The following is a 72,089-nucleotide window of genomic DNA, read 5'->3' on the forward strand; positions in this document are numbered from 1 at the left end:
AGGTAAACTTGATCATGTAACCTACATTATTGCAGCTACACATAATTGTTCATACTTTATCTTGATGACTTGCATGGTGTTTTTATGCATAACTGCACTTATGACCATTTCTCAAAGTTTCCTCTTACCTCCTCTCAAGATAGAGGCCAATTAAAACCTTGCTAGACTTCTCTCATATCTTCCATGCCAGTGAATTTTTTCCTGCTCAGCTCAATCAGTGTTCTGGCTTCATTAGTTAAAGGAGATGCAGCCCAACTTAATTTCTGATTTTTATCATCAGCTTTTAAAACAGACTTCTACTGATTTTGAACTTTTTAAAATCACTGCTTAAAATCTGTTGGGAGCAGATATATCTGTACTTCTGAAGTCACAGTATTTAGTGTTTTGTTCCTACCTGGGAACACACCAAACCAGTTAAAATTAAAGAGATAACCACTGGCCAATGGAAGAGCGTTTATGTACAGCTGTACAGCGTATCTGTACAGGAAAGCAAAGACTTGAGCTTCTTCTCCAGAGGATTCTGCTTTGTGCTCACTGGGATGTGAATTTTCTGTGCTTAGGATATAGATGCCTTTGCCAATAAAGACATCAGGTGTCCTTGACCTCCCTGAGTCTTAAGACAGCTCTGTTATTTGAATTTTCAAGGAGATACTGCTGTCAGTTCATGTCTGGTGAAAGCAAGAATTACTTTGTTCTCTTAAGAAATATAATGTAATAATTTTAGGGAGAAGGCTTCAGAAAAACCTTATAGAAGGCTTTCAGTACCTGAAGGTGGCCTACAAGAAGGCTGGAGAGAGATTTTTCACAAGGGCATGCAGTGATAGGACAAGGAGGAAAGGATAGAAACCAAAAGACAGTGGGTTTGGATTGGATATTAGGAAGAAATTATGTGAGGATGGTGAGACACTGGAAGAGGTTTTTCAGAGAAGTTGTGAATGCCCCATCCCTGGAAGAGTTCAAGGTCAGGCTGGAGGATACCTTCCACTAGACCAGCCTGGTCTAGTGGAAGGTATCCATGCCCGTGGCAGAGGATTTGGAACTAGATGATCTTTAAGGTCTTTTTCAATCCTAATCATTCTATGGCTTTATAAAAATCAGGGTATTGTACATACATGCCTTCCTAAGCTGTGAGTTGTTCTAAGAACTTATTTATTTTATTAATAAAATTGAGTTATTTTGGTACTTTAAAGAGCTGATCCAAAATATGGTAGAAACAGAGACTATGCCTTTATGCCTTTCTTATTGCTCTTTGAAGTTTTTGTTCATTTGTCATAGCTTCACTCTAAACTGATAGTCCTTATTATGCTCTGAACTTCTTATTAACTCATTTTTGTAACAATAGCAATTAGAGAACTTGTTAAGCTAAGCATAACCATTCTAGTGTCTAGGAAGAGTTAAACTGAGAGTGTTGACACAACATTCTTTCTGCAGGAATGTGATGAGTCAGCTTAGGCTGTAGTTAAAAATTTTAATTTTAGACAGAGTAACTGAAAATAATGGCACTTGTCTGACTATTCAGTTATTTAATTAGCTTTTTACATAGGACCAAGAGTTATATAGTTACTAGCATGGGCAGAAGTCTACTGAGTTTGTTTTGAAATGTTATGTAGAATACTTAAGTCATTCAGCAGAGGATAGAATATAGAAATTAGAAAACTTGCAATGATTAATTGATCACAAAGAAAAGAAAGATTCCAAGCAAGCTAAAAAAAGAGAATACCAAACAAACCTTGCCTTGATACTGGTTAACCTCTTTTTGAACTCTTTTATTGTGTATGACAAAGGCAAGGGTGTTTATCTGTGGAAAAAAAATCTCATTATATGGTATTTCTAAGATAACTGTGGGTAAATTGTAAGTTAATTTTATCTAACTAGCTATATAAAACATTGTTTATGGGCAAGTTTGCATAAAACCTGCCAAGAAGACTTATTAAGAAATTACTAATTACCTGGGGATGACTTAACAGGAGTGCTTAGCCTTGCTTATCAGTAACATGATGGTTTGTTTTTATCTTATGCCTGAACCCTTTCCTCTTTTCTTCTCATTTCACTCTGCTCTTCAGGACAACTCTCTGATTAATTTTCCTGTGTGTAGCAGAAAATAATAAGTTACCTGATTTAAGCAAATAATTAACAAGCGTATCCAGACATTTAACTATAACTTAGCAAATCTCACCACAAAATTCTATGCTACAAAAATCCTTTAAGCCTTCTAAATGGTCAACACTTCATGGCTATAGAGAGTTTTCAAGATTAAAATGAACTAAAGAATATTAAGTTAAAATAGAAATATTAAGTATTAAAGTCTACCTAGTAGTAATTTACGTACTTAACAGTAAACTTAATCTGTTGCAATGTAAAAAGCAAAAGTATCCTGTTTTTTATCCTTCCTCCCCATAAATATGCACAATTTTCTAATAGTACCTGCTAACCTCAGATAGGGTTAGCAAATCTACTATTAATCTGGACACAAAGCAAGCACAGAAATGGATTGAACTGGCAAAATACAAATTTCCTATTAGTTCATTGAGAGAATCTGGACATGGACAATACACTGTGAAGAATTACTAAGAATATGTATGTAGAAGGGAGCGCTTCCCCCTGTCAGATTAATTTTTGTATACTCAGTGTTAATTCAAGAGGCAAATTCAGATGTCACAAAAACACTGACAATAAATTCCTGTGTGTACGTACTTATATATAAACATATGTGCACATAAAACAAGATTTTAAATCTGCATAACATTTGATATCTACATGGCTTGAAGTCTACAGTGGATGCTCCTGGAATTGCTAGATAAAGGAACATAACTATTCTGTGTCCTCCATCTTTACTGCCTAACCCTTGTATCTGTCATACCATGTTCTGACTGAATAGAAAATATTAGGACTCACTAGACTAGATGAGATTGGGATAGAATAAAATATTTCAGTTGAGAGGGACTTGGAACAGCTATCTAGTCCAACTGCCTGACCAAATCATTGCTGATCAAATTAAATTCTTTATGAGAATTTTCCAAATACCTCTTAGACACTGGTAGGCTTGGGACACTGATCACCTCTCTAGGAAATCTTTCATGTTCGACCACCCTCTGGTAAAAAAATTCTTCCACTCTAAACCTCTCCTGACACAGCTTTGCACATTCCCATTCAGCATATCTCTGGACATAAGGGAAAAGAGATCAACATTTCCATCCCTCTCCCCTTCCTGTCTTCAGAAGGCTGTAGGAGCAATGAGGTCATGCCTCAGCCTCCTTTTTGAATTACTGTCTTCAAGCTTCCACTTCACCATTACTCATCCTTCTAAATCTTTCCATAGAAATGTGCTGCTTCAACTGGCACCATCATGGTCTTCACTCTTCTATCTCCTTGACATAATGCTCTTCCTCAGTGCAGCTGTGCAACTAGCTGGTGATATTTAATGATGGCCCAATGCAGTGGTCCATGTTTGATCTCTTGGCTATGAATATTTACTGCTGGTGATTCTATTTGCTAAAAGGCTGTCACAAATACACTATGTGTTTCACTAAACCATTGACAAACAGTAGCATGGAACATCTGCAAAATGAAGAAGATGCTGTCTTAATAATTTTGCTCTGTGAGGATTGTGAGTGAATGTAATGTGAGAATCATCCACAAAACACCTTTCTGTTAAAGAGAGAGCACAACTAAGGATTTGTAAGCTGCAATGTGTCTCATACTTAGTGAGATGCTACCCAGGTCACTCCTTGATGTATGTGTGCATGTGTAAGTAATAAATAAAATCAGATAAACCAGATAGCTTTGTCTACCTTCACCTTAAGATTGGATGTAACATCTCTTTGCATATGACACCATTATATTGCTGTTGCTATCCTAGCATCATATCCCATCAGTGACACTGTGGTATATAAAGTGAATAAATAAATAATTTATACTTTTAGAATAAGATGGAGCAAATTATATTTGGAATAGAGAGGGAGAATCTGAAAGCAAGCTATGTCCTCAGCAAGCGCAAATTATCCTTAAAATTATCCTGCAGCAACTACTTTTCAGGCTCAAAATATTTTGGAGCTTTTATATTCCTTTGATATTTCCCCTCAGCTACTGACTGGGCAAATACCAAAGTGGATGCAAGATTAAAATTGTAAATTACTCATGAAAGAATTTGGAGTACTATATCTCTTAGTTTTGAAACTCTGATGTAGATTACTCATTGACATCTTAATAACTATTTCTGGATTATTTCAAGCTCCAAAGAGTTCTGTAGAGTGGGTCCATAGTATTTGACAAGTCAGATACCTGGCATGTTCTTTGTTTTTAATATTTATTCACATTCATGTTGTTCAAGTTGAAGATGTAGCTGGTTGTTCTGAAAGACGAATAATGTTATAAGCCAAAAACATAAATATGATGACAATCAGACCTCACAATAATTGTCTGTTCTGTGTTACACCAAAATGGAAAAAAAACCCAAAAAACACAACTCTCAACATAAAAGAAAGCTATATATGCTGTATGTTAGAGTGGAACTCAACATAATGAATGACCAATTTAACTGAAAAAAGAGGCACATTCAATATGTGTAAGAATCTCCTTTCTATAGAATGCCTGGGGTGGTCTAAGTGTCTAAAAATGTGAGTAATGAAAACAGGCTTAGCCTGGAATTCCCACAAAGACCTGTACTTAAGTTTCACCTGGCATGATTTGTTGCAGCTAATCTTACCACCTTGCCTAATAAGTGTGCCATGAAAACCTGTTATTCATTTCTGGTACTGACTATACTTTTCTAGTGTTTTGTTTAACCTTTTTTTTTTAGGACAAAGTGAAAAGTCAAAGTGCCATGAATTTACTTGTTGAAGGTGAGAGTTGGTGCTGGGTTTGAGCAGGGTTTGAGATGATACTTTTGGTCACCTTAGTAGAAGCCTTCGTGCTATATATTTATTCTCATGATTCACAAATTGTTCTGAAAAATCCTTTCACATTAACCAGCTCAAAGGCAACTTTGTCCTTGGTTGGCTCTGAAGTTTTTGGGGGGTGGGCGAGGGAGAGAGGAACATCACAATGTTATAAGCCTTGATGTAATATCTTGGAGTTGTAGAGGACTGTGGCCATATTTCCATCATGTTACCTAGGTGTTAAGCAAAAACACTATTTCTTTTTGAAGAAGCTTGGTAATATACATTTATGCTTTAATATACATTTATATTTTATCACTGATTTTTAGATCTGATCCATTTCTATTTATTTAAAAAATAAAAAGCCAGCATTCTCTATCAAATAAAGTGTTACATGCCACAGTGTTACAAAGCTTTCCATGTCGAACGTGTCATAATTTTATGTTTTAGAACACAAGCAAACATTTCCCAGTCATTACTCTTGAAGCATTTATGAAGCACTTAGGGATGGGTGTCAGCAGTGCTGATGTGGTGGTGACTAGCAGTGTTCTCCCTGGCACTGAGGGTGTGTTCCAGGAGAGGGAAGCTCAGTCTGTGCTATTACATGGGTGTGTACCTTTGTAAGGCAAAGATGAGATTGCCCATGGGTGTGCGGAAAATTTCACACTGCTTCCTGGGTAGCAAGTTTCTGGCAAATAAACCCTCTGGCTTGGAGGCCTTTGGGTTTACTGTAGTAAGGAGGCATTCTGGCTCAGCTCCTATGGTTTCTTTGGGGTTTTTTAGTATGGCCTCCATGCATACCCTGTACTATGTGTGCCAACCATCAAGAGGCAAACAGATCAAAATGTATGCTGCCAGCATTCTGGATAAATATGACAGAATATTGACAAAAACAGGATGCCTTCCAAGTATGTCCACCACAACTTACTGTACTTGCAAAGCAGGAAATAGAGTGGAAGTGTGTTCTTATCCATAATACATGGGAAACAAGAAAAATAAAACCTTTGAATTAACATGTTTTTCTGGCAACCTATATTTCTTACTGAGCTGGAAAGGTAAAAGGACATATAGCTACTTATTAAAAGAGAGAACCAAAACTGTTTCAGTGGTGATAGTAGTTTGAGATTTGTTTTTATTTTCAGGAAGACTTTTATGGAAATAACCTTGATTTTATTAGGTCGTGCTGTATTTTATACCACAGTCAGAAAGAATGATTACATTTAATGTGGAGAGCTGAACAATTAACAGAGTTAATAGTCTTAAAGATAAGATAGGAATGCTTTCTGTATGTGATCCTGAGGTCATCAGATTTAAAGAAAAAAAGTAAGAAAACCACAAGAACAAAACCATTATTGTGTAGCTTTCTCTTCACAATTCCTGCAAAATTTACTTTGAGAAGTTATTTCTTACTCAAATTTACAGTATCACTTACCTCAAATAAGTGCTTAGCAGTTTGGCTAATTACACAGTTTTAAAACTTTTGCTTACTTTAGGCTGATATTTCTTGACTATCAGTAGCTGATGACTTAGACTATTTTATACTACAAGCTGCAGTGTCATTCAGAATTTGAAAAACAGTGCAGGTGTCCAATATGGAAAGAAATCTGCTGTGAGGGAGTCTGAATACTAGTGAGCAGTATAAAGTTTGAACTGACATAAGACCAAAAGCTGTTTATCATCAGTTTCTTTCGTCAACTGCTCTAATTCCAAGACTGCATTCTAATCCACCTAAGGCTGAAAGAAAACATATTAATATTTTACTATAGTGATTTAGTGTACATTAATTGTTCATGATGTACTTTATGATGCCAAAAATCCCCCAGAAAGCACATTTTTATGAGTGCAAGATTTGACTGTAAGAAGTTTCCTTAGCAAAACATGAAAAAATAATATAAAGAATGTCTTTCCTGTAGCATACATTTTTCCATATTAAAAAATCAATTGAAATGAGTTTTTATATGACAGAAGTATGAAGGGTCAATTCATTCCCTCTCTTTAGCAGTCACTAAGGGACCTGTTTTGGCAGCATTGAAGAAGTTCTGCTAATAGCAGTGGGAATAGCAGGATTTGATCATGTCATACATGATATCTTCCATCTTCCATTCATTCCCTTATTTTAAATTTACTTATATGCCAGAATGTTGTCAGGGCTGGCATTTTGAAATAAAAAATATGCAATGAATGTGTTTGTAAGCATACAATTTTGGTATTAAAAAGCCAGATAATATTTATAGAACATATTATCAAAAAGTGTACACTGAAGAACAATAGATAATTCTAGTTAACATGTAAGCCTTTTTATATTACGCTAAGTAGCATATTAAGGCAATGAATCACTTTTTATGTAACTAGTAATTAGTTTTATAGCAAATACTATACAAATACAACAAATGGTTGTAGCAAATACAACAAATTCTGCTACAGAAGAAACTTTCCAAACTGATCCATCAGGTAATATAAAATTATTCCATCTCATGATGCAATTACAGTGATTTCCTAACCAATATTTGCTGTCAACAAATAGCTTTTCAGTAATCTTAATTTAATATACTTATTTAAGTAAAAGAAAGAAATATTAGCTGTGTTTAAACACTGTGAAAACTTGTACACTTCCACTACTGTGAAATGACACTTTCTGAGTAATTTTTTCCATGACTGTAGGCAGTAAATATTCTAAAATTTCAGTCATATTCTTAAATACATTTTAAAGTTGCCATATTTTGTATTATTTGTCTTCTGCCCTGTATAGGAAGTATCTTTAGTCATATCAGCTGCTCTTTTTAAGAAGTAACTTTTACAGTTTTTTTGATATCTCATTAAATATAATAATGAATGAATGGTTTAGAGAAAAATGAATAGCAGTAGGTTGAAAAGGACAGCCCCTGTGAAGACCTTCCAAAATCTCAGGAGAATTTGTGCAAGCAGTAACACAACTGTAAATATGCTTTGGTTTGGGGATAGGTCTGTGAATTATACAAGAATCCTGTTGTCATAATTATGTTACTGGGCTCTGCTGGAATCAGGAGGAGAACTGGCCTGAGACTGCATCTACGTGTCCACAAGGAGACGGGATGATTTGTGACTCTCAGGTAACCCTGGGGACATGGATATTAGGAGGATGAATTTTGAAAGGCTTTTTTTGTAGGTCTTTTAGTGTAAATTTTCCTTCTTCATTGGTAGCTTGTCTGTCATAAATTGCTTTTAAAAATATTTATTTAGTTATTTAATCAAGAAGTTAATTTATGGTGCCCTTTTATAGCTACTTTTACTGAGTAGGAACTGCAGACTTTTTAATTCAAATATACATTTCGATATTGTATACACAGTTACTAGCATTTCTTAATTAGGCATAAACTGGGTAGTTTTCCTATATATGTAATCTTTGTGTAACTATTTTTAGGAGTGCAAAGGGTAGTTTTCTGTAAAGAATGTATTGAGAATAATAACATTTGAAACTCTGCTATCCAACATTTGAAAGCACCAGATTAGCAAGTGTAATTCTGCTGTTCAGCTATATATTTGGCCCAGATTCAAGCAGCTTTACAGGAGGGTTTTTAACTGGGTTTGTACATACCATGTCTACCAACTGATGAGCTGTGGACCCACCCAGAGATTCGTCATTACAGAGAAGGTGGTTAATATTTCTTGGTGCTTGGAAATGCCATGCAGCCATCGCATTTTGTATGAAGAAGGGTTAGACAGGAAGCCACTGTCTGAGAGGCTGCAGGGTACAGTGCCTGGAGCCATTGCAGCAGCACAGTGTGTGATGGAGGGGATTTATGAATGGGCCTTGTGTGACTTGTGTGATTTGAAGCCTTGTTTAAGGATGCCTACAGAGCTAAGTCATTGCCAGTGAGAAAGAACATTACCAGCTGTAAAATGGGAGATTTTACAGCTGTCTTTTAGAATATGTAGGTAGGTGATTTGGGTATAGTTTGAGATAGTCCATAATCATATCACATTTCCTTATTGTTCTAAAGTGAGAGAGCAAAAATGGCATATGAACTTAGTTTCTACATAGAACAACCAGAGTAGTTTGTTTAGAACTGTTCGTACCACACATTGACAGCAAAATGTGCAAGGCATGAGGGATGGGAAGCTTCCTGCATGTCCTTGGGTTCGTGCAAGAACTGGAACCAGTACAACTCCTGATAAGATTATTTCAAAAAGCATTCCAAGATTATCAGAAAGGTTGCACTGTATCATAAAAGAAAAAAATACCCAGGTAAAATACAGCATGCAGAAGCAGTTTTCCAGCTCCTCCCATTGCTGCACTCAAGTGACACAGTTATAGTTAACTTTGGATTATCAATCACTGTGAAACAGAATGGGAAGGTTGTACATTTGAGCAGCTTTTTCACTGCCTTTGCATTCAATGATGCGGCTCTCAGAACCAATACTGGACATGGAAATGGCAAACTACAGTGAAGTTTTAGATCCAACATATACAGCACTGGAGTTCGAAACTATGCAGATTCTGTATAATGGCAATGGTGAGTTCTGCCCTTTGAGGCAAATTCAAGCCAGTTAGCAGAAAAAGTGTAGTAATGCTATAAGGTGTTAGTTAAATGTTTTATTAATGGAGCATTTGGGGGTTGTTTTCAAACTACAAATCTGCTCTCTTACACTTCATCACTAACTCTGAGTTAGTAACATTATAATTCTTTAAGGAAAATAAAAGAGAGGTATATATAATAAAGTAGCTGTACTGTCACCAGTCAGTTAATCAAAGGAAAAAAAAAGTCTATTCAGCTGTTGTTTTATTTACTGTAAGACGAATGAATAACTAGTATTGACAGTTTGGACATGGACATATATTTTGTATATAACTTTCAGAAGGAAAGGACAAAATTATCTAGAGGTTTGTGGAAAAAATTAGCTACTGTTTCTTGATGCCTAGTTTCTAATTGTTATACTAATATTTTTTTAATTTAAGTATTATTAATCTAGCCTTTCTAGTTAAGTGTATATATGCACAAGTGTGATTTAAAAAGAATCACATTGGCTTTTTTAGAGAATAATGTTTAGTTGAGAAAAAGTATTTGCATTTGGCTAATGTAACACTTTAGGTAGATTTTTTAATATGCAATTTTTGAGAATTTTCCTCAATAATTTACGCTTGAAATAGAAAGCATACCATTTCATTCTGCCACCTAGTACTGACAAAAAACCCAAAAGAATTGTGAATAAAAGAATTGTGAATAAAAGTATCAAGCAAGTTAAACTACTCAAAAATGGCCTTTCAAGTCTTTTGATACACTAAAAATGTTGGTTTATTGTGTCTTAAAGTATAATTCCTAGTTCTATAGTAGTATGTATTTTTAAAAGGCAGAACTGATATGTAGTGATTTGCAGGAAAAATATTTAGCACTTGCCATATAAAACCTAATTAACTTTTTATTGTTGGGCTTTAAGTTTTATCTGAATTTCTGATGTCAAATTACAGCAAGCTTAGTAAACAGAAGGTTAGATTTGGTTATTGATTTAGGAAGAAAAACCAGAACTTTATGCACTAACTAAATTTGTGTTGTCAACAATGATTATATAACTTTAGATTATTTCTCTGCTTTTTTGTTCTAATATGGGTATTTCATTGGTCATTTGCTTTTTGCTGAATAGCACACTTTTGGATCTGTTAATTTTAAATAAAATGGGAAGGCAGATTAGGGAGGTTGTGCTTGGTTGCATTATGTGCTGGTGATAGAGCTGGTTAAACTATCACTGTAAGTGATTAGCTTGATAATTGTTAGTTATCAGGTGCAGCCTTTTTACGTTTAGAGTTTGTTTTGAGTTTAGCCTAAGTATTTTCTTATAGCATTTATAAAAAACATTGTGTTGTTACAGTGTTAGTTTGGAACTGAAAGCTGCCCCTTATGAACCTTCCTGTGTATCTTTTCTAGCTGTTTAAATTAATTGGGAACATGTAGAGAAATTTAACAAGTCACATTTAGGCAGATTACACAGTTCTGTTGAAATCAAATAGTTTTTCAACATCATGTCTGTTTTCTAGACATTTTGGTTTAGAATAATGCAAAAGAAAATAAGTATGCCCCTATACACATATATATACACATATATATATGCACACACAACTTATATTGCTGTGAAATATTTCATCATAACATTTAAATATTGTATTTTCAATTATACTGCCATATGATGCAAAGCTACAAAACTCCAAAAGAAAGGTCTTATATTTTTCTAAAATATTTCTGTAACCTAGTTTAAAAATAGTTTAAAATTTTCCAGTCGTGACAATTGCAATTTTAAAATAAATTCTTTACAGAACTGAATTCTTACCTCTAAGATTTCTTTTTGTTTAATATTTTTTAATATAATTCCTATCAATTACAGCTCAGTAAAACAAAACAAAACAAAACAGAAAGGTTGCTTCTCTCTGTATCTGAAGAACTCTAACTTTTAAGCTCTGTGGGACACAATGAAAATTTTATAATGTATTTGTGTTTTACATTTCAGTTGGATCTATACAAGTAATATTATGTATCAATATTAACAGTTTTACTGTTCATCCTCTATGTGGCTCATGAAGTCATGTACTTGACTTTTGAATTAATTTTTGCATATTTGATTAATGTGGCACTCTTTCCGCTCCCGGACAAAACAGCTAGAAATGCTTAGGGTATGTTTTCCTTCCATTTAAACCAGAAGTGAAACAGAAAAAGCTATTGTGCAGTTGTTTCTCTGAACATGTCTGTTAACATTATGACTCAAAGAATAAATATACCTGGTTTGATTTCAGGTGAATTTATTAAGTAGTGTTTATCATATTCAGTGACTAATTGTTAACACATAGCTAGTATTCTGTGCAAGGTAAAACTTCACCAATGATCCTGTCAAAAATATCTTCAAGGAAATAACAGACATGTTAACAGTAGGTTAATACTCTTAGCCTGTATTTTTGTTGTTTTGGTTTTTTTTTAATTAAGTTGTACAAAATCCATCTTTTTTTGTTCTTTTTTTAATGTCATAAATTTTTGTAAGAGTTGCCAGCTATTGCCAGCTTGTATGATACATGAGATCTTTACCAATTAAGACCACTTTGTACCAAAGTTCCTCTTCATGTTAGAAGGAACATATGTGTAATTATAAATGCAGAAGTGCACTTTAAATTTTAACCTTTCAGCTGAAAAGAGTTGAGACCACACTTATTTGTTGTTATGAACTTCATAAATTCTTTTAACAGCTCTATGACTTTGAAAGTGTTCATGTCAGTAAGAACCAGACGTAATCAGATGGGTCATGCTATATGAATCGTAAGTGTCAATTAAAAGAGAAAAGGCCAGAAAAAGCCTCTATTTAGGTACAACCTGCTCATGGGGTGGTTTTTGGAAGCCTTATCCATAACTGTGTGTGTTCTTGTCTCTTGTCAGACAGTTCAGGAGAAGCTGTCAACATGAACGCTGCTGACAACGGGGTCAGTAGTCTCTGTGCAATATGTGGAGACCGAGCGACTGGAAAACATTATGGTGCTTCCAGCTGTGACGGATGCAAGGGATTTTTTAGACGTAGCATAAGGAAAAACCACGTCTATTCATGCAGGTATTTCAAAAGTTCATCTGGAGGCACTAAATTAATGAATTTAAGCAAAAATTATATTTATACTTTATCAGAATTTTTCAATTATGTCAAGGGATTTTCAGCTTTTTTTTAAGGAATGTTACTTGATACTACACATTCCAGAAACTATGTTCCAGGTGCTTGATGATATTGTTGATATCATTACATCACTCAGAAGCTGTGATGTTCACTCTTTTATTTATGATTACAAAAGTCATCTCCTAAAAAAAAAAAAAAAAGGAAAGATTATCATATTTTCACTTTAGTGTGAACTAAACTGTAATGGTTAACTGTTTCTAAAATTCTTTCCTTATGAAGGTAGTTTCTGAATAGAAAGTATAAGATTTATGAGTCTTGTTTTAAGGACTGTACAAACACATCTGCACATACTCCCACCTGGTGTGACACACAGGTCTTTTGAACAGCCATATCCCCCTGTCTGTCTGAATGGCAATTTGTTAATTTCCAAATGGTGCCCAAAACATCACACTGCACCATGTTTGATGAAATTATCTTTGTTGGCTAAGGGCTATAAACTGTCCATTTTGAGTCATGAGCAGAATATATGGAAAACTCAATGCATTTGAACAAATCACTGAAGGGGAATATTGGGTTTTCATGCCAAGATTTTGGTAGCAATGGGGCTACAAGAGTGGATTCTTGTGAGAAGCTGTCAGCAGTGTCCCCTGTGTCTGTTGAAGCCAATGCCAACCAGCTCCTAGATGGCCAAAGCTGGGCTTTGCTATCAGCAATGGTGGTGGTGCCTCTGGGGATAATGTATTCAAGAAGAAAAAATAATTCTTGTGCAGAAAAAAATTGTAGCCAGAGAAGAGAGTAGTGAAAACATGAGAGAGGAGCAGCTCTGCAGATACCAAGGTCAGTGGAGAAGGAGGGGGAGGATGTGCTCTAAATACAGAAGATTCTCCTGCAGCCCATGGTACAGACCATGAAGAGGCAAGCATCCCTGTGAAATCCATGGAAATCCACAGGAGAGCAGATATCCACCTGCAGCCCATGGAGGACCCATTGCTGGAGAAGGTGAATGCCTGAAAGAAGGATGTGACCCCATGGGAAGACTGTGCAGCAGCAGCCTCCTGGCTGGACCTGTGGCCCCATTGAAGGAGGACCCCACACTGGAGAAGGTTTTCTGACAGTTCTGTTGACCCTGCAGGGGACCCATTGCTGGAGCAGCCCAATCTTAAAGGACTGTGTGCTGTGGAAAGCACCCATGCTGGACCGATTCATGAAGAACGCAGCCCATGCAAAGGACTAACATTGGAGAAGTTTGTGGAGAACTGTCTCTGTTGGGAAGGACCTGACAATGGAGCAGGTGAAGACTGACTGAGAGGAGTCCTCCCTTGAGCGGGAAGCAGTAGCAGAGACAACATGTGGTGAACTGACTGTAGCCCCCAATCTCTGTCCCCTTGTGCTATTGCATGGGGTGACGATAAAACTGTTATAAGAATGGCTTGTTACTGGAAATGTTGTTTCCTACACTCTTCTTTGGTTGCGTAATATTCTTAGAAGGAAACCTCTCCCTTATAGACATCATGCAGTGATATAGCATAGACATAACCCTAAAATCATGTGTTAAGAGCTGACATAAATGATTTCAGGAAGAGCTATGCTTTTGCAGTCTGTTTATCTAACAAACACATGCAAAGAAAAAAAGGCAGATGGAGAAAGAGGCAAATGGCTCATACGCATTCCCTTTAGGCATACCTGTAGATGTGCATAATAGCCTGGGTAAGCTGCCTTGCAGTGTTATGTTCCATGTATTTCCTCAAGTCTTTATTTCATTGCATTGGTTCCTCTCATTTCCTGTTTAGGTTGCCACATGTAGTGATAAAATATGCAGCTTGTTCATTGTTACCTCCCAGAAGGAGTAAACATTGCCAGACAAGGGTAATGGTTTTGCAGCTAAGGGGTTCCTCTATGCCAGCAATATTTGTCTTTTTCTTTGATTGTCCTTTGCTTTTTCTATTTGCAGCTTTTCTTAATTTTTTTTCTTCCACTTCCATTTGATGCAGCCAGTTACTGACTTACCTCACAAATCAATTGAGGTATAAATGATGTACATACCTACAAAATTTTCCACACTTGCCTATTCCAATGCATACACGTTTATACACACACATATATTCCTGGAAAATTAGAAGGTATGAAACACCTCTCAAAACTCATTAATAAAGAAAAATAATCAATGCAACTGAAGAAGATATTCTATAAACATTATTCTGACAGGACAGATTAGTTGGTTTTCTTCTTTGTAATCAGGGTGCTACTTTATTAATGCTTTATACATTTACCTTTTCTTGTCTCTGATAGATTCAACCGACAGTGTATTGTTGACAAGGACAAAAGGAATCAATGCAGATATTGTCGTTTAAAAAAGTGTTTTCGAGCAGGAATGAAAAAGGAAGGTAATGGAGTCATTTTTTATTTGGTATACAAAGAGAAAAAATCCAAATTAACTATGAAATATAATGAAAATTCTAAAAAACTCCAGCAGAATAAACCAATGGAAAGTCTGCTAAAATGCCTTCATAATGGGAAAGTGATTTTATATTGAGGTGAAATGTATGTCTTCTAATTTTCAAGTTGGTAAGCAGTTCTAGCACTTGGAACGTTAACAAGTCCATGGATTTAAAGTGAATTTGAAAGTGTTTTATTCATTCATTCTGGCACCAAAATTCATTGATTTCTACATAGAGCCATATGCTGGAATATTTCAAACCATGAGATTTTACTTAAAATGTTTACCAAAACTGAATAATAAAATCTCTATCTGGCTTTTTTTTCCCCTGCCCTAAGTAATGACAGGGCAAATTTACTGGTTCTTCCCTTAAACTTAAATGTATGAAACATTTAAGCCAGACAAAGGACTGTGAAGTTGAGTGAAAAAGTAGTGAGAAGAGTAGTGGTAGCTGTCAGTGGAGTAATTAATTAATTAATTACTTAATTAATTACATTAATTAATAAAAATCTAATTTCCCTAGGGTTTAATATAGGAAAATTGTTACTTAGCATCTCACTGACAGATATGAGAAGCATGTGTCACAGTGATTCTTCAGTCAAAGTCGAAGAACCAGATCACCACAGGAGCAGAGCAACAGGAAAAGAAGAGCAGTGCAAATATTAGAGGGTTTATTTTTTTGTTCCGGCTGTTGTTTCAAAGACAATAATGATGTAGATGCAAAAGATATTCTTATCCATTTCAAATACACACTCAATAGTGGTTTGTCACAAACTTTGCTACCTTTTTTGTTTGGAGTATGGTGCATCTGCTTGGTGAATGCTTAGTTCTCTTGTAATGTGGTTATCATTCTTTTCGTCTGTACAAAGAAAACTTTTTCTTTATGCTCTTAAGTATCTGTCCTGTAGCAGATACTGTTTGCTAGTAATCAAATTATTGGTATGAGGTAAAATGGATTTTTCTGCTTTAAGCTGTATGGGGATATTCTAAACAGCATTGCACAGGGTATGAAATAGGTTTGCCTACTAATGTTGATCTCCTTTAAGACACTTTGACCTTTTGGAATTTGAGCCATTAAGTGAGTAGAAAGAAGTAGAAAGATCTGTGAAAATGCAGCAGCCCTATAAGTTGGTAACATATTGTATATATGCTATGAATCTGATGTGAAGAAGTAGAAAGATCTGTGAAAATGCAGCAGCCCTATAAGTTTTGCAAATAGCAGAATTTTACAGACTCTCAAAACCTGGAATTAAAGAATAGTTTATCTCAGAAGGGACATGTAGAGTTCATCTAGTTCAGGTCCCACTTAAACCAAGGCTTATGTCTATGTTCAGTCAGGTTGCTTGGGACCCTGTCCAGACAGATTTACACAGTCTGTGAAAGGGGAGATTGAGCAACCTCTTGCTCTGCAATCTTTTCCAGTACTTGACCACCCTCTTTGGGAAGGGTTTTTTTTCCTTCTAACCAGTTAGAATATCTCTTACTGCAGTTAGGGTAGTGTCCATTGGGTCTTATCTTTTCATTATGCATCTGAGAAGAATCTGGCTCCATTTTCTGTATGCTACAGAAATGAAGACACTCACATCCATGTTGCTGGATGGACAACACAAGCAAAGATGACTGTCTCTGCTTCACCTTGTGCATCTTGTGGATTACATCTCCATAGCCCTCTGCTGGACACTATCATGTTTTCCAGCACCTTTCATGTGCTGGGGAGCCCAAAACAGAGAAATGCTCATTTCCCTCAAGATGCTAATGCAGCCTAGTGCATGGCACAAAATTTTTAACCCACTTAACAATACTCTGCCCTACTCTGATCCCACTGCATCTAAGACTTTCAACATTGCTTTTGTTTGTTACAACCTCTCTACATGATCAGGGCATGTCTCATAGTATAGCATGGAGTCTATGATAGTTGCTCATGTTTTTAGCAAATCTCTTTCTTTTCTTTGGGACAAAGATAAGAGAGGCTTCAGTTATTACAAGCTTTGCAAGTCCTCTTTGAGCAAATGTACCACCCTTCTCATGGAGTCTCTATTTAAGGCAATTTTAGCCTGAATTGACAATAAAGCTTTAGCCACATAGTCTTGTCCAATAATCCAAAATTACGTGTGTGTAAAAAAAAATTAAAGCATCCACCTATGGTGGTAAGTGTGTTCCACCAGTGATTTTCACTAGTGGTGTATTGTCAGAATACCTTTCTATTTTTGCAAAACTAATCAGTGCTGAATTTATTTAATTGCCTGTGTTTGTTTCAGCATTGGATGTTTGTTTCAGCATTCTTTTACAAAAGGTTATATTTTCTCTTTCCTGCCTACAACATACTGTGTATCACCACACAGGATTTCTTCCTGTGACATAAATAAAAGGCCCATCAGTGAACATCCCTGCAAAAAAGTTAGTACACCTCTGGAATAAACTGTGTGCATTGTTCAGATAAACCCTTAACCTACTCACTGCACAGAGGGGTTTTTTTGTTTCTTTTTCTAATTGAAACCTCTTGTACTACTCCTAAATTCTGTAATGCAGATTGTTTCCCACAATATAGCAAACATATCTTTGACACTAAAGCTGCTGCTCTTAAAAGACAATGAAGTTCCTCATGCAATAGAAAGATTTCCATTGGCACAATTTTTCCCCTCCTTTTTATTTTCCTTGGCCTAATCCTGGACATGATCTAGGTTTTAGAAGGATCTGAGTTTTTTATTTTTTTCCTTCTTTCTTTAGTTTAAAAGTATACTTTCTTGCTTCATAAGCCTTGCATATACTGATTACAGATCCCTCATCCAAAGCTCTTTCAAATGCCTGTTTTTGGACCTCATGAGACAACCTTATTGAAAAGTCCTAAAACTTTTTTGGTGTGCTGGTTTTTGCACTGGTTCCCACCCCGCCCCCCTCCCCCAAACTTGGTAACTTAGTTAATATTCCATAAACTGGCTAGGAATGCAATGTCACTGAGGAGGAACATGAGATTTAAGTTTCAAAATTATCTTACTAGTGGATTAACTTAATGATTCATTTCTGTTTCATTGTTCCCTAGAGCAGAGCATGAGTAGGGCTTTCATACTTCCTCTGAGAGATATTTTTTCAGTGGTGATGCTGTACCACTTGATCTGTTTGGCAGTCTGGAAATGTCCATTTCTGCTGTTATCATAAAGTCTGACTTATTAAATTGGTTGAAATTGTGACCATGTGTTCAAGTTCAAAGGAAGAAAGAGGTTTGACTGTAATCAAGCTAGTGACAGAAGTGCAGATGATTCAGTGTCTATCTGCAATTAGTTATGTATGCTTTTTACAGGCAAGTAATGTTCCAACAGAGACTATAAACATGTATTATCATCCTTCCTCATCACTCAGAGCTAAACGCAGATCATCTTCTTTGATGTCATACCTTTCAGTTCTTATAGTTATCATCTGGAATCTAGTAAAGTTCTGAAATTATTCTTTGTGTCAGTGTTTGCAAGTCAATAAATGAGATGATTATTCTTTTCCAGCTGTACAAAATGAACGGGACAGGATAAGTACAAGAAGAAACACTTTTGATGGCTGCAACAGTCCCTCTATTAGCACATTGTCACAAGCCGAGACACTCTCCCGCCAGGTACTGAGATCTATCACAAAATTATTTAGTGACGTTAAGACCACTTTTACTAAAATTAAATACTTCTCAGTTTCTTATTGTATTGAAAATAATTATTGAGATTACTTTTTTCCTACTTCCAAAATGCACACAGCTTCCTCTTCTCAATGTAAGCTGTAATAGAATACATTCTTGAAGCATAGTCAATAAAAAAATTCTACTTTGTCCAGAACAATATGTCTTAGGCACCTTTCTTAATGAAGGTTTATGGTTCTTACTGCTTATAAATCAGTTGCTGTCTTAGGCAGGTGGTGGCATCTATCTATCCTTGAAGTAGGCTTTCCCATGAAACATAGGGAAAAATTTGTCCAAAGCCATTACATTCAAAGGGGTGTGGACACTCATTTTCTTACATTCTTTTGAAAATCTCATTTTTAATATCCTTAGACATTATAAGTAAGGCAAACAGAAGTGTTCCAACTGCAGAATCTATTCACATCTCGCTTTTAAATTTTCTTTGTCTCATCTGAACTTCATTTTCTCTTTTTCTTTTTTTTTTCCCTATTGAATCAATTGCTGAATGGAACAGTCTCCAGTACTTTTCTGCACCTCAGATAAATCATAGTCATTGATTCTGCATTCTTGCACCTCTTACTAACTTGCTTAGAATTTAACTGCCACCTTTATGATTTCATGCTGACTGATTTATACATCCCCAAATGTTTTGTAATCTCATCCTTTATAAGCATCTCTCTTAGGCTGGAACTGCCTGTAAAGAATTGATGCAGGAATTACTGGGTTATAGTCTTTGGCACATATTGCATGTCTGGGCAGGCTAGATGAACATAATAGACCTTCCTACCTTTCCTACCTATACAGTATGAAAAATATATCTATATTTATCTCCTTTGTAATTTTTTGAACTTGCTTATTTTGCTTTTTTTTATAATATTCCTTAATCATTTCCAACTGGTATATGCAATTCAGGAATAAGAACTGTCTTGAACAGAATCACATCTTCAGCTGTTTACAGCACAAAGTTCTTTTCAAACAGTAGGTTCTTGGTCTAAAAAATCTCCTTGTGTGTACACAAATTTATTGTACTTACTATTTGTTATGTTTTAGTAGAACAGAATTGCTTCCACTACGTCAAACATACATGAAGATACAATGTTGGTCTCAGGGTCCAAGAGACTCCATTAGCATGATGGAAAAGCAAAGAAGTCTTAAAAGTCCTTCTTTTTCCCTCAATTGAATAGGTCTGTAAGATGAGTTTAGTCCTGAGAAGACACTTAGAGGAGGTGGTAGTGTCCCAAATCATTATCCAAGTACTTCAGCTGTGAAGTGAGGAAGAGGGTGGCATTCATCTCTTTTGAAATATTCATATTGAATAAGGAGAAATAGATATTTTCATCCCTTTTGAAGTGCTCATAATAAATAGGGAAAATTAGTAATTCTTTTTCTGAAGATCCCTTACAGGGGGGAATTGTCTAGGTACAATTTTTCTCATACAGACCTGGGAGAGGTTTCCAGGATTATGTAAATATGAAAAGGGCATGCTGGACTCTCATATGAGTAAAGACATCTGTCCCTGAATGTTTTCAGAACAACAGTGTTATATTTTCATGTTCATCAACTCATTAATGGGTACAAGTTACATTGGGAAAGATTTCACCTCAGTATAAGAAAGAAATTTTTTACAGTGAGAAGAAATCACTGGAGCAACCTTTCTAGGGATGTGGTGAAGTCCTCATCACTGAAGATTTTCAAGATGCAATTGGAAAGAGTGTTAGATAATCTCTAGGATTAATTTCCCATAAAAAGTTGAATTAGATGATCTTTGAAGGTCCCTCCTAATGTGTGCTAATCTATGATTCTATCAAGGCAGTGAGTCCTGTGTTGTAACCCATAATGAGAGGCAGGTTAAAGGAATAGAGAAATAGAAATTGAAAAGTTCATAGCTTCATATCCTTGTCAAGACATGAAATCCTAGGTGTTCATAATGAGCTCCATGGGAGTCATCCCACGAATCCCCAGCAGAAGTTCACGAAGTAATTTCAGCATGGAGACTGTAGTTTGTAATGTAAGATGTAAATTATAAAAATGCACAGCTTTGCTAAAATATATTAAGGGAAGGACAATGTGTTTACTTCATGAGTCAGTGTGTCTAACAGTTAAACAATCTACCTCTTCTTTGCCTTCATGTATTATCTTCTAGTTGCTGCATGGTTAGTATCATTTTCAGGTAGATCAGGGTGTGACCTACTATCAGAAATCTCTTCTTTGTTCCTTTGAATGATGATCAAGACCCCTTTTACTCTTCTGGAAAAAAAACCCATGAAATGTATTGAATTTCTTTACTGACTTTCTGTACTGAAGGTTTTTCTAGACTGAATCGTTCTGGTAGCTCTCACCTGAATTAATCTCAGTATTTTCAACCTCCTTTTTGTAGAGGAGATCCAGAAATGGATTCATGATTATAGCATGGATTTCACACATTCTATGTCTACAAAGGGGCAATACCTCTAACCTTTTTCCTACATGATAGACTTTAAATTATGTCTGAGGAATTTTTCACCTGCCTAGCTGCTGTACTTCCCTTAGAGCTAATGTTCAGCTGGTTAACTGACATAAATATCTAAGCTGTTTTCACTGTTTTACCCTACTGAATTATGTAGGAAGCATAGAGCTTTAGTTCAGAAGTACAACTCCTTTGGACTACCCAAGGATAAGGGATTTCACTACAGATCCCACTGTGGGCTTTGACATGGGTATATGGATGAAGGGAACTGGTAGGAGTCAAACTAAATAATTTCCACTGTCCTGAAAAGTGTAGGAGCGTGGTAGTGGAAGACCAAACAATTAATTTCTTTTCCGGAGGAAGATAATCACACTACATAATTTCCCAAATATGCTTTTGGTAATAAAATATAAAGAGAAAATTAGTTTTATAGGCCTTGTACAGTGATCTTTTTATTTTCCTTCTTTTTCTTTTTCTTTTTCTTTTTCTTTTTCTTTTTCTTTTCTTCTTCTTCTTCTTCTTCTTCTTCTTCTTTTTTTCATTTTGTTTCTGTTTTTCCTTTTTTTTTTTTATCCTTTTCTGCTTCCTTTTTCTTTTTGTTCCCCTGGTATGATGGCAACTATAAACTGGCTTTACCTTCTCGGGTTTGCCTTTATCTTAAGCTTTATCTTAATCTTTCCTGCCTGGCTCAAGAGAAAGTCTGGTTTTGTTCCTTTCCTTGAAAAGTCATTAAGAATTTCGGGAATTGGCTCAGTAGTAGTGCCCCAGCTTCAGGCCCAGAAAGATATTGCTCTCTTGCCATTTCACAGAACTCTGTTCCCTGCAGGTGGTCTAATGCACACTCATATCCTTTACAGTTCCTCTGAAACATCTCAGGCCTCTGCCTATACCACCACTTCATCATTACAAACCATTCTCCTCCAGGCACTAAAACCCCCCTGTTTTACCTTCTAAAGTTAATGATACTTGTCTTTACACTAGAAGAACATGCTACCCTTTTATCATTCTCTTTGTCTTATTATCTCTGTCCCTTAATATTACTACATACCACTATGAGCTCTTCGTTTTTTTCTGAAATGAAGTAAATGTCAACCATTTTAAAGAAAAAAACCCCAAAACACTTCCCTTCTACAAATGAAAAGAGCTCTATTTTTAAAAATAGTATTTTGGAATGAGAATATATTATATCATGATATGATTAATTAAGTTTTTAGCATATTGCAATTCATACTGGTAATAATGAGAAAGAAAAATTTATAATTTACGTGCAGGGTAATGGTCCATACCATCAAGGAATTTCTCAAGAGTATCTGTGATTACTGCTGTGATTTTTTCTTAAATATGCTATCAACCAGTGAAAATAAAATTATATGAAAGTTAACATCATTCATTTTTTCTCTCATTATTGCCAGATCTCAATTTCCAGTCCTGGTGCTAGCACTGATATAAATGTTAAGAAAATTGCTGGTGTTAGTGATGTCTGTGAATCTATGAAGCAACAACTCTTGGTCCTGGTGGAATGGGCTAAATATATTCCAGGCTTCTGTGAACTACCACTCGATGACCAGGTATAAGAGGAGACCAAAGAGAAATATCTAATTACTGCTCTGTTATTTCTGTGATATTTAAATGTCGGGATGAAGCACTCATTCTTTTTTGTCTGAACAAATAGAGCTGAGTACTCGACCTACTCTCTTAATTTATTTTATTTCAGTTGTGAAGTAACACCACCACAACAGAAAAGACATGAACAAAAAGAAGCAGCAAGGCAGCATGACTTTAAGTGTTTTGTTCTTTCTGCAGTGTTTTGGAAGCAGAACTTTTTCTGACCTTAAAAAGTATTCATTTCATGTTCACCTTTCATTATAATATGGTATTTAATTTGAAGCAAGGCTTCTCTAGTTGCAAAAACCAAAAGTGATTAGAATCTCAATCAAATTCCAAACATACTGATATCAATCCATAGCAAATAATCTTTCAAAAAATACAATGTACTAAAATTATACTGTATAGAATAAATGTAAGGAAAAAAGCACCAAATCTTGAAAATTCATAAGAGTTTTTATGACAGAGGTGTGATCTAACATCATATCTGTAATATATCCTAATATATACCTGGCTTTCAGAGTAGGTTGTACTAGCAAACCCAGAACCAGAATCTCCACATTATGGGGATCAGTTCTCTGACAAGCAGCCTCAGAAGGAGATTAATTCATTGCTTGGGATCTCTTGATTCCACACCAAAATCTGATTAATCTTGAAAATCTCTGTGAACTTCAGTCTCCCAGTTTTTAACTAGATCATGCAAGTGTTAGGTCATCCTTGGTTTGAACTGAGTCATTCCCCCTTATATCATTTCTCATGAATATGGGTATATTTCAGGCCACAGGAAACTCCCCAAAAAAGAAGTTAAATTATGTCTTTGCAGACCCACAGAGCACATATGTTTACAAGTTCAACATACTCAAATAAGTTTGAACTGTTCATGTGAAAAAGAATTTCAAATGTCGTTACTACACAAGGGCAACAAAAGCAAGAAAAAAATATTGCTGCTTTTATTGTTAAGATAGCATGGAGAAAAAGAGAAGGTATCAAATATCCTTAAATATCCTTAAAATGTTCCTATCTGCATTTGAAAAAATAAAATATCAGCTTAGAATGATAGGCTGAAAATGCCCCTGCTGTGCTTGAAGACGACATGTTGGGAAGTACTCTGAAACCTTAAGTACATTAGAAAAGTAGGGACAAAGATGTTGAGAGATAAAACAAATGCCACTTTTTCATTTGTGATAGCCAGTTTCTAAGGGGCATTGTGCGTTCAGTTATGAAATAAGCCATCTGGTTTTGAAAAAATGATTCCTGCTCTGGGAGTCAGCCTGATTTACAAACCACAGAGGAGACCAAAGCAGCTAAGGTAGCTCTACTGAGAACCTGAAGTCTTAACACATAAGTGTGACTGGTTTGGATTAAAAATACTTGTCAGGAGATGAGTTCTTTGAGGAAATAAAGGCCGTTGCTGAAATTTCAAGTAGACATTAAAACTAGGGGAAAGTAAATAGGTGACTAAGAGTAAACTAATAAACACAAGTTCCCTACTAGTACAAATTGGGATCCTCTTTGTGGACAATAGTGGCTTTGTTAGCATATCTGGCTTTGTTGGGGAAAAGCTCTCTTAAGTGTCACATAAATTTTTGGTTCAAGAGAAAAATGAAACACTGATAGAACCAAATTTACTGTGACAGTTCATTACAGCCCATTGGAGTCTTTAGTGTCAACTTAAAATGCCAGAGAAGACTTTGTGAAGGGAATACACACTAGGAAATAAATGCAGGTAGTATATTTATAGAGAAGTATTTTGCAGATCCTGATGTTTAAAATCTAGACAGAATGCTAGATATGACAGAGGATGACAGTTTAATTAGAAAGTACTGTTTTTATGGTGTTCAGATTTTTACATTCACTTTACATTTTACATTGGAATCTTAACGGTCTTCAACATGTACCTGACACACAGTAATATGTATCCTCTTTTCTTTTGCTCTTATTGAAACTTACTGCTTTATCATCTAATGAGTCTGCTGGTTTTTTTTTTCATGAGGTTGCCCTGCTAAGAGCACATGCTGGGGAGCACCTGTTGCTTGGAGCAGCAAAGCGGTCCATGGCATATAAGGACATTTTACTTTTAGGTAAATATTGGTTTTGTTTTACTTACTGATGGTGATGTTATAGTACATTAGCAACGATGTAGTCACTTAAGTGGGACCACTGTTCTCGCACAATCAAGCAGTGCATTCTGTAAATGCTAAATAGCTATTAATGACATGATGTCATGTGCCTATTCCAGCAAAAGCAGGTGGATGGTTTCATGTGAGTTAATACAGGTAAAGGTCTATTGGATAGCAGAAACTACAATTTAAGGGAGTTACTGGCAATTGCCTCCTTACATTATCATCCTTTCTGCACCTTTTTTTCCATAAAAAACCAGAAAGAAATAACACCACCAGAAAAACAGCGTAAAACCCCCTTTGCTTCGGAAAGGAGTAGCCAGCCTGTTGCACATGTACTACTTTCAGTCTTCAAGACAACAATTTATCCGGAGCATTCTCAGGAGTCCTTCAGACTCAGAGAAGACTCTACTGGCTAAAATATTAGATAGTGTGTTACCTGCCACTCACTTTCCCAAGAGCCCTTTCACTTCTTCTTCAATAGTCCCCATATGACCACCACGTAAACATCATTCCCGCTGTCCCTGCCGTGTGGCAGATGGGTGCATCCATGGCACAGTGCCGAGGCACGCCTGCAGGAGCGTATTCTTGGTCAGCTGAGATGGCTCCTACGCAGGGTTGTATTAAGGGAACATGGCTGTCAGGGAAGAGGGTGTTGTCACTGATGGAAGCTCGTCTTCTAGTTTATGCAATAGAGAGGCCCAGTTGCAAGATAAGATGTGTGCCTCTGTGGAGGGTGATGTGATGAGGCATTTGTTAGCCTTGTTTGGTACAGTGCACTGCCTCTCTGAAGTGTACTCTGCTGAAAAGGGTCTCATTAGACATGGTCAACATTGGGGCTGTTTCCTGAGACAGGCTGTTGGTTGTTTTGGACAGGATTTTTGATGTGAGGCAGGGCTATACAGAATACAGACTCAGACTTGTCTCTTCACTGGTGGTGTGGTACAAGGACATTTTCTACTACTTGTTCTCCTTCCTCTTTGGGCCTGCCTTTTCATAGCTCTAAATTAGCTGGAATTTATTTTTACTCACATTAAAAGGATAAGAAGGGCTTGGTCTGAAGGTATTTGTCTCACCAGAAATCCTTTCAAGATAAAAGCTGTACAAATGGCTTTCTTAAGGTAGTTTTTTCCCTAGATACAGTTTCACTAACTAAATTAACAGAAACAAAGAAAAATAAATTTGCTATTTTATTTGGATTAGTAATAAGGTAAAAAGGAAAACAATGATAAAATTATTGTAAGAAAATTATATATCATGAGCAGATACACCAAAGAAGACAGCAGATACACAAAAGAAGAAACAATTTGAGGTTTCAAAGCTTATTTTTGATACTTGGAGGCAGGTACCTGTTTTATGAGTCATTTTGACATGGATCTCTTGTGATATAATTATCAGTTCTTCTTTCAAAAACTGCATGGTGGCTTCTGAAAGCTCCACAGTATTCCTAGTGTTCTCCAGAAGGTGAATTAAGATGCAATAGTGGAGACCTACAAAATGGATATTTAAAAAAAAAACCCAAAACCCAAAAAACTCTAGGTAAGATTATTTCTTACCTGCAAATTTTATGATGTTACTAAATTTTATTAAGAACAACAGAAATATCCACTAGAAAAAGAAGCATTTCCAGTGTCTCCTCTTTTCTATTGTCAAATCCTTGTCATTCAGCTTGGGATATATTATTTTAAAAAGAGAAGACATTTTAAGATCAATACATTAGTATATTTATCTGTTATTTAAACATAAAGGTCTACTTGCTTCATATTTGTAAATTTGAATACCAGCCTTGGTCCTGTGGACTAATCAGTAACTACATGTTGGTGTACTTATATGTACAGATTATTTACCGGGTGACAGCTAAAAAGTGCACATATACTTTTGCAAAGAAAAGTTGTGTGTGATGCAAGGGAAAGTTATTAAAAAAATTAACTTGATCAAGCAATATGAAATGTACTTTTGAAAATGGGCTTCATCTAGTACATTACATCAAAATGTTTCTATTAATTCATATGTTGATATTCTTTCTCTCTAAGGCAACAATTACATAATTCATCGCAACAGCACTGAAATGGAGATCTGCCGAGTGGCAAATCGGATTCTGGATGAATTAGTTCGTCCCTTCCAGGAAATTCAAATAGATGACAATGAATATGCTTGCTTGAAAGCAATTGTGTTTTTTGATCCAGGTATTTTTACAAAAATATCTCCCAATTGTTTTACATGTGATTGTATTGAAAGTAATTTTTGTTAATGTAGCATCTGTTCATATTATCTAGCTGAATGGAGAAGAATAAAATGAAAAACAGTAAGATACTCCTCCCAAATCATAATATGCTTTGACCTAAAGTTTTTGTCATTTTTAAAGATGCAAAAGGCTTGAGTAATCCGTTGAAGATTAAGAATATGCGATTCCAAGTCCAAATCAGTTTAGAGGATTATATTAATGACCGTCAGTACGACTCCAGAGGAAGATTTGGAGAACTTCTTCTTCTACTGCCTACACTCCAAAGCATCACTTGGCAAATGATTGAGCAGATACAATTGGTTAAATTATTTGGAATTGTTAAAATTGACAGTTTGCTTCAGGAAATGTTACTGGGAGGTAAGCTCTCAATCTGTTAAATTTATAATGTTGTATTACGTTGAATTTAGCCTGTTGGGATGTTGAGGGAATCCTGATCTAAGCTACCACTCTGACTCACTAGCTGAGCTTTGTGTTGTGTAAATTGTTAGCTAAAACCTTGTCTTGGCAGTTCATCTTGTTAACTTAGTCCTACCACGACAGATTTTGTACTTCTCAGTAACTACTGGGTTGTCCTACAATTCCCTAGGCAGATGAAAGAATCCTTAGAAATATTTCATGAAACACACTGTTATTTCAGTCAAAACAGTGAAAATAAACACAGTGCTTAATATGCTTGAAGTCTGCTTAAATTGTTTAATGAATACCCAGAGGCAATTATTCAAATTGCCAATCAAAATATTTACTCTGTGGAAATGTAATTACTGAAGTATAAGTCACTGGCAACAACATGCTCGTTTGCACTGATATATGCTCATGTTATTTTTGCAGGTACTTCTAATGATGCCAGTCATATGCACCATCCAATGCACCCTCACTTAGCCCAAGATCCATTAACTGGCCAAACTGTCCTCATAAGTTCAATGTCTGCTCCTGTACATACAGAACAGATACGTAAGTAATTGCACGTTAGCCTTCTGTCATAACACTTCACTGTTTCATTTTAAAATATTAATTAGCACGGTGGCCTGTCAGTGTTCATAGAGCTATTTCATCATAATTTTTAAATTAAAATAATTGTGCATTAAAAATGTATGTATATAAATGGTGTTAAGTAATAGACTTTGACCTGAATTTAATTTAATTTTAAAAATTCAGCTCCATTCTGATATATTATTGTTTTTACATGCACAATCTTTAATAAACTAAAAATTCTGATCATTAAAATATCCTGTTTCCCTAGCATGTCAATGCACTTTCTTTCCCAATCATGCAACAGGACTCTCTTTCAGTGCAGTAGTGTATATATGTAGAGTAGACCGGGCTATAAAAATATATATAATTATTTCTATGTTTTTTTTCAGCAACTCCAGAAACTCCATTACCTTCTCCTCCACAAGGCTCTGGGCAAGAATACAAAATGTCTGCAAATCAAGCTTCAGTCATTGCACAGCAATCTATTTTGAAACAAAAACCATTGTGATAATATTTTTATCTGTCTTATCCTTCCTTCCTTCCCTTCCTTCTCTTCCTTTTCATGCACTACATAGATTGGTAGAACACTTGCACATTTAAAATCTCAGGTTGATAAAGGAAATTATTTCCTCAGCAGCCACTACTAAGTGGGTGTTCCTTAAAACACCTCCTGATTTGGAAAGTAATGCTATTCTGACTACTGCATACAACTGTAACTGTGGACGCTGCAGTCTGACAAATATGTATAGAGGTAGATATTATTTTTAGATCTTATAACTGCACAGATTTGTGGTTTTATTTCCTGTTTTAGTTGTTGTCTTAATATTATTGTTTTAGATGTGTATATAATTTTTTCATTGTAATGGAACTACTTAGTGCTTGTTTAGCTGTGAATTTTAGATATGAAAAAGTGGGTTGTTCAGGCAAAAGCCAAGATTCCACTAACAGTAGAACATTAGGCTACGAAAAAAAGCACATGAATTGAAAGAAAAAGGAAAACATACTTAATTGACAGAAAACCCCAACTATTTTTAAAAATCCTGATTTGAAAGAACCATCTCTTTCAAGTAAAATTTCAACAAAAGCATTGAATCCTCCCTGCTTAAGAGTTTCTATGAAGTAGAAGGCCTGCCTGGGTGAATATGCTTGAGGACTTCTTAAAATCTATATATAGGACATATATAGATATTATGTCTATATATAGTCAATTGGCCAGAGCTGAAGCATTTATATTGATAAATACTTAGAATAAGGACTGGTAGGCTTTTTGGTCTGGACTAACTAGTACTTTCCCAAAAAATTTATGAGCACGCTTTAGGAATTAGGCCAGTCTAGGGACACTTTTCACTTTTAGGTACTTTGGACAGAGACCTTCTCTTTAAGGGTACAGAGAGTATCACAGAACACCAGAATAAACTGAGTTGGAAGGGATCCAAAAAGATCATTGAGTCCAAACCCTGGCCTTGCCCAGAACCATCCCCAAGAGTCGCACCACGTACCTGAAAGGGTTGTCCAAATGCTTTTTGAACTCTGTCAGGCTTTTCTGTGACCACTTTCCTGGGGACCCTGTTCCAGTGCCCAACCACCCTCTGGGTGAAAAGCCTTTTCCTAATATCCAACATAAACCTCCTGTCACAACTTCAGGCCATTCCCTTGGGTCCTGTCCCTGGTCACTAGAGAGAGAGATCAATATCTGCTCCTCCTCTTGCCCTCACAAGGAAGTTGTAGACTGCAATGAAGTGTAACTAGGACATTGTCAGGGCAAGAGGATACTTTGTGATGTTTGGTTTACTAGTGTAAGAGTAGCCATTATGTTTATTTGTCTAACTGGGTAGTAAATGCATATTTCAGCAATCACTAAAATTCACCTACTGAAAAGTTGTAATTAATGTAGTAACTCTGTGTTTGGAGAGTTATGACTTACTAATTGCAGGGGCAGATGTGCCTGAGTTCAGCTCCAGGTGTTTGTGGTTTGAGCCATGGTATTTCAAGCCAGAAGGCAGCCAGAAGACACTATCTCAATTCACATACTCATCCTCTCAGTGTTCAAGTTTTCAGAAGCGTGGGATGACTTGCTTTTCTGTGATGAGCCCATATCTCCACCTCTTCATCCCCTTTCAGTCTGGGGATCCAACCCTGACTAGGCTTTGTGTCTGGAGTCCATAACAACCCATCTGTATTTGGACCCTCTGTGAATTTGCACAAAGTGGACCTTGTGACACATGGTCACTTGGGGCATTTATACTACTCAGTTACAATGTGTGAAAGTAATCTTTATGATATATGAAGTGATACGTTGCTCATACAATACTAACATCATAAGAAAATCATCGCTTCACATATTTTATTTATTCCAGACTGCAATGATTTAGTACTTTAGAGCAGACTTACTACCAGAAGATATGTAAGAGAGAAACAGACAAAAAAGAGATAATAATATATTGCAGATTGCTAAACTCTTGCAAAGAGAAAACATAGTAGAGTCAGAAGTTCTTCAAGGTGAGATGTTGATCATCCTGAACCAGACACCTTCATTAATCACAGCAACCAGAGATGGTGCAGTTGGCTTGTAAAAGTTGCTCAGACAATCCAAAATGATTCTTCAAATACATTTTTGTAGGCTGGAAATGCAACACAGTAAATCCTGAGTTGACCTGAACTTTCAAAAGGCATTAATGAGAATGCACCTACTACCAGGTAGATACTGTATTTCTTTGTTATTTTAAAGTAGGTTGCTTTTGTAAAGTCTGTATACAGTAGCTATTAATGTTTGCCTTTTGCTTTTTAGATCCTTTTTCTTTTTGTTGTTTGTTGTTTGGTTTTTATTAATGCATTGCTCTTTTTACAAGATCCTTTTAATACAAGTTTTTATGACAGAATAAGGTACTGAAGTTTTGCCATTAACTTTAAGGGTATCCAGACTCTGCTTTTTTTTACAAGTTGGCCCCCATTCTTTACAGTGATACACAAAAGCAAAACAAGTGTGAGAGATACTGAGCAGCCCAAAAGTTTACTGATTTGGCTCACTTTTGTGTACTTGTCATAGAAGGAGTGTTGGACTCTAGGTGGATCTGCATGAATTTACTGGGTCATATAAATGAGTTCAGCTACATATACATGGCAGTATTGGTCTGACTAAAAACATATAATTGGAAATAAAGATCAGTCCCCAAGCTGGCCACCCTTGTCTTATATAAGAGATGTGCATAATAGCTTACTTTATTTTTGACAGTGAACTTTAGATATCAAGTGTACAATAAAATTCTGTCACACACTGCCAAAACGTACTGGAAGAAAAATATACTTTAGTATTTTGTCTGACAGAAAGCTGTTGTCTATTTTGTACGATATATTACATTTTTGAATAAAAACACCACTGTAATTTATTGGGAAAAGCTGATTTATTTTATAAATGTAACATTATTTTTGTAAACTTAATTATGAAAAATCAGAAATGATTAGTGCCGTTAAATATTAAATTATAATGAGATGTAACTTTATATGTTTGAACTCTGATACCAAGTTTTTGTATTGAGTATTTGGAATTGAAGTGGTTGCTGGAAATATTTCAAATGGACTGTTTTTCATCAAAGCTCAATAAAGAAATATGAATGATCCAAATGACACATTTGCCTTTTAGTATTTTTTTAACTATTTACATAAACAATGAGACTGGTCTCTATTCCTTACACAATGAATAAGTATATAACTAACATGCTTTCACCTCTACAGTGTTTACAGCATCACAGAATGGCTGAGGTTGGAAGGGATCTCTGGAGGTCATCTAATCCAACCCCCTCTGCTCATGCAGGATATTGAAATCATGTGAAAGAATCTGATGGCAACATTCTAGTTGATTCTGCTGCAACATGGCAAAGTATTACATAGCTATGGTCTTCAGTTTTTACTTCTGACTCAGAATAGAGCTGAAGCACATGCTTAATTCCATCTGTGTTTAAAATTAACCATGTGTTCAATAGTCTTTTTTTTTCTGGACAGGGATAACTTAAGAAACTACTGTCTTTGCTCCAGCACATTGTTATTAAGAAAAATTTAGGTGCAACTTGATAAAGATATTGTAAACTTTAGAAAGACTCTACAATTTTTTAAATAACCAGTATCTCCTCTGCTTTGGAAATTATGTTCAGTTGCATGTCTCTTTACTAGATTTTGAATAGGAATGGGGTTAGGTTGTTCGTTTGTTAGATAGTTAGTTAGTTAGTTAGGGGGGTATTCTTGTTGTTTTGCTGTTGTTTTCTTGTTAGTAGTAACAATAAAATGATTTGGGCTGTTGACTTTTGCTCAAATGGGCTCTGCTAAAGTGCAGAACTACAGGGAAGAGCTGCCATGGAGACTCCATTTTGAATGCTGGAGGTCATCTGGTTCTTCTGAGGAACTTGAATCAGTGGCTGATTATTCCACATGCAGGAAACCTCTACTTGTGAATGCTGACTGGGGTGTAGGAGGTTTATGTTTTTAAGGAACTGAAGAGATTTTTTTTTCTCAGTCTACAATGAAGGAAATATGGAAACCCCCTTACAACTTCAATGCTGCGAAGTGCTGGCAGACTGTTCTTCAAGGATTTTGATAAATCAGCTTTACAAGTAGCCCCAATAGGTGAATCAGGATTATGTGTTTTACAGGCAGAGATAGATGAACTAGCTTTCAGTTCTAATCATTATCCAGAATTTCTCCTAACTAAACAATTCTGAAAGATGTTTACTGAGCTCCAGGAATCTTCTGTGACAGAAAATTTAACACAATGTAAGAGAATTTGTTACAATTCTTTGTTTTATTCATATACTTGGAAATTCTGGTTTTACCTCAAGGATGTCTGTCAGTCTTCGATGGCCTAACATTTTTTTATGTCTTTCAACAGACTATTTCTAGTGGTGCACCACCATTTGTGATACTTATGCTAAAGTATATAGTAAAGAAATAATTAGATCCACATTTTAATAAGTCTATCAAAAATCTTCTGTATTGGTAGCAATTAATTTTTAAATTTTTCTGTTGGGCCTGAAACAGATACATTAGCTTTCTTCTTTCCCTTTATTCTCCCTAGAAATAAACAAGAAATGGAAAAAATAAATTATCGTAAAATTTAGTGTTACGATGGTAACAATGCAATTGCACTTCTCTTTCTTCTGTTGTTTTTCTGATATGGAGATAGAGGAGATGGTTGTCATCAAGATTTACATCAATCACTGCTTTCTTTTGTTTCCTTATTTTCTTGTGGCAAATCTGAGTATTTTCATTAATTGTATAGTCTATGTGTAAACAAAGCCCTCTATGAAGCCAAAAAGCTATATTTGATTGCAGAGGGGATTAAAGGTGCTCAATTGCAGGAATATATTTTCAAAAATTTATTTCATAAAAATTAAAATGCATACCTGATTTCTAAACAAAAACATAAATATTTCTATTAAAGAATAAGGAACTTGAAGACATAATCAAATATAAAGATTTTTATATAATGGCAGTGAAAGAGAACTTCCATTTTGTATCACCACCTATAATAATTTCCTTTTGAATACCATCTAAGCAGAATGGGCAAAATCTCATCAAGACATATGCCTAAAAATGATCTTATGACAATGATCTCTATTATTTAATATTGTGGTGGAGCTATGATTGCTACTGACATTATGTCCTGGTTCACCTGAATCAAGTGTCAGTCAAAGATGCCATGTCAATACTAGATTTATTGATGCTGCTGAGAGGGTAGCCACCTCCTCACAAGCAAAGCCTGATGTGACAGCTTCTCCAAGTCACATTGTGTCAGGACAACCTTGCATCAGCACATATCTCCCAATTACCCAATGATTTTGGGCCTGACACCACTTGCTTCTTCGTTTAGCAAGGGTGAATGTCACCAGTGTCTGACATGATGAGGTGAACAGCAGCAAGTGCTGAAGATTTTCCTTTAGCCAGTCTGGTCAAGGGGTAATTTCATCTAAAGCTTAGCACTCCCCTCTGAGACTGGAGAAGAAAGCCTAGAAATCCAGACTTTTAAAATGTCTTTGGCTTTGATCTGAATAGCGCTGGCTGGTCTTTTTGAGTCTTAATGTAGCAAGAGCTGAACCACTGAGTGTCCTATGTCTGATTAGGCTCAGTGATATTTTGGGGTCTAGCCTCCAAAGTAACCTCCTTTCCCAGTTTTTTGCTGGGTTAACCAAACAGACAGCAGTTGCTGTTTTGATTTTAGAATACTGAAGGTCTTCAAGGAAGCATAATTGTAAAGATTGCACACAGAGATGTGTCTCTGGGACTGAAATTACCTGAGCAAATTAAAGGAGTTAGTGATTGGTTAGGAAAAAATAAAGCACATAATAAGGTGTTCTTCAGTCTTTCAAGGGAATTCAGTGAAAGAAGGAAGGAAAGAAGACACACAAAAATTGTCTAACACTGTTGATTCCACAAGGAGATTAGGAAAACCTCTTGACTGGAGGTATTAGATTAGACAGCTTTGCTCCATATGTTCAGTGTAGTTAGGTTTGTGGTTCGGTGTATCACCTGTAGATTGTAAACTTCATGTTTGGAGGAGCTGGTTTATTTAGAGTTTTTATTAGGAAATTCATGAAACATATCCCAGCAGCTTTACTCACCCTCAGGTGCCCACTGGCAGGTTGTTGGCTCTTCACAGGACTGCTCTATAGAGAGGTCTGTCCACATTCTGCATCACAGCTCTGGGACTCTTACTCTAAGTATTACTTAAACACATTCTTTACCAATGGGCCGTAATGCCATGGAAGTGAAACAGTGCCCTTCATGTATCCCATGGCAGTTCTTACTGTCACCAATCCCCTTTTATCATCACGCCTTGTTTCATGTGACACATGTGACACAGCTGAACTTGCCAGTTGTATCACCTGCTATGCCATGCTCTCACAAAGCCAGCTGAGACAAGATAAAACTTCGGTTGGGTTCTTATTTGCATTCACAGTCAACATTTCACTTTTACACAACTTTTGAGCAAAAACCAAGGTGTTGGATCTGGTGATGTTCTCATCTGTCTCTTTCATGTCAGCCACCTGATATGCAGAGTGATTGTGTCACCTATTACAATGGCCCTTATTTCCTGTCTTGTTCAAATAAAGCAAGTAAATAGGTTGGGTTACAACTGCTCTCTAGCTAAAAGTAGGATGAATTCACAGAACACAGTTTTGAGATCATATGGAACTGTTTTTTTTTTTTCTCTATGCATTTTGTAGCTCAAATGAAATGGTGCAGCTTATGTTACGTTTTGATCAGCAGGCAGTTTTTTTCTTCCCTGTTTTTTTGACCTCCTCACAATTGAATGAATTTTCATGAATATGACAATCCAACAAAGCATCCAGTTTTTCAGATGCCTGCCTTTTGTAATTTAAATAATGTAAGCATATGAACATAGAGTTTGAATTAAGAGGCAAAGGCAATCTCACCAAAAGAGTTTATTCAATATATTTCCAACATCATCTATTTCAAGATATAATTAAGATTACCATAGCCCAAGTCTAATTTACTGTGGTTTCCAAAAAGTGGAGCAGATAGCAATTGTAATAAAGGACAAGAATTCTCCATATAAAATTTTTCATTGTCATATTAGATTTTTAATGAGCATTAGTCTTGATCAAAATGTAATAAAATGGAACAATACTCTAAAATATGCAGACAGATGTACTATAAAATAACAAACTTTATATATTTAATTTATGTACTGTGAAGTACACTTTTCTTTTGCAGAATGAACATTAATATCCATTTTTTATCTCAACACCAAAATCACAATTTAACTGTGGCATGATCTGTCCTCTATTTTAATGTGAGCTTTTTTGCAGTTGATTAAAATTGCATTGTGTGATTAACCACATAGAGACAGATATCCTGTCCTTGTGACACTGTGCCTCTTCAGAGATTGACAGCCTGAGGTGCTGCTCATTAACCAACAAATAATTTGAAAATGAAAAGAGAGATGGGGTCCTTCTGGAGGGCAGGAGAGGAATCCCTATCTCCCTGTTCATGAAGAAGGCACCACTGGAGTTTTCAGCTTTTGACTTTGGAAGGAGACACCTGCTTAAGGAGAAATTTGCACTTTGAAGATAGGGGTAATAGCGGGGAAAAAAAATCCCTTAAAAATATAGTGCTGTTAGTCTCAAGGGAACCCAGTTAGAGAGGATAGATTCAAGAAGGCTTGATGAGCATAGAAGGGCAGTTAGTCCAGGAACTAACACAGTGCTATTGCCTTTTGCAATGCCTCAGCTTCTGGAGGTATATCAATACATGAAAGGGAATCTTTCTTTTGTCATGGTCAGAGCAAGCTTGAAGGCACCATGGTTAACAAAGAACCTCCTTAAACAATGAAACTTACATGCAGAAAAATAAGGTGGATTATTATTTTGATTTGGAAGTAATTCAGCTTATTGATTTTTTATACAAGTCAATTTTTATGGTATTCTGGGTGCTCTTTTCAGATTTTAAATGCTTGGAATTGACTGTGATATGTTAGATGTCATCTTTGTGTTCTGCTTGCTAAGCGGGTGTGGGGGCAGTGAATAAAGACATAAAAAGGTCAATAAAAAGCCAAAGCCGTGGACACTCTCAGATCCAAAGATTATAACTTCTCCAGCACAATAAATAGACTCATTGAACCTACTTCAGCTAAAGCATGTGGATAGAATCATTTCCTCAAATTACTGTCTTCAACCCTAATATAATTTGCTGGTGATAAAAGGTTCTTTAGTGCAATAACTATTAATTGCATTGCCCTGTCCTCTCTCTCACCTGAATCTTATCTTTCCCAGAGTAAGAGTCCTTATTTATTTACAGCTTAATTTATATTGAATCTTGTGCCTGAGAATCCTTGAACCCATCAAGCTTACAGCACTTGTGTTGTCACACTGCCAGCCCCATTTCATGAAAACTCAGGTTGAGTTTCCTGGAGCAACCCCCTCTGCCTACTAGGATATCTAGAAAAGGCAAGAGAAAGCAGCAAATTTAGAAGGATGCAGAGCACCCTGTCATTTCTGTTACTCACTGCTGCTGAATTCACTACCTGCAGCGTATGACCTCTGAACAGGTTAGTGACTGCAGGGTAGCTCCTCACGTCACAGGAGACATATGGTGACACAAAGGTCTGTGTGCTGCCACTCATTTTCTCTGCAAAAGCCACATCTGGGTTGTTATGGGGAGTATTTGGAAGGACACAGACAGCACAGTTATTTCATCCCATTCTTTTGTTTAAAATGCACAAATGTATGAATCATCCTTTGGCTCTTTGCACTTCATTTCATTCATAAATATCAATGCTGGCATTAGCATTATTAGTAAAAAATATAACATTTGAATCTCATCTTCCTTTTTTCTATCACAGACCTTATTAAAATAGTTCTTTGTTTATCTTCTAATACCACTTGATTTTATTACAAGGTAGTTTAAGATTTTAGTCTAAGTTTATGATGTGACTGTGGGAGAATAAAGAGGTTTATCAGTATTTCTGAAAACGAGGCATCATGGCAGTCAAAGTGTGTGTTACAATGCTTTAAAGTGCCTCATCTCTGAAGTTCTGTAATTTGGGTGCACTGTGTATTACAGGTTAATCCCCAGTACACACAAACCAGTTCACCAGTTTAAACCTCATTATTTCCTGTCACTTTGTTTTAAACTGCAACCACTGCAAGGCCAAAGCTGTGCCTGTTGTCTACAGTAATTTGCTTTATATATGGAGACACTGAGAGTTATCTGTTGACCTTTGAAGTAAAATGTCGAGCTCCTTTAATATTCTTTCATTTCTGATGATGAGGAATACCACTGAGAGTGCTCAGTCAGTCCCACGTGACTCATGTCCTCCCTGGTAATGAGGCTAAGTGGCACAGGTGACCCTGAATGTTAGGGAGCAGCAAAGTGTCTGCTCCAGTGTGTCTGTAGGGATACACCACCCTGTAGCAGGAAGGGAGTTAGTTTCTGCTTATTTTTCTCTGGAATAAAGGTATCTCAGCATCGACTAAGCTGCTGCTACATTGGAATGATTATTATCCATATATTGGGCATTTTGTTTCTCTATATGAAAAATATTACAGTGCAATATTATGACACAATACAAAGCATTATAATATTATTGAAAGGAAAATTTTACTAAATTCCACAGTAAGCCTGCCTAACAGTTTGGTCAGCCTTTGTTGTATGAGCAAGCCAACCTGAAGAAAGATAATAGGAGTTCTAGAAATTAAGAGTATTTGGGTATCATTTATTCTTATAATCTAGAGTAAAAAAAATCTGCCTTCAGAACGTAAGGTGGAGCTCTTCAGGCTAAGTCATTTGAGATAGAATCTAAAAAACTACTTAGCACTCTGACCTGATCCAACAGAGCACTTGAACAATGCTTAAATTCAGAGTCATGTCTGATTTCATTGGAGCTGTTGATAGGCTTAAAGTCGAGCACACTTTGACATGTTGTACCAAGTAGGGATAGGCAGTGTGCACTGCGTGCCACCATGTGGAACAGAAAACACTGCAGTGCTGCAGCCCATCATAAAAATTATTGCTGCTTCAGCCACCGTTGTAAAAAAACCCCACCCACTTTCAGCACGTGTGTTTTCTCCCATCCACAGGAAATAACGTAAGAAGTCAAGTTTAGTCTGACCTAAGTGTCCCCTATGAAGCACAAAGGTTCCTCCAAATCATCATCATTTTGAATATAAAATTAGTCACAGATGGAAAGTTGTGATTTTAATCCTTGGACATTTGAAGGAAACACTTAGCTCTTTCCATCCACACTTCGGGGAGCTGGTCAACAGCTGGATGAGCATTAGCCAGCAGTGTGCCCAAGTGGCCAAGATGGCCAACAGCATCTGGCCTGAATCAGAAATAGTGTGGCCACCAGGATTAGGGCAGTGATCATTCTGTAGGGCAGTGCCTGTACTTGACACTGGTGAGACTACACCTCAAGTCCCTCACTATAAGAAAGACATTGAGGTCCTGGAGTGTGTCCAGAGAAGAGCAATGAAGCTGGTGAAGGGTCTGGAACATAAGTCTGAGGAGTGGAAGAAAGAGTTGGGATTGTTGAGCCTGGACAAGAGAAGGAAGTTGTGGTGAGGTTGGGGTTGGCCTCTTCACCAGGCAACTAGCGATAGGACAAGGGGAATGGCCTCAAGGTACTCCAGGTGAGGTTCAGGTTGAACATTAAGAAAAATTTCTTCACTGAAGGAAAATAAATAAATACTGGAACAGTATTTCTTAAATACTGTTAAATACTGAGCAGACTCCCCAGGAAAGTGGCAGAGTCATCATTCCTGGAAGTGTTCAAAATAAGAGTAGAAATGGCACTTTGCTGTATGATATAGTGGGCATGGTGGTGTTTGGTCAAAGACTGGACTTAACGATCTTGGAGGTCTTTTTCTACCTTAATGAGTCTATGAATCTATGATCTCTGTGAGAAGTACTGTTGGAACTGAATGTTTGGCCACTAGATGGGTAGAAACTTCTGTCCGATCACAAATCTGTGCCCACAAATGGTTGCACTCATATCCTTCCAGCCAGGTTGGAGATTGAATGGACTGTGAGATGCTGTGCTGTGTTCTAACATTTTTTGACACAGCTCCCCTCAAAATGGATCTGGTGATGGGAACTTTGGGCTATAACTAACACATGAATCTAAACTTTGGCACTGATTTTCAAAGGTCTTTTGCCACCTACCTACCACAGAAATCGATGGAAGCTGGCTACCTAAATAGTAATTAAGTGTGCATGTATCTCTGAGGATCTGTGCCTTTGATCTAAAAATATGTCAGTCCAGCTCATTACAAGCTGTACATTTACTTTAAAAAAATATATGAGTCATAAATTAAGGATAAGATTAATTAATAGTAGAAATATAACTGTAGCAAAGTAAAGAGACTGATTGCCCTGACAGAGAAACTAGAAAGGATAATGGATTTAATGGCATGTGTTCTAATGGAAAAAAATAACCTATTACATGAGTCTGTCATATCTGAAAAAAATGTGGTTACCATTTACAGTTCATATAGGGACGAAAAGGTTTATATACTAGCAGTATATAAATCACTGAAAAGAGTAAGTTGAAATCTTTATAGTAGCAGTGATATATTTTCCCTTGTGGAAGCCTTAGCCCAATTTTGTATCTACAGACTGTCTCTCTAACACAAGAGACTGACACATCTCAAACACCCAGAGCTGGGGAAGGATGTATCCTGAATGGAGACACAGACTCTTTGAGCAAACACCTATGGAGAAACAAGCATGAAACCTTCCTGTGCTACTGGCTAACTCAGGGATCTCATAGTTCAGCTTACTACACTGCCATGGTTGTCATTTAAAGTATGTCTTGAAGTATGGTAAGGACAGAGAAGCTAAATCAAGAATGAGAATTTGATGGGTGGCCAGTGAGCTAGGAAGTTAAATGTTCCTAGTGCAGATATCTCTCATGTAGGAATTCACGTGTGCTAACCACTGAGCTGGCTGCTAAAGGGAAGAACAGGTATTTTCCTTCTTCATCCCTTTTCCATTTTTTTTTTAATCTCCTTGAGGAAATTTGATTGAATTCAGAGCCATTGGGGCTAAGATGCTTCTGGCTGTGTAAGCAAGTAAAAATTTAGGAGCTTTTTCATAGGACCATGGTGTTAGACAGAATTTTGAGGATGGCAGTTAGCACCTCAGCTTCCCCTTGGCCATAGAATCATGTAATGGTTTGGGTTGGAAGGGACCTTTGAAGGTCATCTGGTCCACTAATGAGCAGGGACAACTTCAGTAGATCAGGTTGCCCACAGACCCAACATGATCTTGATCGTTTCCTGGCCTCTCTGGGGAACCTGTTCTAGTGTCTCACCCTCTTCACTGTAAAAATTTTTCCTTGTCTAATGTTGGAGAACAGGCGAAAACAGCCTACGGAAATCCCACTCCAAAACTTGATGATGCTGAACAATCAGTGCTCAGCAATTTCTACTTGCTGCAGGATGATACTGTGGCCTCTGAAAAGCCTCTGGGCTCTCACTATCATGCCAGCTTACATACTGCAGGCATTATACCTGTGTCAGTACAACACAATCTCAAAGATATAATGCTCTGATATGGCAAAACTGCTTTTAGAACCATGTTTGCATTTTCAGGAATGTCTGTGCTAACTTGGTCTTCACCTGTGCTGCACTGTGCAGCACAGGCATGTACTTGTGTCAACCTAGTTTTCAGTGCTAGCTTAAGAGGATTTTTTTGCCACTTCCCCGAGACTGATTTCTTAATTATCCTATCTGTGCAGATGTGGTGAAGGAAGTAAGTAAATTTTAAAAAGAAATATAACTGAACATGATGTAACTGCTACATGAATCTAGAACGAAGCTGATATAGAATGAAATGTGATGACAGCAATAATTTTACCTGGAAATAGTGTGGTGAAATTAGTGAAACTTATGTATGGGGTTTCATCATGCTTAGAAGCAGGAAGTGTATGCCTAAGTCTGATGGCTGTGAATGTTCCTAGCTTGCTGTTATTATCCCAAGTGTATTTGTACACAAGTTGCAATAAAAATAATAAAATAATAGAAAACAAAATAAGGGTTTGCAATTATAGTAAAATGAATGATCTTGGTTTCATATTCCCATGGCTTTTGATTTAAGGTGATGGATAGTGAAGAAATGTCTAAGGAGCAAAGTGATGACCAGGTGATGATTGACTGCATGGTTCAATTTGGGAATGGAGGGTGGGAATGCACAACAAGAAGGACTGTTGCCTAAGCCCTTCCCTTGTTCTGGGCTGCTGAGTGGGGACCAGCCCTCAGGCAAAGGTTAGAGCAGCCCTGAGGCTGCTAAATAGACAGATCCCTCTGCAAGTGCAAGATTACTCCCAAAAGAATGTTATTGACTGTTCTGTTCAATTTGGTTTTAAATGATTCATGTACTAATTGAGCTTCTACTACTTACCAGCTGAAAATATCATTTGACCTGCCTGTTAGGGAACTCACTCTTGTTCCAGTGTCCTGACAATTGTCACTGTGCAATTGACCACCACAACCAAAAAACAAACAAGTGCCTGCAGAGTGAATTGTGCTGAATGAATTTGCTAGGTGAGTGTGCTTGGATAAATATCATGCTGCAGCTTATTTTTTTAGGAAACAAAAACTATGAAATGCTTCAAGGCACCAAACAAATGGGCAGAAACCAGAACCTATCACATTCTTCAAATGTCCTGGTTCATGCTAGTAATAGAAAAAAAATGGCAGACAACTGTATATGATCTTCTTCATAACGATCTATTAAACACCAGAATATTTAGAAGATGAGGTAACAAAGGAACAGGCAGGTGATTTAAAGGATCCCTGCCAGAATCACTCCAATACATATTCAGTTAACTTGTGGGGCTGTATTTTCAGTGAATGTATACTGACTGAAAGGACACCTTTTTTTTCCCTCCAGACAAGGTGTTTGGCACAGATCCGTTTCTTTCCAGTACTTATCTTTTCGCAGATCACAGGTTTGTATTGGCCTCCAAACTAGCCTTTAAAACCTCAGAGTGCAGGGAGATGGCAGATGTCACCTAGTGTTTTTCCAGAAGTACTATGGGGGCAGCTGTTGAAATAATTAGACAGAAGGGACTAATTAAAAAAACATTTTCATAATGTCCTGACATCTTTCCCTATTATTTCTTCAGAAAGGAAGGCAAATTTTTAGCTTTGAGAGGAAAGACTCATTGGATATATGAAATCCTATTCACTGAGCAATTTTGGATTTAGCTTTTAATAGGATGAGACTTTCTTTGGTTTTCTTTTTTTTTTTTTTTTTTCCTTGTTTGGGTTTTTGTTGTTTTTTGGTTTGTTGTTTTTTGGGGTTTTTTTTTGGTTTTTTTTTGCATTATAGAATGTAATTTCTCTATTTAGTGTATAAAAAAGGGTATATGAGGCTAAATGTTCTGTGAAAAACTGAAGGGGCAAGTGCTCAGCGGAAGGAGAGCACTGCTGTGATTCTGTCACTTGTTGCAATTACAACTGCATCAGGAGAGGATATTGTCTGAAGCCAGTTTGTCTCCAGGGCTGATACACTGGCAAACCAAGACTACCTCAGTACCAACAACTTACTGTGCTCTTCTAAGCCTTACAGGCTTGTACATATTTTCTGTGAGTGGGAAACATTTTTATTTCTAGCCAGACCTTCAAAGTACCACGAAATAGAGCTAGATGTGTGCAATACTGTATTTGGCCTCATGCATTCTGACATCTTCAGTGTGAACTTCAGCATGAGCCTGTGGGTTTCAATATGAGACTGAGCTCCAGAGGAAGTTCATCTGACTCTCCAGGGGTTTATAGGAGCTGGACATGCCTTAGGGAACAGCACAGGCCTGATTGTTTATCCCTCCTCTAGAGGATAGAGGTCAGGAAATCATCTGGCCACACATGCTAAATGACTGAACAACCCTAGTTTGCATGTGTTGCTCAGAGAAGTGATGAAGGCAAAATAAAGATTACATTATCTGCAAAATAGACACATTGAGGTTAATCAAATGAACACATTGACATTAGGATACTTGAACTATAACCATGAGAATCTGCTGTTCTTTGTATTAGCTCTTATACAACTGACAAAAAGACAATATATGTTTCTCTTCTGAATAAACTGTATACAATTATATTGAAACTTACATGTGTATTAATCTTACCAGGCATAGGAAAGGAAAAAACTTCCACAGAAATTAAATGAGCAATTTTGAACCAGTTCGATGATCCTTACTTTTTAATCTGACTTACATCACTTTCATGAAAGAAAATCATATCTTGAAGAACTGCTTCAGTAGAACACCCACCTAATTGTGTGTTTCAAAAAGATTTAAACCTGGGATTGAGTGATCTGATGAATCAAAGCTTTATATACCAGAGCACTCCTGAGCATGCTAACAAAACACTGGAAAAGTAAAGTAGAAATATGTTTGGTCATCCAAAAAAACTTTTTTAGTCTATTAAGTAAGTTGAAAGTTATAAAAGTGAAGGTAATAAACAGGTTTGATTTCTTTTTTTCTCTTAGTAAAAGGCAAAAAAAGATAAATGGGAATGAATAAGTGAATTTTACAACAGCTGAAAGGATGAGTAAGAAAACAGTTCTCATGTTTCTTGGTGATATGAAAATGGGATCAGAGGATAGGAAGAAATCTGTATTTATTGTCTTTGTAGCCTCTGGTAGTAAAACAAGGTTTCCCTGAGGAGAGAGAGGAATTGCTCATGAGAGCAGGATATTTTTTCTGTAAATATATTTGTCTCCCATCTCGTCTCTCTCTGTGTGATGGCCACTTTTCATCTCTGAGACTCAGCAGGCTCCTTGGGTGCCTGCCTGGCTGGCCAGCATCTTTGGGGGGGGTCTCACAGGCAGGGAGGGCTGTGGCAGAGCAGTGGCCATGGAAGCGTGGACCCTGCTGCAGCCCAGCATCCAGAAGAGCTCTTATGCAAGGCACAGTCATTCTTACTTCAAACTTTGTGTAACATATTCCATTGAAATTGATGGAAGGGTAACAATTAGGGAAGTCCAGGACCTGCAGGATGCAGCCCCTGCCTACAGTTCTACTGTATTTTTCTCTAACTTTGGTCATTATCCCAAAGTCACCTCTGACAGCCCCAAATTTTCATAATAACATTCTGACCAAAGATAACACGAAGATTTTTAAATTTGATGCTTTCGATTATTTTTGACTTATTCATGTTAAGAGGTCAGATGGATTATCTATTCTTTTTTCTGTTGCAACCCAAAAGTATCATAAAAACTCCACAGGCCAGGGATTTGTAGAGGAGACATATAAGAAATTGAGATGCCATATTTCTAACACATAATGCTCATACACATCAGTGCACAAAATAACCCACAGCTCCAATTTACTTTAGTGTGACAAAAGCAAAAGAGAAATAAAAATTTGAGATTGCTAGGAAAAATTGAGCTGTGATGTATATTGGTATTCAAATCCTTCAGAATGATATTTTTGACAGGGAAGGTTCTGTTGCAAGATTTTTAGACATTTATTTATTTTAAATGTTTATATTTGTAAGCTTATTTAAATAAAGCATGAGGTTATGCTTTATTATATGTAAGTTATATATGTATATAAGTTATGTAAGTTATATATGTATATATATGTACATAATATATAATATATAATATGTATATATATATATGTATATATTTTTATATTACATTGATCTACTGCTGTATGCACATAACTGGCACAATGTCTTAGGGATTCTTAGCAGATTCAGTTTTTTGGTTCTCTGTCAATTATATGATAAACATTGAATTATTCCAGCTGTTTCACTAGTTTTAGGAAGAAACTGCCTCTTGCTGTATTATTTTATATCTTACGTATATACTAACTTAGACATCCAAAGTAAGAGAAATGTGTCTTCTTTCTTCCACAGAATCCCCAGTTTAGTATGACACCTGAACACTATTTTTCCTCCCCCAAAATCATAAAAGTTTAGCATGATATAGACTATTAGCTTAATTTACACATTGAGCTAAACTCAAATTTGTGAGGATCATCTGGAAGGAACACAGGAGGTAATAAAAAGAAACCTCCTTCTGGCCTAGTAATTTTTCAGTATGAAGTCTTTCCTTCCTATGTTTTATATTTTTGCAGACAAAGATATAAAACAATATTCTCGGTATTCAGGAGGGTATATTGAAATGAAAAAAATCCTCTCTTGGTTATTTGATCTTGCACACTACAGATACAGCAGTTGCAGTGTCTGCGAAGGTCTAAGTGGCCACACTACACTTCACTTGTACAGCTGAATAAAAAAATAGATTTTTTTTTTTTTTTAATTAAAGTAAAAAAGTTCCACAAGGATTGCTTTATTATGTCATTGAACTTCCGGGCCAGTTTCCAAACCATAGACTTTGGGGTCAAATCTGAACATTTAAGGCATAAAGAGAAAGGGGCAGATTTGACATCTCACAGACAAAAAAGTTGATACAGCAATAGTGTACAAATATAGCAAGATTCAAAAATGGCCTTCAGAGAAGGTCAGAGAAAGTGTTACAAAATAAATGTATAGATGCTTAAATTTTGAAATCCCAGACAAAACACCAGTTCCTTTAAATTTCTCTCAAATCTGAATTCCCATTTGGGCTTGTTTTATATTTGTTTGTTTCCTTGGTTTTTTTTCTTTTTAATTTCTGAGGTACTGAGGAAATGGTACTTCCATTCCTACCCATCCCAGCAGGCAGCAGGTGCTCAGAAGGTCTGAAAAACAAAAGTCACCTGACTGAAGTCCCTTTTGAGAGGGAAACACACACATTGAAGCAAGTAGAATATGCCATGCCAGGAAATTTCTAATTTATAATAAAGTAGTAATACAATTACATAACATCACATTAAAACATTGAAATAAATGATGCTTTAACAGTGACTTTATAAAAATTTCTACTTTAAGAAAGCAATCTCAGTTCTATGATAAATCACTATTTATTATAGAAGATGTGACACAGGTTATATAGTCAGACAATTACTCCTGATATAGAACTAATCCAACAGGCTTTACATTGTCTTTGCAGGTATTGTAAATTAGATGATTCCCAGGATCTTTGATATGCACACAGTACCATTACGTGAACCAAATATTATCCTCTTAAACTACCAGAATCCAATCTAAATGAAGAAGGTTTTAATATAGTGTTTTCTTTTCTTATGTTGGAAATCAGTCCATGAAATGTCTTCAACTAATTCTGTTGTACAAATTACTAGCAAAATGATACCATTTTCCTGTGAAAGAAGGGCATGTGCACAAGATCACAATGTCCTAAATATAAGATGCAAGAGATCTCTTGAGTCCGTTTCATCCTTTACTTCTCAAAACAAACAGGCAACACTGCAAGTAGAATGTTTGAAGCAGCCTTGCAGCTCACCAGTGCTACTTCTGGACTAATAGGAGGAGGATATTTCAATGATGCTCCAAGAACTGGTGAGACAACAACCAAGGAACCTCATATCTATGCAGAAAATAGTCTCTTACAGTGAGCCAGTCTGTCAAGAAACATTTTCTCTCTTTTTCACTGCCCATTTTATTCTGCTACTTTCCCTAATCTCAATCCTTCAATTATGAGGGCAAAGGTCTGTTTAGGAATGGATAAGAAATTGTTGAACTATGGACTCTGTTTTTTGTTGTCGAATGTAATTACATCAGGTTTCTTCTTTTAGTTCATAAATATGTTCATATGTCTGTGCTGTTCTTCTTCCAAAAGCCCTTAAAATAAATTCCTAGCCCCTAAAATAATCTTCTCAGCTCTTAAAACTCAGGACCTGCTTTTGGTAATTGCCTTGGAAAACTACTGATAGAAAACCAGCCTTAGTTAGAGTGCTTTGGAGCAGGCTAAGTAAAAGATAAAAATGAAAAGTTTGCATTAACTTTCTGTTTCTTGGGAAGACAGTCAGAATCACATGGATAGGGCCATTGTGTTGTCAAACTTTTGTGCTCTACTTAAGTATATTTAAAATACTTTCTGAAGATCTTTGGAACTTTTCATGAAGACTGCTGGCTTTAATATATTTATTTATGTGTGTATGTATTTCTTTATTTACTATTTAAATAAAACAGGGAAAAGCCATTTTTTCTGCTGTCCCAGTTCTGGAGAAATTTTCTTGCAGTTTGTATAAATATATTCACATTCTAGTGTGGCTAGTATTAGTCTACGAATTAAGTCTTTTACTTGTGGTCTTTTGTCTGTAAAATGTGATTAATTTTAAATTAAAGCATGACCCAAACAACACTTGAGATGAAACTGAAAGGTGTTATAAAATATGTATATTGATTTTAGCCAAATGCAATCTTTTTTGATAAAAATACTCTTTGATCCATAGTACGCCAAAAACTAGCTTTCCTGACTTTGATCACACAAAGACATAGAGAAGATGTCAGACAGGAAATAAATAAGTGAGAAGTGTGGAAAAATGAATGAGGTGACATAGCACTGTTTGAGCTTTGTTGTCCCTGCTGTACACTACTAGAACAAGCACTTCTTGCTAATGCGATGGAACAGCTCAACAATTTTCAGGCACAAAGACTACTTGAGGGAAAATTCAATAAGTTAAGAATACCAAACTGTAATCAGACCTTGGGGAAGAAGCAGTATTGAAACACAACTTTTTTTTTGACAGTTTTGAGTGTAGCTCTGGTGGTCTGTTTCAAAAACTGTCAAAATGATGATAAGTGGTCTTGGGAGTCTAGCGTTGAGTCTTACACCAAATAATCTGGCTGCCTTCTTGGTATTAGTGCTATTAGCAATTTAAGAAGTCTGATTTTTGAAGGAGAAAAGATGCTAAAATAGAAAAATGACTATGCTGAATGTAGAGTAATTACTTTTCATGACATCCTCATCGAAATCAATAGGATTGACTAATTAAGACATCTAAGCTGAAATCAATAGGATCTGACAGCTAACACTTCCCTGTAGCAATACGCCAGCATCAACAATTTTGCATCTACACCAATGTTAAAATCGGCCAATGCTATTTCCTTTGCTATTTAATACTTAATGTTTTCCTGAACAGCAAAGTCATTTCATACCTAATATGCTTCCCACATTCCAAAATAAAAGCTGATGAAACTGCTGCATCTATATTCCTTCTGCCGTGTGGTTCACATTTGCAGCTTGTTACCAAAGAGCCTTGATTGACCTGATGTTTGGGTTCTCAATCCTAAAATGCCAGTGGATTATAACCAGGCCAGGAGTGCCAAATACAGAAACAGTGATCAAGAATAGGAAAAAATTCCACAACCAACAGCATTTTTTTTTCAATTCTTCCACCATTGAGTCTTTAATGGGAAAGCCTTTGGGTGGATAGTTGCCTGCCACTTCTTCCTCTGAGGGTTTACCCTGCCTTCCCTCAAGTTTCCAATTTTCCCTCAGTAGTCTGTTGATCTCTGCAAACTCTGTGCTATATTACCCCTGAACCTATTCTCAGTGCACAGTGAAACAGGTTAACAGAAATCCTGGCACCTTGAGACTTTTTGGAGCTGGAAAGGAGAGAGAAACAACAAATGAATCAAAATGCACTGTATGCCATCCAGCATGCATGCCATGCAGCCAAAGGTTTGCTTTTTCTGCTCGTTGGATTCTCAGTCTTGTTGAAATTTCTGTTCCTTCTGAATTTCTAGGCAGATGTGATGGTCAACAAAATTTTCATTCTTTAGTTTGCAGTTTGATGTTGTGGCTGCTCCTCAAATCATGCTGATGAGGATGATAGTCTTCATTAAAGCAAGGACAATCCATTGACATTATGCATAAATGACCTTGAAGACAGATCAGGAAATTCAAGGAGAGCAGAGCACATCAGAAATGTCTTCTGAATTATCCTATTGTTTCTAGAATTCACTTCTACTAATTTCCTGATATTTTCCCTTCCAATCCTTGTTGGCTTTTTGCACAGTTTCTTTTCATCTTTGATTCAGGGTCAAATTAATATTATTGGTTTTAATACAGTTGTACATAGAACCATGTCTTCCAACCAGTAATGGTCACAGTAAACAACTGTTTGAAGACATGTTAGAAGCTTGCTATGGACCATATGTACATTTTCTCTTTCTCTCAACTACAGGCACTTATTTGTAGACGGATTGCAAATTTAAGAATGCCTTTATGTGGCCTATGTGCTTCAATTCATGAATTTTAAAGCTAAATCTCAGAAATTTTTAAGAACCCAAAGTAACAGCATGTTACTGTCCCAACAGTAAAATTAAAAAAAAAAATCCAAAATGTATTGTAAGTTTCAATCTTTCATATATCACACTACTTCTTCATAATTTCTGAGGCAAAGTATTTCCATAATTTCTTGTCCTTTGAAGGATTTTGCAGATGTCTGGATATCAGTTAAAAAAAAGTTATATGATTCATGTTGGAAAAAGGGCAGAAGTTCACGTTCCCTAAAGAAGCAGTAAATCTTGATATTTGACATATAGGTACCATTCTTTGGCACCATAGGCTTTACAAGATATTTCTTAACATCTGCATGTTGTATATGATTTGAAAAGAACTGAGCTGTTCAAATTTGAGATGCACTGAATATTTTGTCTTGAACTGGGCTGGCAAGAACATCCTTGAAATAGTGGCTGTTCATCTTATTTATGTAATGTCTGCCACAGTTTTGATCAACTCAATAGAGTTTTTCTGCTGGATCAGGGCCAAGAGAATTTAATCACCTCTGCTGATCTCAAAGAAACATGGTTTAGAAGCAGAAGATTGCATTCAGGTTGAAAGTTCCACCCCTCTTAGGAAACCACACTTAACCTGATTCAATGTCCTCTGAAATGTTATTCTGTGCAGATGTTACTTCTCTGCAAGTGCCACCATGAAACCAAAAAAATTTACTGTATTCTTCAGTGAATGCCAGCATTTCTTCTAAACAGTGTCTTCTTAAAAAAGGAAACAGAATTTACTAAAAAAATGTGGGAAAGATGGTAAAATATCAAAATTTTGATGTGGCAGGAGCCAAATTGCATTGTAGCTAATGACAAGAAGTACAATAGCATGCTCTTTGTGTGAACAAAGAGAACTTTTTATACACAGACTATGAACTTAGGAGCAATGGATTTAGTTTCTTCATTTTTTAAATATGTATCTTTTCATAAATATCTTGGTCCTGATGGATCTTGTGCTCCTCAAAATAGGCTTGAGATGGTTCTTAGGTAGTATCCTCTATATGACTGTCCACAGCCATGGAGGAGGATATGGACAAATGGACACTCAGAAGAGACACATTGTTTAGAATTGGGGTTAATGAAGCACATATCTGAAACACAGATCTCTTCCACATAATTTTTTTTTTAAGTTTGTGTCAACTTTGTGTTAACACAAGATGAAATAAGTGCTAATATTCCTTATATTAGCAATATTCCTTATATTAGGAATATAATAGGGTGGGAAAAACTGGATTCAGATCCTTGTTCTGCCTGTGTCATGGCAGTGATCTAACACAAGTACATCCATATGATAGATGAATACTGCTAGAAGAAAGAGACACTCCCTTTTTTCTTGCTGCATAATTTATAAAACACAGAGTAACACCAATAAGATAAATTTACACTTCAAGTGTTTTGCAATTAGGGTATTCACATGGGAACTGGCAGTACTATGAGGAAAATTCTTGGTCTAGTTCCAGTAGCAGCAGAACTTGAATGCAGGCTTACCTCTGTGTGAATGCTTTAGACTTCAAACTTACTCTATGCTTTCTGTCATTTTCTGTCATGTGATGTCTTAAATTTTGCAATACTTCATGTTGTTAGTTTTAACAGAAAAAACATTTAAGTTTGTCCATAAAGAATGGGATATTGGTGCTTCTCGCACTCTATGAGTGTAATCATAAAATTGCAGGTAATGGGACCATCTAAAATCTGTGCATGGATATCTAATAACACAGTAGCTTATGAAGGTAGTGAGCCAATGATTTACAAAGGCTGAAACTATTTGAAAAGAAACATCTCTGGGTTACAGACTCCACTGGATACTTCTTTTCTAGAGGTTTCAGGTGTTCAGTGTAAGAAGAACCATAGCAGAGGTACTACAGAAAAATAATTTCCGTGTGAGAAGTGGGAAAGGATTTCTATAACAATTAAGCATGTGGGCTTTGCAATGAAAAGTCTATTGCTACTCTCTCCTCCCTCTCTATGATATCAAAGAAGAAGCTTCGTACTTGAATATAGTATAAATACTATAAATAAGGTAAAAAAATTACATCTGCATCCCATAAAGTATTTCCATCAATTCAGTCAAATAAGAGTCTATAAGCAAAGCATTATACAGATTGAATAACAAGGTTCAGATACCCTCATTTAAGCCTGCACAGCTCTGTGATACTTCTCAGGAGAATACCTTCCATTTTAAGTGCATTATATTCATTATTCCTTTCCTCCCCCTCCTTTCTTCTTACATTTTAATTCATTTTGCAGCTTTCTCTCGTCACATGGGCTTTTATTTTCAAAATAAGCCATTTGTGCAGTATCTTTTCCAATGCCTTTGGAAAATTTAAATATATAATGCAGCTACACTCCCTTTATCTGTCATGCTGGCAATATCTTCAAAAAGTCGAGTGTATTTGTAAAGCAAGTGCAGCTCTCCTAGCATTCTTACCGCATCTTGTTAACTAATCCCCTTGTCACCACCTTACTTTCACTTTCTTCTGTCACAAATTAATCCATCAGCAATCATGTAATTCGAATGATCTGGTTTCCTTCTCTTTCCATGAAGTGACATTAACTCGCATTTGAGTTGTAAGAAGGGTGCACAGTTTTCACAGAACAAAATATAATCAAATCTTACTACTTTTAAATGCTATTTGAGGGCTTTGCTAGCTACCATGCAATGCTGTCAAGGATATTTAAGAACCTAGACAAAGGTATAATGCAAGATTGGTTAAGATGTGGGATCCAGACCTTGGTGGAGCCAGTGTAAAATTTCCCATTGACTCTGCTGCCGAGGCAGCACAGTCCTCTGCTGGGTGCAAGAGACTTCACTTTCTAGTGTTCTGGGGAGGTGATAGTAGGCAACAAAAAAGCGTCGTGTTAAACTGAGAAGGAAGAAACAAGACTGGTATTGTCCCATATGAAAACAAAGAAAGAAAGAACATCAGAAAGAAAGCCCCTCCAACACAACAGAACAGAGCACATATTGCTCCAGAAAATAAAACATGAAAGACTGGGGAGTCACCCGTAACTAGACTTTTGGGTTTTCTGGACTGCTACAAACTGTAACATGCTACTAGCAGGCAGAAACAGTTCAAGCAGAAGATAAAGCCATGAGCAACTGCTGCCACCTTGTTTCAAATAGGAAACAAAGGACTGTGAAAACAATGACCAAAAAAAATAGTTTTAACAGGTAATCCCATTTTCCAGTTGACTAGAGCCACTTGACTTTTGTCCTTGCTTTTTACATTGTGTCCCAAATAAACAAAGGTCTCATGTAACACACACCTTGCTGAGGGCTCTTGCAGATAGAGATAGGGGACTTGTTTCCAGTTGTATTGAATTTCCTTTAGCTGTATACTCCAGTGCAAAATAATTGTAAATATTTTTGAACTCAACTTGATGGCACTTATATGCCTCTTGCTTTTTGTCAAGAAGCAGGTGTGACAATACAGTGTAAAAGACAACTGAGAATTACCTCAAGAAAGCAGTTTCATAACTTTTTCCCAACTGACCTACTGAAAACCTGCAAACAACCTTTAAAACCTCTCATTTCTTTAATGTCTTTCATTTCATCACGATTTTTGAAATTAGGAACTTCAAATAGTTTCACATAAGAATTACATCTTAGAACTCTGTGGAGGACTTAACTACACCATTTGGAAAGGAGGAGGTCCATCGTAAGGAAAAAAAATACTATCATGATCTTACATGAGATTGGTGAACCCCTTTCAATATGGAAACCTGTATTGTCTTTTATAAAGTTACATGGAAAGCTTGTTAGTGTGAAAATTTTTAACATTATAGGCTTTTTTAAATGCATGCATGCCCCTTCCACACAGACATGAACAGTTTAAAAAGCTAACAAATATTTTTATTTTTATTCTTTTAATCTCCAGTAATAAGACTAGTTTATGCACAGCTCCTCACTTAGGCCAAAATTCTGCTGTTTTCAAGATATAATTGTTTCTCAATCTCTTCAAAATTAAAATTTAGGGGGGCCTTTTTTTTTTCTTTTTATGTTTCTTTCAGCTAACTCTTGGAAATATCTGGAAAACTTTTACAGCCTAAATAATTTTATTTTAGGAAGAATCAACACTCAGGTAAATTCAGACTGCTAAATAGATACATCAGGAAGTTATAAAGGTCTGAATTTGATATGATGAACTTGAAAAGGGTTGTTATTGACGCTGTATTGTAATGGAGTCTGTACCAACAGACTCCCATGCTGAGAAGGAAGACTCATGTTTTATACATCTGATTCGTACGATGGCAAGAAAGACACACTTATGAAGACAGATGTTTTACAGTTGTGCAGTTGAGCAAGAGAGATGCAAAGAAATTTCTCTGAGAGAAAGAAGAGCTTCTGGAGCGAGGAGTTAAAAGGTGTAGAGGAAGTGTTTTTTCTAGCTAGGCCTCTCAGGTAGAGACCATGTGGTGTGAAGGATTTTGATACAGGTCACAGCTAATGCTGGGGTTCAACATGGAAGCCAAACAGTGGGGTCACCCAGGGAAGGGTGAGGACACCCAGCCGTGGACAAATGTTATGTGAAACTTTGCAGCTTGCAGGGGCAGCCCTCCACTCCCCAGAACCAAGAGGCATTGTGCCTCCTTGCCTGGAAAGAATTGTTTTGAGCTATTTTCTGTTTCATGGCAGAAATCCCTTCTATGATCTTCCCATGTGGGGATAGGGACTGGGCTTTTCTCAAGAGAGACACCTCCAATATTCCCCACTCTTAAGGAAGCTCAGGCAGTGACCTTTCCTGAGATCCCAGTGGACCATATGCAAATTATGCTCTCTGTAGATCTCAGTTTCCCTGTCTGCAAACAGAGAACATTTAGTCCAGGTGACTTCCACAGCCCTTGAAGACATCTGAAAATAAGCAATAGTTGAGTGCAATACAAATTATTAGTGCTGTTAGAAACAGGTTATAAAAGCTGTGTGGACCAGCTCCAGAGATGGGTTTGGGCACAGGCAGGAATTTGCAGATGCAAAATGGGCACACAAAGCAGTTGCACACAGTAGGGCTCAACTGTTCATTATTATTTTCATGATATTTTTCTGGTTTTATAGTTTTGTTTTTTATTTCAAGCACTAGCCATTGGATATAAAGTCAATTATTGCCTGTGCATGAAAGTTATGCTTTCTAATTTGCACCTCTTTTATTATGGCAATTGGATTCTCATCATTGACACATATTTATCCTTATTCCTATAGGATATAAACTTTTTCAGTTCTTCTCTCCATTGCTGTATTGTATTGATCAAGCAATTTGCAACCTTGTCCTTCCTTTAATGTCATTTCCAAATATCCATCTGTCTAGCTTCCTATCTATAAATATTTGGTGTAAATATTTGGTGGATTCCATCTTCTCCAGTATAGCATGGAATTATTTCTGCATTTAAATGCCACCTTATATACATAAATATATACTTAAATACATAGTATGTTGAAATTCATGAAGAATCTCCCTGAAGATGTCAAGAAAACCCTATTGATAAAGGTAAGTGAGATAGAAGGGTAGTTTAAAAATAGACAAATAAATAAAAATGATAAGCAGAAATTTATATATAGAGATCAGTTCTAATAATTGTGTTCTTCAGCTGTCAGAACAACAACAAAAAGGCCAAGGAAAGAGAACAATCTTTCCCTTTGCTGGAGAACACACATTTATTAATTTTCTCTTGAAAAAGCTTCAGTGGTCAAAGTCAGATCACTTTTGTATTGGCGTAACAAAAGCATTTTCAGAAAAAAATATTTTCAGCCTGTGGAAGTGATATAAAACCAGATCTGTAAAGCAAAGCAGTTGCTTTCACTTTCATTTTAACACCACTGTTCTTTTACTCTCCCCTATATAAACTGGATTTTAAGATCAAAATCTTCTGATAAGGCTCTGCTTTTATGAAGGAAGAATTTTTATTTCACAGAAAGACAATTTTTACACTTTTTGTGAAAAATAAAGAGTTTAATTTGCAATATAGTGTGCCAACCTCACAAAGAAAAATGGCTCTTTAGTCCTTTAAAAACAATATAGAATTTTGAGAAAACTTTTCTAAAGAAAGAAAATAAATGAAGGCTTGTAAGAGCTTTTCCAATTTTCATTTTGCTTTTATATATATATATATATTAAATGCATATATATATTTACACATATATATGTATATATTTTTATACATACACAAACACACACACACACATATATATATATATATATATATATATATATATATATAGGTACCTTCCATAGGTCTCTGTGTTCCTAAAGTTGGGATGGACCACAAAGGGCTGCTCACAGAGGCTTCACTGCAGGATTGGGACCTTGATGTATAGCACATATGAGCCTGCAAAACTCTTGTGTGTTTCCTAGCATGGGGTTTGAAGATTCTGCATGAGGCATTGAAATAAATCTTTTTTTGTAGCCTTTTCACACAATTTTGTACCTAGTACCTCTCTATTGCATGGGAGCCAGAGTGCTGAAAGTAGATAAGGAGTAGTGATGTTGGTTCAGATCTCTGGAAGAATGCTAGTATAAACAAAGAGCTGCAGGCCATGTCAGAGCCCCTTTCCTCTGCTTAATTCACAGCTCAGTTAAGAAATAACACATTTTTCTTCATTCAGGACACCTTTTATCTTTTTTCTGTCTCATGTGTCTGTGGGGTATTTTCTTTCTCCTCTTTGCTTTTGAACTGCTGCTGAATGTTGATGAGGGAGCACTTAGGCCAGTCCTAGAGTGATTTTGCATTATTGTAGGCTTTTTTATCCTTCAGGTCTGGCAGTACCGGATTACTGCATTTAAGAACACCATGTGGCTTAAATTGTCTGAATACGGGAAGTTGTCCTATGATGACACCATTCCTCAACCCTCTTGAGGAAAAAAGATGCTTTAGAAGACAAGGCAGAAATGTTTCTCAGTGAATTTTGCAAAAGAACAAAACTACTCTGTCTTCTCTGCCTTATGAGCAAAAATCACAGGATGGAGTCGTATTGGAGAGGAGAGAAAACAGAAGTTCAGCGCTGGTGTTCTGGGTCAGTAGGTTCCAAATGTACACTTACTTTTACATCTGTTGCTCTGATTTATAGACAAGGTGGAGGTTAACTGTTTTCTGTTTTCCTTTTGCTACAACTTCCTCTGCGCTCAGAGCATATGCTTTCTTGATAGTATTTAAAAAGAACGCTTTGGTTAGTTTTTTGGAGCCAGAGATATTTGCCTAGACATGGTGAAAAGCCTCATTTTAAAATTTTATCTCCTATTCTTGTTAAAAAGCCCAGGAACCATTTCTGCTCAGTTCTGCTTTCTAGGATCTAGCAGCACTTTTAGCAGCAGTGGTTAAAAAAGCCAAACGTGCCTCGAACTCTTGTTCTCACTGTAGCTGTGACTGCCGGGGTGCTTGATAGTTGATGCTTTTCTGTGCTGGTTTTTGCTAGAGAGGTGAAAAATATTAAAGCCAGCTCTGCAGAATGGGAGCAAATGAGGTATAGCCTGATAGAAAAATGCCAAGAGAAAAATTGCCTAGACCAAGGGAACTACAGGGAGTCTTGGACGAGGTAGGGTGAGATTTAGCTAACAAAAGGGCAGGTACAAACCCCTGCTTCTGTCTTGCATTGATGCACTTCTGCCACAGGTAGGGTAGGCATAGAAAAAATATTTGCCTTTCTCTGTGTCATCTAAAAATTCTGCCAGGCTTATAGCATAGAGAAACCTTTTCGGTAAGCCGTTGAAAAAAATGGCATATAGGAGTGAGACTTTTCCAAAGCTGCGAGGAAATGTGCTGGTACCAGTCAGCAGGGGAAAATATTTGCCCAAGGGTTTTGTTGTAGGGCAGATTCCCTGATGTAACTTAATCAGTAGAACAAAAAGTCTATTGTGGACTACTTATGTGCACCCTTAATAGGATGTATGCAAATCCATTGGCCTTAATGGCACTATTCATGTATGCAAAGGTGGACACCCTGCTTTAGGCCTCCCAGTCAAGTAATTTTGTTGTCAGTTCAACAGAAAAGCATTTCCCCCAGCTCTTACCTTGGCTGCAGTTGCAAAAGTGCTGGTAGGAAAAATCTGAAATGAAAAAAATAATATTGAATATTTATAATGAAAAGATTCAGGCTTTGTTGGCAAACGTATTAATAAAAAACAATAATTTCCATGGAATTTTATTTTGGTGACTTTTTAAGAAGCTCAAATCTTTAAAAAGCCTGCAGTAACTGTGAACAGCAAACACTTGATGCAATTTGGGATTTGCATGGCCATTGGAAAGCAAGCCATCATCAAAATCAGGGGACCACTTATAGATTGCAAAGATTTTTCATTGAGTCCTTTGAGGTAATGCATTTCAAAAATCATGCCTTTTCAAAAATCATGTTTGAGCAATGGTGGCTTGAAGAATACAATTCACAGAGTAAAGTACCAGAATGTTCTGTATTGCAAAGTAGGCAGCAACAATTTCTCAGTAGAAGTGCGCAAAAATGCAGTGATGTGTCTTGTAATGGATATCTGTCTATGAGGTAATTCTACCATCTTGCAATTACATGCCTGAAGACATTAATAGCATGAAGCATATTTTAAAAGTAATTGGTAAACCTATTAATTTCCTCATCTCCATGTTTTTGTCATTTACCATGAAATACTTAACTATCTTTTGCATTGTTTCAAAAGACGTGTCCATATTTAAATAGAAACCTCCTTTCATTGTCCATGCTGCATGTTTCATTTTATCTGTATGAGAAATGTGAAACTAGGGAATTAATAATTATTTCACTTGGAAAGGTATGAAGCAAATTCCATTGCCTTTGTCTGATTAGAATCTTCCCTGCTGGTTTAATTAAAAATGGCCATGTGACAAGCAAAGAAAGCATCTCTCCTTTGGGGTGGAGGGGGGAGGAGGGAATGGTATTGTATTTTCTGGTAAACAGTGAATCCTGAAGCTCCAGAGTTGTAAAATTTAAATGCTTAATGCAAATGAAAAATGCAGACTCAGGTCAGCTATAGACAAATGTCACTAGACTGGATGGAAAATGCACTGCAGGCAGAAAAGATGACATTTATCAGTCATCCATACATCAGTAACTAAAACAATTTTAGGGTTGTCTAGACAGGCATCTATTATTCCTTAAATTTAAAAGCTTTAGTAGAAAGACAACAACAAATGCTCTATTTATATTTAGGTGTTTTTCAGTTTGTTGTGGTTTTTTCTTTTTTTGTTTTTGTTTTTTTTCCTCCATGAAACAAGATAGGAAAAGGAAAAATCATAGTTTTCAAAATGAAAAGTGCAAATTTGCTTTTCTTTCTCTTTGACTTTTTTTAAAATATTTTTTTGCTCTCTGGGTAAAGGAGAATTTCTTGGCATGTTCTGAAAGCAATTTAAGTGAATTATCAGAGTGTGCATGGAATGCTGGCTGTAATTATTACAGTACAACCCTGTAATATTGAGCTTAATTACTGTGTACAGTGTTTGGCCTTTATGTTTTCTGCTTAATTTACCCTGTATAGTTAACGTGAATTTAGTGAAATAATTATGCACCTTTTGGGGGTTTTTTTTGGGAAAACAAGGTATTTGTATTTTCAGGAGAGAAAAACTAGAATAGATACAAATATTGAAGTAAATCCTTCTGGTAGCTGGATCCCTTCCCTCTGTTGCTTATGTAGAGCCACAGTTCTGCAAATATATATTGATATAGTGAATTATGATCTGTGAAGTAAGATCTGTGAACTGTCCATTAGCAGCCACAGGAAAACTTGCAAGTTTCAATTTCAACTAAATATTTTCACTACTGTTATTTTCTTTTCATTTTTAGTCCATATGGTAACAAGCATTTTTGCAAGAATGCGCACAAAATTGCAATTATTCTCTCTACCATGCAGAGCATATACTACAGTTTTTTGAACAAACTAAATTATTTGTGCAATAAAATTTTTCATACTGCTCCTTTAAGATTAATCTTTGGATATGCTATAGTTAAGCAGAACAGTATAGCCCAGCCCATCTGCAGACTATTCTCCATTAATACCTCCTTTGTTTTCAGATCTTGCTTTTCTTTCACCTCCTCTAGTAGAAGGAAGCAGTGTCAGGTTGCCTCTCTGGCAGCGGGGCTGGAGTGTTTGCTAGTCAAACCCTGGCCCTTACTGCCAGTGGTTTAGAGCCCTTCAAATGTAAAGAGAGCTCTAGGTGTCCCATGCAGAGCAGGGAAACTGAGTAGTGGAGCATCTTGGAAAAAATACAGAAGTGAATGATGCTTCTTGCACAGTGGACCTCAGAGTGTCCTGCCTTTCAGAAAAAATTGATGGTTTTAATGGGCCACAACGAAGCACAGACTGCTTGTAAAGAAGCTGCAAGGAAATGATTTAAAAGTGAATAATATAAAATAAAAATCAAGGGGTTCAGCTGTGAACATGCCATGACATTCACTGTTTTTCAGGAAAGGCGTGACAACTCTACACATTGAAAGGGTTGGGGCCCTGGTTTGGATTTGTTCTGTTTTTTCCTGCCTACAGCTCCTCCAAAGTTCTTACATTCTGTGTCTGCTGGGAAGAGGTGATGTATATGTATGACACCATGATTCTCATATTTTGTCAACTTGGGAATGTTGAGGTAAAGGTAAAGAAACTGAGGCACAAAGGGATTTTGGTACCCATGCCCTGGAATCACTCATGTCTAACTGCATGAACAATAGCAACCTGTGAGTATTTGGAAAGAACATTAAAGCAATAAAATATATTACAGAAGCACAAATGAATAGCGAAATAAAGTGTGGACACAGTAAATTCCCATATCTTTAACCTGGCAGAGGTCATAGGACCTCATAATTTCATCAATGTGTCTAAAGGGCAGGAGCAAAGAGGATGGATCCAGGCTCTTCTTGGTGCTGCTGAGCAATAGGGTGAGAGGCAATGGGCCAAAACTGATGCAGGGGAAATTCCACCTGGATATGAGAAAGAACTTCTTTACTGTGCAGGTGACAAAGGGTTAGAACAGGCTGCCCAGAGAGGTTGTAGAGTGTCCTTCAAGAATGACCTGGATATACCAATCCTGTGCCACGTGCTCTAGGATGACCTTGCTTGAAGCAGGGAGGCTGGACCAGAAGAACCACTGTGGTCTCTTTCAATCTTACCCATTCTGTGATCCTGTGAAAATTCTGGATGAATATGAAAATTTAGACACCTTTTGATTATAAACATACATGATTTTGCAGCTTTATCTCTTGCTTAGATGAATGATCCTGGCCAGTATTAGAGGGTGCTGTTCCCTGATAGAGGCTGCCTCACCTGATGAACAAACAGAAACAGCCAGCCTCTCAGCTTTGATCCCGAGAACAGAGCATGTGTTCTGGTTGAAAAGGGCCGCTGCACGGCTGGTTCCCGCTGGGAGCAGCGGGAGGCTGCGGCGGGGTCGCGGCTGCCGCGGCCGGGCCGCCCCCGCTGCCCCCGGGCCGCGCTCCCCGGGGCCGCTGCGCTGCCCGCCGCTGCCCACTAGGTGGAGCTGCAGCAATAGGTTTGCCGCCCGTCGGCCGAGGCGGCGTCAGCGCCGAGCCGCGCTGAAAGGCGGCGTTCGGCTTAACAATTCAAATGTATTCCTGCTAATTTGTGTTTGATAAAGGTTCAGGAGTCTTTTGTTGTGTGTCTAGTTAGCCTGCGTGTTACACGCAGAGCGTTTACAAATTTTCTGTTTGATTGTGAGCCTTACTGTGAATTTTTATGTGGCTGGGTAGCTGTGCCTATTTGTTTATCCGTGTGTGTCTGTGTGTGTGTGTGTGTGTCTGCATTTGGTGGGTATATAAAAGGCAGGAAGAAAAATCCGTGCCGTCACCGTTGCTATTCTCATGAACGAAGTGGCAAAGCACAGAATGATGCCTAGTCTGTACACAATGCAAATACATTATTCAGAGCCAGGTGGGGATTAAGGGTTTGACTGTCTTCTATGTACAGATCAGTGGGTCTAGTGCTCAGTACCCAAAATTGAGACAGGACAGTGTTTAGCGTTCAGAAGCCCTCTTTTTTCTCTCTGTGTGTTCCTCTTGGCCAGTTTGTTAAAGTGGGAGCTCAGCACCCTCATGGCAGTCTTTAGCATCTAGTTATCACATCCTCTTTTTAAAGGGTCCAAACCCCCTATGATAGATATCTCTAAACAATGAAAGGCTGAAAAAAAAATAAGGAAAATTCATATGTGGTGAATGTACAAGTGCCCTTACCCTTAGGTTGACAGCAAATTCAGGGCTACTGTTATTTGAATGGAACTGCCTGCAATTTTTTACTCAGGTTCATGACCATACATCTGCTTTTAGATTTTGGCTGTTTGTGGAGGGCAGGATACTTGAATTGGGCAGGCATGTCCTTTCCCTTCCCTCCTAGGAGAAGGATTGCAAAATTTGGATTCAGATGCAAGATCTTCTGGCACCATCTAAACGTTTGCTGCCTCTGACTTGCTTGGCTGCCGTGAACAACTGTGGGGATCTCAGGGTTCAGCAAATAGTATTCACAGAATCACAGAATCACAGAATCACAGAATGTGTTTAAGATTCAAAGGAAGAACAGTGGGTTATCTGGTCCAACACCCTGCTCCAGCAGGGTCATCATGGTGCACATTGCATAAGATTGTGTCCAGACAGCTCTTGAATAACTCCTGTGAGGAAGACTCCACAATCTCTCTGGGCAGCCTGTTCTTTGCACAGTCACCCACACAGAAAATAAGTTATTTCTCATATCAAGGTGGAACTTTCTGTGTATCAGTTTCTGCCCATTGCCTCTTTTTCTCCATGCCCTTGACACCCTCCCTTCAGATACCGATATACATTGAGTAGGTCCCCTCTCAGCTGTTTATTCTCAAGGCTGAAGAGGCCCAATTCTCATCTTTGTAACCCTCTATTGGGCTCACTCAGTAAGCTCCATATCTCTCTTGTACTGACAAGCCCAGACCTGGACACAGAACTCCAGATGTGGCCTCATCAAGTCTCATTAGAGGGGCAGGATCACCTCACTCGACCTGCTGACAACGTTGTTCCTAATGCACCTGAGGTTGTCACTGGCCCCCTTTGCCACAAGGGCACTTTGCTGGCTCATGGACAAATTTGTTGAAGTTCAAAATGTGAATCATCTGTGGAAGCAGATTTGATATTCAATGTCCAGAATTTGCACTGCCTTCCTTTTTGTTGGGACATGTATTTCTGACTTATGAAGTCCTCTGTAGTTTAGATCTTGTGTAAAATTTGTTTATTCCTTTTTTGATGCTGGGTCTACCATGAGACTGTTATCTGACATTCCCAATATGAGTCTGGGTGTTTTTTAAGATGTCATTGGAGAAAGTATTTAAATTTTGTGACTTGTTTTAAGAATCCTGGTCAGGTATAGTGACATCAAGAACCAAAGGGTGATGAGCCAGCAGCACCTTTTATATGAGAGCAATGATAACATGGTGAGTGGGTATAGGTGGGGGTCTCCAGACTTCAGTGCAGCACGGTCTAAGTCTGAGGTAGTTTGTCTGATTTCCATTGCATAAGTTGTTTTGGTAACTTTAGACCTTCCTATGTCTTACAAATGCAGAGATAGGGAGGGAAAAAATTAAGTTTGACTGATGAAGTGGCTGCCACCTCTTTACACAGGTGGATTTTATGATTAAATTAATACACTTCTTAATCAAATGTCTTCCTGCCTACATGTGATTGGTGATTTAGGCATGAGATACCTGCCTAAAAATGTGTCCATCTGAGGGATGTACCATCCCTCCAGCATTGCTCAGCATTGCTCAAGCATGAAAGGGATTCTTTGTACATTCTCTGAGTGGCAAACCTTGAACCGTTGACTTCTTAATTCGTAGGTCAGCATATAAACATACCTGAACAGCTTTAGCCTAGAAACACAGTGTTGTGTCTCTACTTGGGTGTTTCTCTTTTCAATTTTTACTGTGACTACATCTGTCCTTGCGTGACAAAACAAGAGATGGAATTTAACACCTATTTTTGTGCTCAAAGAATGCAGAATGATCCTTTCCAACCTCCATGTTTCTTTCTAGCTTTTTGTTTTAAACTTCAGGCAAAGTTGCTGAACTGCTGTAGTCAGACTAAAGTAGGAAGCACAGAAGGACTTCTGAAATGACATTCTATCAACAAGAGAGTGCCTGTCTCTCTTCTTTTACTTTAAACTATGCTGTAAGGTTAAGAAAAGGTAAGAGGGTTTTAGAGGCTTTTGCCTGCAGTATAATGGGTGAAAGAACTGCAGAAAATGGGAGGAAAATTTCAGGAAATTTTTCTGAGCCCCAACAAAAATGACCAGTCATGAAGAAATCTGTGAAACTGAGACTCTTATGGTGTAACTAAGTAAATTGCTAACAAGACTAAGGTAGGCTATGTGAGCAGTTCAGACATGACTGTCCCTGGTATTGTGCACTTATTCACAATCCATGTTGATTTTGAATATTAATTTAAGATAAAGAAGTAGGTGTGTTTCTTTATGCAAACACAATAAAGGGTGAAAAATTACCCATGAGGTGTACCTTATGGTGAGGCAATGGAGTAAGAATGACAGGATGTTCCTTCTGTGTGCACTGGTTAGGAACATAGTAGTAAGAGACTAGCTGTAACATAATTCTTTCTTTCTTTCTTTCTTTCTTTCTTTCTTTCTTTCTTTCTTTCTTTCTTTCTTTCTTTCTTTCTTTCTTTCTTTCCTTTTTTCCTTCTTTCCTTCTTTCCTTCTTTTTTTTTGGTTTTCAGGCTGCTGTTTGAGCTACAAAGCCCTAGGAATGCCATCTGTCCAATTAATGGTTGTTACAAGGTCTGCATTACCTAATGTAATTAAAATGGAACAATCCTTTAGACTGCCTTTCTAAAGACATAAGCCAAAGTAGAAACCCCTTGTGATGGTGGGAAGATGCCATTCCACCAGGAGCACGTGCTGCTCAGCAGCAGGAGGCTCCACACAGCAGTCGACCATCATTATAGCTGTGCATTACAGCCACACTTCTGGAATGGATCGGGGAAATCTCCTGCCAGGAAAAAGGTGCATCTGGGAAAGAGTAGCTACATATTATTTCACTTTTGGTCATGTAAAAGCCAACCTGCTACTCTTTGAAGACTTGTACCTGTATTTAAGTAAGTGGTATAATACAGGGAGACCTGTAAGCAATTAGCCTACATTCATTGCATAATCAAAGCTGTTGAGGGCTTGCAAACTAGTAAAAACATTTGTGAGGAAAGCAAGTATCTAAACATTTTTGAGCTATTTAATCTAATTTTGACTGGATCTGGTAACCTAAAGCAACAATTGGACACTGCTGCTGCTGCAGCAGTTATGGTTATAAAGGCCAAAACCAGACAGGTCCTCTCTTTCATGCTGATTATGCAAGTTAAGTAATCAGACCAGAAGTTTTAATTGGCATATCAGTTGGCAAAGTCACATCAAGTCACTTCTGACATTTCAGGTGACAAGCACTCATAGGAACATCTTTCATATGTTTAGCCTCAGAGAATTCTCAATGTGTTGGTGGAATAGAGCAGAGGATAATACATTCTGATATCATGAGACCATCACAATGCGCATTAGCTGAGATGCAGAACCCTTCCATAATTATCTGTACTTACAGAAGGCTATTTTGATGAAAGAAATACAATTTTCAGGCAAATATACAGGATGAGGTGAACTTGAAACAGTGGTATTTTCACACATTGCTTTCCCAGCTATAAGCAACCCTCCTGGTGCAAGATGTTATTCTGCCTACTGTGATTACTCACTGCACCCACTGGTGAGTAAACATGCACCCTTTGTTTTTGGTAATAGAAGAAATAGTAAGCTGCCTAATGCACGTGAATGTATGCAGCCATATTGTGTATTGAAAAATAACAAAAATATTATCTAGAAGGGAAATATGTGAGTATTTAATTTCTCTTCTGCTTGACAAACTGCAAAGCTGTTGGGGTAAATTAAGATCCACCCATGGTGTAAAACTGGGGCAGGGAAGGAGAGTTCAGGCCAAACATGCCGGCATAGTTTAACATAGTGTCAATCTAGAAGGGAGGCTGTTGATCCTCTGATCATTGCTAGAATATAGTGTAATGGTTCCTTTGACACCTTTGTCTTTTATTTCATCAGTATGTAGTACATGACATTTTGTACTCGTGAAAGGTGCTGAACTGACAGGCCTTGAGACTGAAGTCTTCTCTTTGTACACATATCAGACGATACATAGACAAACACAGCATCCCCTCTCTACCTCTTTCTCTGTCTTCCCCACACTTCAACCGCTTTCTCACTGCAGCTCTCTCGTATGACCACCATTTGAAGTGAAAAGATCCTCCAATCTCTGCAGTTACTGCTTGCTGCTATTATTACCAGCAAGGCTGCTTGCCCTGAGTGAGTTTTGTGGGTTTTTTTGTGATGCACAAATGTATTTCCATGAATTTAGGTAATTCCAGCTCATTTCATGTGGATCACAGACTGTCCATTAGTCTGTAATATCTTTAGGTTACCAGTGACCCACGCTAGGCTTGATCTGGTCACCCATAGCTCAGGTAAAATGCTCCATATCCTATTTTCACTCCTGCTCATATATGAATTGTTCAGTATAAGGTTAATCATGCATATAATAATTTTTTTTTTCTCTGAAGTACACAGTAGATCAGTGTTTTTGTTCTTTCAATCTGTTTGGGGCAGACAAAGGGGATTATAAATGGGCAAAGTAGAAATTACAATTAAGAAATTGCTGTCTTTATTCACACAGCACAGAATTCCCATTGGGAATACTGGATCCATCATACAGATCAGAGTGAACAATTTTGCCTGCAGTATGGACTTCCAATGGTTTTACCATTCTTGCACTTAGAGGGAAGAAGAGTGTAGGGGAAGGAGTTAATTGTCTCCTCTCAGTTCTTACTAATGTGACCTTATAGTGAAACAAAATATGAAACTATCCACGTTCATAACCAACAGCTTGCAAAACTTAACTTCAAAGTGTATAGTTAGTTTCTGAAGTTGGCATCTTTCCAATGTATATTCCAAAGAGATATTTTATATTTGTCTATTGTCTACTTAAAAATAAAATAGTGCAAGTTTGAGAAAAAGAAAAGTTGCTGTCCTCAAATGAAAACCCACAGATAATAAACCTATAACTTTCATGCAATTTACAGCAGAATATCTTGGGGTGGGATGCTGGTGGTGCAGGCACAAAGTTCAAAATTCATGGAAAGCAGATTTCTAATGAAATTTTGGGCAAGGTTTCTATGTTGCAAATTACTTAGTTTTTTTTCAAAGACTATTTCAAGGAGATAGATCTTGTATAACTTGTTGATGGTAGTATTAATAATTGAGCAAAACCAATAATATAAAAGAAAAAAGTATATATATTTGTGAGAAAGACTGAAAAAGAGCAGGGTTTTTCAATAATTTTTACCTCTAAAATGACATAAGTTGAGTTTAATATTTTTGGTAGTAGCATCATATTCCTATTCCACTGACTCATACAAGGAATCATATGAGCATATGCTTAAATTATTTTTGTCAGGGCTGCCATTGCATTAAGAATCTGTTTAGTGATTAAGGGTAAAAAACTGGCCCTTATCATTTTTCACACTTGCATTTACTCATACTTTCAGACTTGTCTCGGCTAGATCAAGTAAATTTTCCCTGAAAGATTGAGAACATATACAGCCTCACTCAGTCAAAGTCCAGAAAGAATTCAGTTATTTCAAGAAGTCTCATTACACCAGATCCTTCTATTGCCTCCTGTTATTTATCTTTCAGTACTATCACCTTTTACTAGCCTTTCTTCTTCCTTAATACAAATTAATAAAGTCCTGCAGTGAATGATTCTTCAGTTCCTTTGAAATTTCTTTTGAAAGAGTGAGAAGTCCTCAAAAATCACAATACTCATAAAATGGTTGAGGGAGAAAAAATCCTTTATTCTTTCCTCTAGACTTCAGTGACACTATGAAGTTTCACATAATTTGCAGACTGCATCTCATAAAATACTGGCAAAATTTATTCAATTCAAATTAAATAGATGTAGCACAGAGTAATCTTTCTCTATTAAATATGTCACTTTTTGCAATTGTTTCTTAATATCCCGCACAGCTTCCATCTAAGATTAGCACTTTCTTTGCTGCCACAGTTTCACTAACCTACTGAATTATTCACTGAAGCATAACCTTCAGATATCAGGTTAGAAAGACCTTGATTATGGCAGGAAGTGAACTGTATAAACCATTTTTCTTTAAAAGAAAATTTCTCAGTATAGAAAAGTCTGAAATGAGATAAATATTAAATGTGTGTAAAAATTAAGTTCATAACTGATAGGAATTTAGTCAGCTGTGACATTCCTGTATTTTGTTTATAATAATGTACAATAACATTCTAGATACCACTTAATAGTGTAAAACCACGTGCATTTTCATGGTGCTTATTTAAAGTACCAACCAGGGTATCCATGTTGGTCTTAGCTGTAAAGCAGAGATGTGGAATGTCTCACACAGAATTAGCATACTGGACAAAGGATATTTAAATCCAATTCCTGATTTTGTCCCACTTCCTGAAAATTACTTTTAAGGGTCTCTCAGCTCCAGAAACCAGCAAATGGTGACAGAGTGGAAAGCTTCACTACAGCAAATCACTGTTATTGACCATTAATTTGTGCCAATCCACTGTTGAAAGGTCATTTGAACACCTACCAAGGAGACAGCAGCTTCGGGAAAGCTTCCTTTGCAAGGGTTGATATACAGACTCACCACTCACTTGTCTGCTTCTCATGACCTGCCCAATGGCACCCAGGAGCTGAAACGTAATTGTGAAGTTTAACAGGCTTTTAGAGGTACTATGATAGCAAAATGTCAGGGCAAACAACATTCTACAAATTATTCTGCTAGTCAAGCGTACAAATTTTCATAATGACTTGACCTAGAATAGGAACAAAATGTGTTTTCCTAACGTGGGTGATAACTGCATAATTATGCAACTGATTCTGCTAATATTATTAGCCTTATGTTACTTTCCCAGATGTCAGAGAAATGGCACAGAAGGAGAAAACAGGTGGCAAGTTTGTTGGATGTTGCATATTAGTGCAGTTCATAACAGAATTTTCTATGCAGATTTGTTGACCGCAGTTTGAAGGACTTTAAGACAAACACACTGCACAAGGATTTAACGTTTTGGGAGTAGCAGGGGCTTCAACAAATTTTGTGCTGCGCCGTGAAACGTTCAGTTCCTAAGATGAGTTTAAACCTCTTGTTTCCTGATCTCTGTCTCTCTCCTAGTGATATTTTTGGTTTGCAGGGCTTTTTGAACATGTGAGGGTGTTACATTTGGGTAGCTAAATTTGTATGTGAATTCATCAGTCAGGTATCATTGTAAAAGAAATACAAGTAATGCAAATGATACTATTGATTTAACAAACTTCTAAGAAAAATGTATATCTGTTGCTCTTCAAGAGCCCTTACAAAATATGAAGTATTCAAAAGAAGTGGGGGGAAGTCACAAAAATTTGGTTGATATTGTGGATATAGAGATTATTTTATTCTTTGTGTTTTAATATATATTATGCATACATACATCATAAGAACACATACAGTCATGTATCCTTGTATGCTTTTATTTAATAATTCAAATTTGTATTTATTTTGTGTTTATTAAAGAATTATGCCTTTGACAAAAAGATCTGCAGCTGTGACATTTGAATTGCAGACCAAACAACCATGCAAAAGAATTAAGTTTCCTATATAGGAAAGAGGCTAAAATGTGTATTTAGGGAAATTGATCATTTTAGACTTAGATATATATGCTGGAATTCACTGTGGGCATGACTTAGAGTATATTGTTCATTTCAGCTAACTGCATCCACTGAAACTGCCTGGGAATTGCGTTGAGAGGGCTTGCAATTCTTAAGTTCCTGCATTTTTACCTTTTAGTAAAGGCTTGCTAGAAATCTTGTCAGACTTAAAATAATTGGAAGAAAAGTACAAAATCAGCACTGAAAATGGAAGTTGTAAAAGACAGAAAAGATTGTGGTAGTGGTTCCTCCAATAAAATAGACAAAATGAACATTTCATTATGTGCCTGGACATTGCATGATAATCTGAAACCCTAATTAAAGGGAATGCTATTAAATTGATTTTTTAAAAATTTTCCCAATTAATTGATCTGCCATCAATCCCTCAAAAAGATTGTGTAATCTGAGGCAAGCTACCTTTGTTTAATTTTTTATCTTCTCTCTTTCACAGGAATGTTATGAAGAAGCAGCTGGCTGCTAACATGTAGAAAATTTGTCTTGAGTGGAGTGATAGAACCCAAAATATGGCAAAAAATGGTTGTCTCTAAAATGGCTTTATTAATTTCTGATTCTGCATGTGCATTTTTGCAGAATTCTTTAAAGTTGGAAACCATAGAAATAAAATCTGTGGTGAAAAATCGAAAAGTATTGCATCAAAATTTGCTTTTCTTATTAGGACTTTGTGTAATTGATGGAAGTACAGACTTCGAAGTGTACACTTTCTTCAGATTTGTAGGCATCTGGAAGGTTAGTAGCAGATATAATTTACAGTGGTTGCCAGTGGCAACCCCTGTGATTTGGGTTGGGTTCAAACAGCAGTTCAACCCCACTTGTCCCCACTTGGTAATTCCCAAAGCTAGCCATGCAGGTTGTTTTGGGGAATGATATTTTACATGTCTCTTCTGTATGTATTTATCTAAACATTTAGATTTATTCCATCGTCACATTACACAAGTGCGAATGAATCTTGGCTGACCACTTAGCAGTAAGGAATGGAGAGGGATACTGTCTTCCTCATTTAACAAAGAGTGAGCTAAGAGTTTAAGACTTACAGAAAGTTTCAAAGAAAATAGAGTTCTCTGCTGGATATTGCTGCTGAAGTGTCTGAGGCTTTATCTGCTTTTCCCTTTTTTCTTGTGTCCTTGCAGAAACATGCCTGAGACTTCTGTGCCAGCGACTCCTTGGGATTGCTACCAGGGATGATACATTGGTTCTTGGAAGCAGCTTTGGGTTTCCTAGCTTTTATTACAACAGGTTTTTTTTGTATGATGGTATTCAGATTTTTAGGCATATGTGTGTGCCTGTATGTGTGTATTTGTTATTCTTGGAATCGTTAAATATTCACTGTCATCCCATTTTCATACACAGACTTTTTTTTGATAAGTTGCATATTCTATTGGTGATAGCCAAGCTACTTCAGGATGTAGTTATAGTTACAATGTGGAAGTGGAAGTTGTTTCAAAAAAAAAATCTAATTTTTTTCTCCTTAAACAGCTCATAGATACATCCTCCAGTCACAATGGGATTGGTAAAGGACTTGTGAAGCCATGCCTCAAGGCAGGCAAACTGCACCTAGGGAGATCTAAAATATTATCCAGATAACATGAAATGGAAATGCTTTTCAGACACTGCTAAGCAGCTTGGATAAAATGAAAAGAAACCTCTGAACCATACTTTTGTCCACACTTAGTCCAGTCTTGGAACTAATATCTATAGTGACCGCTTTCCCTCCTGCCCACGCTGCCTCTCCAAAGCTTGACTCTGTTGCTATGTTGTGCATTTCATGGGAAGAAGCAAATGTGAGGCAAATGTGTACAAGCCTGTTGTTGGTAGTTTTGAAATCTTCAATCTCATTCTGCAGGAGGCAAGGCACAGTCATTGCCACAGACACCCATCTCTGAAATGGGTGCTGTTGTTCTGATTGAGGTATTTATTCAGCACAACTTCAAGAATTTGATGGCTCATGCTTTCTGAGGCACATCCCTGAAAGTGCACGGTTAAGCCTATTGGACAACCACATGCAAAAGTGATTTTTAGAAGTAATGAGGAATATAGGAAAATAGTTATAAATGCAATTTACTGTTATGTGTCAAGACCTCCTCTCCTTAGTTCCCAGAGACCTGTTCAGTATAAGAATGATAAAATAGCTAAACAGAGGTAGAGTCTAGCTGCCCTCTTCAGGATCCTGCATCACCTGTTCTGGCTAAGGGGTTTCTGGTAAACATCTCTAAGTGGTGAAATTGTTCATTTAGTGATAATTACATGCACAGTGAGGGGTTTTTGCAAATACATGTGGATGTTTCTAACGTACACTGATTTATTATTATTCTGAATGTAGCTGAGGGGCACAGTAAGGACCACAATAGGTTTCATAGCCCTGTGTACACCCAAATGACACCCTTTAAAAGAGGCAGTATCTCCCTTCTCCTAAACAGAGGAAGGTGTGAAGTGAACCCTCTGCGCTCTGGTGTGAGCTGCTACCGGCATCCATCTCCTGCTTCCTCCCACCCTGCACTATCATGACTAATATACCTGCACTACAGTTAAGTTCTCCTATTAACGAGCCAAGAAGACTCAACTGCAAATCAGAAAGCCACTGTAAATATATTTCATTGAATTGTACTGGAAAAAAACCAAAACTGGATAAACTGTCTCCCAGACACATGAAATGGAAATGATCATGAGAGAACGGCGAAAGAAAAAGGTCACAAGGAACATTGTGAAGTGCTTAAAAATAGAAAAA

At 36.9% G+C, this 72,089-nt stretch overlaps 1 protein-coding gene across 2 annotated transcripts; it reads left to right on the top strand.

The window, feature by feature from the left end:
* The first annotated feature begins 9,242 nt into the window (after positions 1 to 9,242).
* HNF4G (hepatocyte nuclear factor 4 gamma) lies at positions 9,243 to 28,482 on the top strand. 2 transcript variants are annotated; one of them, XM_041412827.1, is made up of 10 exons: positions 9,243 to 9,370; positions 12,269 to 12,437; positions 14,784 to 14,878; positions 18,426 to 18,532; positions 22,445 to 22,600; positions 24,631 to 24,718; positions 26,791 to 26,943; positions 27,123 to 27,359; positions 27,831 to 27,953; positions 28,364 to 28,482. In XM_041412827.1, exons 1-10 carry the CDS (start codon positions 9,253 to 9,255, stop codon positions 28,480 to 28,482), a joined length of 1,365 nt encoding a protein of 454 aa, XP_041268761.1. In that variant the 5' UTR covers positions 9,243 to 9,252. The 2 variants fall into 2 exon arrangements, with proteins under 2 accessions (XP_041268761.1, XP_041268762.1); XM_041412828.1 differs by having other exon boundaries at positions 9,253 to 9,374; positions 12,273 to 12,437.
* Positions 28,483 to 72,089: the final 43,607 nt, after the last annotated feature.

The sequence above is a fragment of the Onychostruthus taczanowskii genome, unplaced genomic scaffold (assembly GCF_017590055.1).
Source record: "Onychostruthus taczanowskii isolate IOZ18803 unplaced genomic scaffold, ASM1759005v1 scaffold4, whole genome shotgun sequence".
NCBI lineage: Eukaryota > Metazoa > Chordata > Aves > Passeriformes > Passeridae > Onychostruthus > Onychostruthus taczanowskii.

Coding starts and splice junctions, on each gene's coding strand:
- HNF4G (XM_041412827.1), top strand. CDS start 9,253: ATGATGCGGCTCTCAGAACCAATACTGGACATGGAAATGGCAAACTAC. Junction 14,879..18,425: donor AGCAGGAATGAAAAAGGAAG/GTAATGGAGTCA, acceptor ATTCTTTTCCAG/CTGTACAAAATGAACGGGAC. Junction 18,533..22,444: donor CCGAGACACTCTCCCGCCAG/GTACTGAGATCT, acceptor CATTATTGCCAG/ATCTCAATTTCCAGTCCTGG.